The sequence below is a fragment of the Stomoxys calcitrans genome, chromosome 4 (genome assembly GCF_963082655.1).
Source record: "Stomoxys calcitrans chromosome 4, idStoCalc2.1, whole genome shotgun sequence".
Taxonomy (NCBI): domain Eukaryota; kingdom Metazoa; phylum Arthropoda; class Insecta; order Diptera; family Muscidae; genus Stomoxys; species Stomoxys calcitrans.
Genome location: NC_081555.1, coordinates 20592840 through 20651361, shown reverse-complemented (window position 1 = coordinate 20651361; position 58522 = coordinate 20592840). Strand labels below are relative to the sequence as shown.

The window sequence follows — 58522 nt, the reverse complement described above, 5'->3', positions numbered from 1 at the left end:
AGAGGTCAGTCCACCGTAGCGCAGAGGTAAGCAGATTCGATTATGACCCTAAACGCCTGGGTTCGAATCAGAAAAAAAATATTGTCGGTGGTTTTCCGCTTCTAATGCTGGCGACATTTGTTGTAGTTGCTGTAGCCACATTTTCATCGTCAAACTCCTGTAGGTGAGCAAGCAAGTTCCGGTCCTACGGACTGATCGCCGCGGGAACATGGTGGGCATTGGTCATTTAAAGGCGCCAATAACTTGTCTTGGCATCTCGAAAATAGGCACTGAGTATGTGTGCAAGAGCCGGTGCCGCCCGGCCTCTCACTGAGACTCTCCACTCGATACTGCTGATTGACCGCGACTGCAAATACAGCTTCTCCGTATGGATCATTCCACTATACGTAAACTGTGGACGCGCTCGGTAACTCGCAACTAAGCTTCATGTGACAGCAACAAACACCACACAAATTGAAGCTCAATGCCCCAACCTGTGTGGTGCTCACAGCTATCCCGTGCCGGGACATTTGTGAGGTACTGTACCATTTGGTATGACAGCCATGTAAAGACTTCTCCACAAAGCGGTATCGTACTGCGGCACGCCGTTCGAACTCCGCTAAATATATATCTTTGAATTCCAAAACTTTAGATCGTATATTTAGTATATTTTTATTAAACTTTACAAACTTATGTTAAATTTTATGACAAAACAAAACAAAATTAAAAAAAAAAGGATTTTAAGGTTGATTAGTTTATGATGATTGGTTAAATCGTTTTAAGGCAAATCTCAAATTTGAAAACAAATATTTTATGGAAAATGTATAACTATTAGATTCTATAGAACATTACTAACATCACACACGTTAAGAAGACGTCGACTACTAGCATCCTTAAGATGAGATTACTTTGCCTCAGTTTCTGTAGCTGAGCGATTTTTACTCTTCAATTTGTCAATTAGGGATTCTATGCTATTAGCATCTACTAAGCCTATGAATTTATCTACAACAACACCATTGCGAAAGGCCAAGACTGCGGGTACCGCTTTCACTTCAAATGTTTCCACCAGTTCGGTATTTGATTCCACATCAATGATGGCTAAATCGATTTCGTTTGAATCCTGCAGTAGCTCGATCATTTTAGGTGTTAAAATTTTGCAAGGATCACACCATTCTGCATGGAAATTGACAATGACAGGGGTATCGCTGTTGATGACCTGGAAGATAAAGGAGAAGGAGATTATTAGGGAAAGAAACAAAAATGGGGATAAGGTTTACAACTTTATATTTGGATTTTTTGTTTAGCCGGTTGTCCGGCTATAATCGCTTTGTGCTAGAAGACTTTGATACTCCTTGCGAGTTAGGGCATTTTCTCCTGGGTAATAACCAGAGGAGCATCTCTCTGGCTAAGCAGAACTATAGCTCAACGTTTTGAGTGGTGAATAAGAATCCCAACACCAGCATAATAGATGATTGAAGCAGTGCGCTAAAAATCACCATTGAGTCACCTGGTCTGGAAAATCCAGACAAACCGGCATTGCATTGTAGTAGCCACTTCTACCGCCTATTCATAGTTGCCTGAACCTTCGGGACGAATAGATGGTCCCGCGGTAGCGCCAAATGGTCCAAAGTGCTGCACCGTGAAGAAATTGCCATCTAAGGTCTTACCCAGGTCAAGTCATGCCATAGCACGGTAACCGTGGGTCTTGACCTATTGAAGACTGTCGATATGGTCAGCCATGCCATGTTTTTTGAGGACATCGACAGTGTTAAACAGTGTCTCCAGCATTGTTTAATATCTACCTCTACTCTATTCCTGGTGTTTTTAACTTAACGAGAAACCTGGGTGTTTTCAATTGAAATGTTGTGGATGGGGTGGAAGTGCCCTTCTCTCTGGAGGCCATATACAAAGACGTGATTCTTGACCAGAGACTAAGATGGATTAAGGACGCCAAGGAAAGAGTCAAAGGGGTCTGAATACGCTCCATTCGTGTGGCAATTATGTAGGCTCAAGGTAGGTATGTTACACTTTATGTTGCCGATGGCGGGTCGACCAATTCCACCTATGCATATCTGGTGTGGCATCGGGCGTTTGACAAGTGTGCCCTCCGCATGATGATCGAAAGGTGCAAGGTATTGTGGCTGTGCCGATCTCAAGGATCAGCAAAGGAGTACTCTGAGAGAGGCGCTGAATGGCAATCTCGATCTTAGGCTTTGCTACTGTATATTAAATAAATAAAACTTGGAACTCCTCAAACTTTGGGCATACTTCTGATAAGTTGAGAGATGGCGACGTGACGTGGTAAAGTTCTATGGAGCTATTGTGATGACTGTTAAGCGCAGATCGTGCTACGAAATCGGTAAACCTTTTCCTGTCCAAATTTCTTGGTAGGGTGGGTGGTTCCTATGGTAGCCGCGTGAATAGAGCATAGGCTAAAGATGTGGATTACAGAATGGCAAATGCCTTGTGGCCGAGTATTTCGCAGAACAGGACGTCACTTATTTTGGGCATGACCTCAGAACCTCAGACCTGCTGAAAAGGGTCTTGCCTGGTCATTGGCAGGGCTGTAGAGTTTGACCCTCGACTACGAGTCGAGGTCAGACTTCGAATCCAGCTTCACAATCTCGACTAAACAGCCCTGCTCATTGGAAAATAAAGCCTTTGACGTCGCGTTGTACACAGGAAGGAGCAGATGGATATGGGCAGTGGTGCCCCTGCCCTAGTAATTTTTTTTTCTATAAGCCAACACGCAGTGGATGTCCCCTATGAATGCAGTACATTGCGTTGGCGAGAGGAAATTAGGAATTGATGTGGGGGAAAAGGATGTAGGGCTTATTGACATTTGTCCTAAATCTTTGGATGTCAAAGTGGGTGGGAAAAACCTTAGCTGGAAGTCGATTCCACATACAAACGGTTTGGGCGAAATAAGAATTCTCTCTATAATGCATTATGCGGTCCGCTGGCTAATCAATTACTAAGGGGTGTGAGTTCCTGGAATGTCTAGTATCACTGACATACATCCTTACATCAGGAATAAAAAGACAAATATCAGACGAACACACACCATGAAAGTACCGATAGAAGAGCGCCAAACAACCCACATTGCGATGATGATGAAGTTAGGCAATAGAGTTGGATACCCCACTGTCCCCAATCAACGCCATCGCTCTCTTCTGTACATGGTCCAGTAGCTCCAGGGATGATTTTGAAGCTCCAGCCCATACATGTGAGTTGTACTCCATTTTCGGCCATATTAAAGTGGTGTAGATGTTAAAAAGATCAGACGGAGTGAAGTAATTCTTACACCGTTTAAGGAAGCCTAAATACATACATGTTTAGCCCAACGGACATCACTTTGTATTTTCATGCCCAGAACATCAAGAGCTTCTGATTGCTCAACATTTGTACCGTCGTTAGACAAAGATGATCGTAATGGGTCAGCGAATCGTTTGTGTGACAACAAGCAGCACTGAATTTTCCGTGCATTAAAATCTACTCGATTCATCCGACCCCACTCAGAAATGGCCAGCAAATCCTGGCAGTGTGTATCATCCATAACCCGCCTCTTGTCCTCAATCTCTCGAAGACTCGACCTATGGTATGGAATGATTACGAATGACAGAGATTATTGTCATCCGCAAATTAGTAGATCGGATACGATATCTGGCCCAACAGATCGTTGATGATAATAAGATATATAACGACTCAAATAGGGCGATCTCTGAGAAAGCTCGAAATAAATCAAACGAAGCCATTATTGACACCAAATGCGATAAGCTTTGATAGTAGTGCACCGTGCCAGACCCTATCAAATGCCTTGGAGATATCCAGAGCCTTACTCTCACAAAACTTGTGGATTGAGCGACTCCAACGTTCCGACACAAATGCCATGAGATCGCCTGCAGAGCGAGTCTAAGGCCATTAGACTCTAAATACCTCACAAGATGGTGATTAACCATGCTCTCCATAACCTTGGAGAGAGCGGAGCATATTGCAATTGGCCGATAATTTGCAGGTTTCTTTGCCTCACCCTTCTTGGGTATTGGCTGAACGTTCGCAACCTTCCAACGCCGGAAAGACTCCCGCACGGTAGGCAAGGTTGAAAAGGTTGCGTAATGGACGAGCGAGCGTCGAAGAACATCTGCATAAGACAAGTGTTGATATGTTATCCGGGCCCAGGGATTTATTTATGTCTAGATTCTCAAGAACCCTTTTAAATCCACGAGTTCGAAAAACTATTTGGGGCATGACGCCAGATTATTTTCGATTAACGGCAGTGGGTGATTGTTATCCGGCAGGGAAGAGTTCCCTGCAAATATATCAGCCAACATGTTAGCCTTATCAACCGGGTCAGTGAACGTTTGATCATCCTTACCAAGAGTTGGAATAGATGAAGAACTACCCTTTAGCCTTTTCACGAACGACCAAAAGCTCTTACTTCCTCGTGTAGAAGCAAGAACCTTGGTCCGCCGACGCTGTTCGTAAAGAAATTTTTCGACCATAAGCACATTCGCACACGAAGATCTTGCCTTCTTGCGCAGCAGTTCTGTATTGGCATTTTTATCCAAACGCCAGTTCCTGAATGCCTCCTCTTTCGATCTGACAGCATGTCTGCAAGTCTGGTTAAACCAACTTTTGTCGTCTGATTTAGCTGTTATAGTCTTAACTGGAATAAATGTCCTCATTCCATTTATAATTGACTTCTCAATCGCTTCAGCAGTAGCATTATCGTCATCTAGAAAACATAGTTTCCAATTAAAATGCTGAAAGAATCCATTGAGCTCAGCCCACCGTGCTTTTTTGTATAAAAATATTGACCGCTTCGGGAATGGGGAAGAAGCAATACGAAGAGCAGAATACAAAAAAGATGCTGAAACAATGCAGTGATCGGAGTTACCAAGAGGTGCAAGAGTATTAACTTCATACTTTTCAGGGTATGAAGTTAAAAAAAGGTCAAGAGTATTATTTTGGTGCACTTGGGCACATACGAAATGTGTCGGTTCGTTCACTAGTTGCGCCAAACCATTGTGCGCAGCGAAAAGCTCAACGTATTGGCCCTCAGGAGTCGTATGACTCGAATGGGAAAGCCAGGAGGAGTTGTGGACTTTGGAATCTCCAGCGACAACGATTTCACAGCCCGGAAAATCCTTTAAAATATTTGTAATGGAATCAGAAAGGGCGTCAAAGCCATTCATGGAAGCCTCCCATTCTGAGTTTCCTGTCCGATTAATGTTTAAGCTCATTGATAAGGGGCCTCCGCAGTGCGACACCTCTTTAAGGAGAGGATTTTAGATGGGTGGCTTACTATTTTTTTCAAATTGTATACTTCCTCACAAATGTCGCCAGTATTAGGAGGGGATAACCCACTGCTGGAAACTTTTTCTGATGATCTCGCCAAGATTCGAACCCAATATGAGTAGCTTGAAACATCCCAGTTTTTTCTTTATAAAGAAGCCACTTTTCCGGGTTTTCCATCTTTACGATGTCACTAATGACAATACTAGCCCAACGTCATATTTCAAAATTAAGAAAAAAATTACCCACATACAATGTATGAACATTTCAAGGGCACAAAAAAGACGCCATACGTGAAATAAATCACAACGCCTTCAAACATTTGTTGTCGAATGGATATAAACAATAACCCCAAGTATGCAAGTTGCATAATTATTTAAAAGATAAAATACAAAAGCAACAACACCACCTAGTTACTGACAAAGGCTAAGAAAAATGGCTTATGTATGTGATTGTTCAAAGTGGTGAGAGGGGTCAGCAAACGACAAAGAGAAGCAATCGATAGTTTTATGGGCAGTCATTCACATTCATTATCAACTTTCAACTACAGATAGTGATTGAATGTTTCTCTTTGCTTTATAACATTAAATATACTTCTCTTTGAGAGGGTTAAGGAATCCCATTAGGTGTGGAAAACTCTAAAGGTTATTTAATGTTTTCTTTTTTCTTTAGCTTCTAAAGATATTTACCTTCTGATCAAATTCATAATGATCTTTGACGGTGTACTTTTTATTGGTTGCTTGACTTTGGGATAGAAATTTTTGTGTTGCCGAAACTGCTAAGGGAGCCAGACGTTGGCAGGCATTTTGGGCCGAAGAGCTAGCTTGGATACAGGCCACCAAACTCGGCATTAAACCTTCAGCGGCTATTTTCAACATGATTCTTTCACTATAAGCGGCACCAGTAAACTGTAAAGGAAAAAGAAATCAGAGGGTGAATAACTCTTTCACAGGAATTATCTGGCACGTTGTTTCCGAATAAATATTTCCAATTTAAGATAAGATTATCAATGAGGAGAGCCCATTAGTAGTCGGGGATGGTTGAACAAGAATGCTACGCGTCACAAACAGCAGAGTACAATCTACTAATCTACTCAATTCATGCATATTTACCTTGTACAAATGTTTAGTGAAGCACCAGCACCAGCACCAGCATACAATAACAAATTACTCCCTAAAATATTATTAAAATGTTCTTCAAACCCCACCTTAGCTATTGCCCCTTGTGCGTTCAATGACTGGATGAATAGCAATGATTACAAAAACAAAAACTAAACTGTATTGTTGTTGGCCTTTTATTTGTTTCTTCCGTATGCCGTGCCGTAGTAATGAGGTAATAATTTAACAATAGCTAATTTTAGAGGGATTCATATATTTCTATGTTTATATCTTTTTTCTAAATTATTGAAATGTATTTGTTTTATTATTACTTTACGCCTAAATTAATTATATTTACGTTTTATTAAATAAACCCGATTTAATTTTCGTCGCAGATCAAAACAAGGAAAATGTGTAAAAAAAAACAAAAAAACTTTGACATTTGCTTTGACACTCATAGTCTGTAGGGATGCCAAGCCGATGGCTTTACTCTACAAGTTATTCATATGCGTATGGTAGAGAACGCAACGGCACAAATAAGTGAGAATATGTGTATTTTTGTATTAAAAACTATGAGAATGTTTAATACAATGAAGTAATTTCAGAAAAGGAAAAATAAACATATTGATTTAATATAGGGAAGCTTTATTACGTATAAGAAAATTCAACTTTTACTTTAAACTGCTATCTTCTAGGGTGGCCTTAACAAGGTAAGGCATTGCAATCAGCTGATTAAAGTTGTTTTTTTTTCTTCTTGTTTTTTGTTATCCCGCCATTTTAATGTTATACGTATTTCGTAATGAAGAAAAAAAGGTAAAAAGTGTTAATTGTGAATTTTTTCCCCGAATTATCAGCTATTTATCAAGTGCAATTTACAACGAGTATTCCCAAAAAAGGTAACTACTTTCAATATATGTATTTGTTGATCTCACCTTATTTTCTAAATGTTTCGGTGATTTTAAGAGGAGGCATATAGGCCTTTTAAAATACCAATAATTTAAAAGGAAGCATCATTTATGCTATGTCACAAATGCTTGGTCAACTCAATGTCTTACTTGTGTGGTCCAATGTCCTACACAATCTACATTCGCAAGAAAATCGACAATTGGTAAGTTGTTGGTATACCACATATTTGCATTTGGATGTAGCGTTCCTCATAAAAGCTCCAATAGGTGAGCAAACTCCTTCAGGACCACAAAATCATTCGCTGCGGGAGTGTAAGTTGTTGGTATACCACATATTTCAATCCGTTTGATTCCCACAGCTATTCCGTGCGGACATTAACAGATTTGCACATGGAGGTGGCGATCCTAGCCAAGCTCTTATAGATGAGCAAGCTCGTTAAAGGTTTATACGTCCGATCACCGCTGGATCATGTCATTTGGTTATTAAAAGGCTCTAACAAACCCTCATTGTCATATCGAGCATTATAGGCATTCAGCATTTTAGCAAAATCCGGTGCCTTCCGGCCTCTCACTGACACTACGCTTGATATCGCTGATTGTCTGCGATTGCATCTGATCCTATGGAGTATTCCACTATCCGCAACCGGTGTATGCACCCGATAGCTCTCAGCTGAGCTTCTCATCATAACAATAAACACCACCTTAAATTGGAACTCAATGTTCCTATAATTTCTACCTTGTTGTCCCTTTCCGGGATTTAACGCCACAGTCCTTCACTACCGCGATCAAAACCAATGCTGTGCCCTGTATCATACCAGAGTCCGGTGCAAAAGCTACCACACCAATAAACAGCCAGTGTAGTATCACCGTTCTAAGTCTCTCAATCCTACCTATCGAGCTTAACGGGGATCGCTTCCTCCACATACAAAAATGTGGCTACAACAAAAGTAGAACACGTTCAGTCCCCTCTTAAACCTGTCCGTGACGCTCATTTCCCAGTTCTATCTCTGACCCAAAATAACGCTAAAATTCTTTGCAAACCAATAAGGCATCAGCTCCCCACTAAGACCGTTCCTACGAAAAACCACAAATTTCCTCCTTATGCAGAGCAGCAACAAGTGAGACTTTTCGGTGTTTATGTCAAGCCTATTGAGAGCTTACGTGCAAACAATTAAACAATTTCTCACAGTATGACATTAGAGAGATACCCCAAGTATTCCAAGCTAGAAAAAAACTTAGGGTATATGAAATACCTCTCAATCTACCTAATCGAGACGTCCGTCACTGATGCGATTTCTTTTTTTATCCTCAAATCCACCCGGTTTACCGGCAGAGAAAAGATCCTAATTTCCACCAGGAATTGTCCGCGACGGAATTGCAACTACTCCGTATACGAAGCATCCCAACATCCCCAATTTGTGGACGATCTCGGTTGCTCCTAGGTGAGCTTCTCGTTATAACGATGAACACCAAACAAATCGGAGCTCACAGTTGCAACCCGTATGGTGCTCCTGACATTGAGGTCCTATCTGTGTTGCGTTCAATGCTTTCACGGGAAGCTTAGCTGCGAGCTACCGGGCGCGTCCACAGGTTGCGGATAGTAGAATGCTCCATACGTAGTAGCTATAACGACAGTCGCGGATAATCAGCGGTTTTTAGCGGAGAGTCTCAGTGAGAGGCCGAACGGCACCAGCTCAATGATGCTCGACATGGCAAGGCTAGTTATTGGCGCCTTTAAATGACTAATGGCCACCGTGTTCCAACGACGCTCGGTCCTTTGGACCTGAACAAGTTTGCACAGCTTCAAAAGCTTGATTTTCATCCGATTTGGCTGAAATTTTGCACATAGTATTCTGGTATGACTTCCAACAAGTGAGCCAAGTACGGCCAAAATCGGTCCATATCCTGATATAGCTCCCATATAAACCGATCTCCCAATTTGACTTCTTGAGCCCCTGGAAGCCTCAATTTTTGTCCGATTCAGCTGAAATTTCGCGCATGGTGTTCTGTTATGACTTCCAACAACTATGCTAAGTACGGCCAAAATCGGTCTATAACCTGATATAGCTCCCATATAAACCGATCTCCCGATTTGACTTCTTGAGCCCCTGAAAGCAACAATTGTTGTCCGATTCAGCTGAAATTTCGCACATGGTGTTCTGTTATGACTTCCAACAACTATGCTAGGTACGGCCAAAATCGGTCTATAACCTGATATAGCTCCCATATAAACCGATCTCCCGATTTGACTTCTTGAGCCCCTGAAAGCAACAATTGTTGTCCGATTTCGCTGAAATTTCACTCAAAGTATTCTGTTATGACTCATAACAACTGTGCCAAGTACGGTCCAATTCCGTCTATAACTAGATATAGCTTCCATATAAATCGAACTCACGATTTGATTTCTTGAGCCCCTGAAAGCCTCAATTTTCATCCGAATTGGCTGATATTTCGCACACAGCATTTTGCTATGGCTCCCAACAACGGGGCCAAGTAGGGCCAAAATCGGTCTATAACCTGAAGCTCCCATATAAACCGATCTCCCGATTTGACTTCTTGAGCCCAAGAAAACCACAATTTTTGTCCGTTTAGCTGAAATTTCGCACATAGTACTCTGTTATGACCTACATCAACTGTGCCAAGTACGTTCTAAATCGGTGAAGAACCTGATATACCTCCCATATAATCCGACTTCACGATTTGACTTCTTGAGCTCCTGGAAGCTGCAATTTTCATCCAATTTAGCTGAAATTTTGCATGTAATGTTCTGTTAAGACTCCTTACAGCTGTTCCAAGTACGGTTCAAATCGTTAGAGCACATGATATAGCTCCCATATAGACCAATTTGACTTCTTGAGCCCTTACATGCCTCGATTTCTACCCGATTTGGTTGAAATTTTGCACATAGTATTCTGTTATGACTCTCAACAATTGCGCCAAGTACGGTCCAATTCGATATAGCTCCCATATTTTAGCAGAAACCATGGTGCTGGGTTCCCAAGATTCGATCCGGCCGAACTTAGCATGCTTTTACTTGTTCTTTATAAGGGTCTCACAAAAAAAATTTTTTTCTCCAAAAATAGTAGGATCTTGAAAGAATTGAAGATAGGTTCCAACGAGAAACTCATGCGAAGAAGAACCTGTAAAACATAAAGAGGTGATAGATATCTCCAAAATCGGGTTGACTGAAGCTCAAAGCCAGAAGGCAGAAAAATATTTTACTGCAAATTGAAAAAAGTCGAACTTTTGCAGAAACTAGTCACAAGCAGCCAAGAGTCGCAAAAAAGTAGAAATTTCAAAGGGTTTCACGTAAAGTCATTTGACTCTAAAAAGTTTGGCAATTTCGACTTTATTCGCACAACGTTAACACTGATGATGATGGCAACACTTGTGGCACCTTCCGTCTTGTGGAAAGTCTTTGCAAAGAGGTATCGCCCAGCGTCATGCCATTCAGTCTAGGGTCAATCCCATGCCAGCCGGTTGTACGTACCGGATTGACCTGATGGATTGCTTCATCGGCAAGGGCTGCCGCCTCAGTGTCCAACACTGCTAGAACAACAACAACAACAGTCTAGGGTTAAAAGTAGATTTCCTATCATTGCGCTAAAACTTGATTTGGACAGCACTTAGGTTAGGTAAGAGTGGCAGTCCTTAACAGAATCACTTAGACAATTTTAAGTCCATTGTGATACCATAGTAGCGACAGACCAAGGCTTCTGGCAGGAATCGAACCCACGACCCCTGCACTAATCCAAGCACCCTACCAACTCGGCTACCGGGGCGGACAGTACTTAATGATTTTAGAGAAGTATCTCAGCGGTTTCCCTATATGAGGTAAAATGGACAATTTTTTTTAAATTTTGTAGGGGTCACTCTGCCAATAGATTTACACGAAAGCTAAAATTTCTTAAGCATGAGTATTTATTTATATATATTTTTTTTTGTATAAAAAATAATTCTTATATTTTATTTCTATAAATTACAACAATAAATATTAATATGTATATGTTTAGGTGCTTAGAATAAATTTTGAAATAATAAATCTGGATGGGACAAAGTCTTCTTTAGGTTTCTTACACTGATGCGATGTTTCTGATTTTTACGATCTGCAGTACATCTAAAATATGAATGAATGATGTTGAAAAAGAGCAAGCAAGTGTTCAGTACAGCAAGGTAGGTGGGTGGTGTATGTGAGGATTATAGGTGAGAATTTGGAATTCAGTTCTTATTGATTTGATGGAAACGGGGAAAAGGTATTGGCACAATAATAGTTTCAGTTGGATTTTGACTAGAGCTAGGAAGCATACTAATGAAGATGTGGAGTAGAAGACATAGAGACCAAATTAACAATGAAATGCGGTTTTTGTTATGGAAAATAGCGGCTTACTCGAATATTTTCTGATGATATTCAATCATAATTTTAACACAATCGGCCAGAATTTCACTTTCCTTGAGCAGATCATGTATATCCTGCATGCGGGCTCCCTGCTGGATGGTATGAAATATGGAAGGGGTAATGGAAATGGCCAAAGTTTCGGCACTTATATGCTGCAAGGGGACTTTGGTCAATCTGTAAATGGAAAAACACAAATTTTTTTAAAATCTTTTCAAAGTAAGTAGAAAAAGTGGCGCCTTTTTACCTGTTAAAATGGGCAAACAAATACTCCATGGTGTCTCTATTGACTTCGGGCAGGGTACATATCAGCTTTTTTAAGATTTTCTGCTTGTTGGATAAATCTGTCAACACTGTAGTGAGGATTACGAAAATAAATTAGTAACTTCTTTGAATTGTAAGCTTAATTGGGCTACACTCACGCCACTGATTTGGTTTTCCTATAAACGTTTTGGCCTCATTGGCCGATACCAGAGGACTTTTGATTTCTCTCAAAAATAGTTTCAAGACTCCCGCCAAGGTATGAATATCCACATTGGGCTGCCTTAGGGCATCATAGTTATTGGCATCTATGCAGAAACGTATCGATTGCATTTTGTTATAATCTCCACACTGGCGATATATGCCCTCTATGGCTTCGGTAGATTTGCGATATTTCTCCTCGATTAAAACACAACAATCCACTACAATTTTGGGTACTGTCTTATGGACATCATCTTTAAGAACCATTTCGATTTCAGTATCAAAACAGGGTTCATCTGAAATGAGGGGGAAAATAAGCGGTTAAATTCAAATTGTCTATTATAAGGCACTTGCAATGAGTTTGATATTTTTGTCTGGACCACATAGTGTGTGTGTGGTCTGATGATAACATCTAATTTCATGTATCAACTGAAACACATGTGGCTAAAGGCCATGTGTATTTTTAATATAACAGCTAACTTTTGTCTGATTGCGGTCTTAGCAAATTTAGGTTTTCTAAAAGGGAAAGCAATCCTCAGATCAAACAACTGCTGAAATGTGTCATAAGTCGAAAGAAGTAAAATGGAGGAAAGAGCTCTAACATTAACAAATATTTAACTATCATAGGATACATCTGGGGCCTCTAGGCTAAGGAAGATTCTGTCCTCGAGACCTATTACGTTGGGGTATATCCAGAAGTCGGAGAATGTATGGACAATGTCTTGTGAGGAAACAAACACTAGAACTACTCGATGATATAGGTTGCCCAAAAATTAATTGCGGATTTTTTAAAAGAAAGTAAATGCATTTTTAATAAAACTTAGAATGAACTTTAATCTAATATACTTTTTTTACACTTATTTTCTAAAGCAAGCTAAAAGTAACAGCTGATAACTGACAGAAGAAAGAATGCAATTACAGAGTCACAAGCTGTGAAAAAATTTGTCAACGCCGACTATATGAAAAATCCGCATTTACTTTTTGGGCAACCCAATAAATGCATTTTTAATAAAACTTAGAATGAACTTTAATCAAATATACTTTTTTTACACTTTTTTTCTAAAGCAAGCTAAAAGTAACAGCTGATAACTGACAGAAGAAAGAATGCAACTACAGAGTCACAAGCTGTGAAAAAATTTGTCAACGCCGACTATATGAAAAATCCGTAATTACTTTTTGGACAGCCCAATACAATACATTTCCCGGGAAATTCTCCAACTGACAACGTGGCACCAACGTGTCTGTGTCAAAAATCCTTCGGGCGATAAGAAGTTTCGCCCTGATGATGTATCACCGGTTGAATTACAAGCTGTGTCTGAGAGACTGGTTCCCTGGCATAGGGAGATGTACTCTGCTTGTATCAGATTGTCATATAGATGGTGGGGACACGAAGGTCATTTTCATTCTGAAAGCAGGAAAACCCTACCACACAAAGGCGAAAGATTTTCGTCCCATTAGTCTGTCTGGGCGCCCCGGTAGCCGAGTTGGTAGCATGCTTGGATTACCAGTACAATGGTCGTGGGTTCGATTACCGCCAGAAGCCTTGGTCTTTCGCTACTGTGGTATCACAATGGACTTAAAATTGTCTAAGTGAGTCTGTAAAGAACTGCCACTCTTACCTAACCTAACCTAGTCTGTCATCCTTTATGCTGAAGACTCTTGAGAGGTTGATAGAAACATATCTTAGGGCAAAGATCCCTGGAAATCGCCTGTCGCGGCAGCAGCAGGCATATAGTAAAGGCAAATCCACTGAAACAGCACTTAACGACCTAGTCGGCTACATAGAGGGTTCTCTCGCTGTCAAGCAATATACAATGGTAGCATTTCTTGACATTGAAAGTGCTTTCAATAATGTAAAACCGACGTCAATCATGAAGGAGTTGGAGTTTCAGTGTTCGGTTCGAAATGTGTTCATTCACCGTAACGTTGCGTCCAACAGCATCTTTGAAAAAATACGGTCCAATGATTCCACCAGCGTACAAACCACACCAAACAGTGCATTTTTCGGGATGCATGGGCAGTTCTTGAACGGCTTCTGGTTGCTCTTCACTCCAAATGCGGCAATTTTGCTTATTTACGTAGCCATTCAACCAGAAATGAGCCTCATCGCTGAACAAAATTTGTCAAAATTTGAACACATTTCGAACCGAACACTGATTTTGGTAATAAAATTCAATGATTTGCAAGCGTTGCTCGTTAGTAAGTCTATTCATGATGAAATGTCAAAGCATACTGAGCATCTTTCTCTTTGACACCATGTCTGAAATCCCACGTGATCTGTCAAATACTAATGCATGAAAATCCTAACCTCAAAAAAATCACCCTTTACAATGGTAGCATTTCTTGACATTTAAAGTGCTTTCAATAATGTTAAACCAACGTCAATCATGAAGGAGTTGGAGTTTCTAGGCATCAACTCTACCGTAAGAAAGTTTCTTTATAACTTACTTACTAAACGATGCATTACGGCAGGCTTGGGATCTGTGGATATAAAAAGATGGGTCAGCAGAGGAACACATCAAGGAGGTGTACTGTCTCCTTTGCTTTGGAATATAGCCATTAACAATACATTATTGTGTCTGGAAGAAAAAGGCGTAAAAGTGGTCGCGTATGCTGATGACGTGGCAATTGCGGTTAGGGGAAAGTTTCCCAGCACTCTAAGAGATACACTTCAGGAAGCTCTACGTGCATAGTGGGCTGCCGAAAGTGATCTGGGTTTAAGTCTGAGCAAGACAGTAGTAGTTCTTTTCAGTAGGCGATACAAGTTGCCTACAGTGGAACCTATCTCCTTGGGTGGAGACAATGTTCCATTTACAGAAAGCGCAAAATACCTGGATGTTTTGCTGGACAGGAAATTGAACTTCAAATACAACATTTTGGAAAGGGAAGGAAAGGCAACTCTTGCCCTATACACCAGCAAGAGAGCCATTAGAAAAAGTTGCAGGTTAAGACCGCGTTTCATGCATTGGATATATACTACAGTTGTCAGACCTATTATGCTATATGGTGTTGTGGTCTGGTGGACGGCGCTTCAAAAATCCACCTACTGCTCAATACTTAACCGGATCCAAAGGTTGGCTTGTTTGTGCATCACAGCCGCACTGAGGACGATACCATCTGATGCACTAAATTTAATGCTACATCTTATGCCTCTGGACTTTGTGGCTACCCAAATTGCAGCGACCACTGCCATGAGGTAAAGGGAGCTTTCTCATTGGTCATGTGGCGGCTGCGGACACTGTGTTATCCTTGATACAATATCCGATGTTCCAGGCAGTGTGGATTACACCCTACCTGAGCCGCTTTTTAATAAAAATTACTGTAACACTATTCCTAATAGAACCGATTGGAACTACAATATCCCTGGTAACAGAAGTGTAGCATACAACGGTCGATTTGTACCGGAAATAGTAGGTTTGTTAAACCACTGGGTTCTTTGAGGGTGATCATGGCGGAAGCACGCACGTTTTTCCGGCCTACTTGCTCGTCGGTGGGTTGGGATCTTGCCATTTCACTCACTCACTTCGCTACCGTAAAATTTTAATAAGATATTTGCGTGCTTGTATGAGGTCGACTCTTAATAGAGAGTACGGCCTAAACGAAAGAAATGGGAAAGTAAATTCAGGTGTAAGTTCGGTTGTGGTTAAGATGGTGTTCACCACAATTCGCCCTCCCTACCTGTCTACCTAGCTTCCTTAATAGCATCAAATTCATGGTAGACCCTTCTACGCCACACCCCCTCTACACTTCCGGTCAGAGGAAATCAAACGACAACGGTATATCTAGCACATATCTGCGACTAAACGACCTTTATTCAATAAATATCTACCAAAAAGTTTCATTCCGAAAATACAAAGTTTTATTTCTAATTCAGGAATTTAGCATTTTTCTCATTTTTATGAACATGGTTTATTTTATTTTAACCTAACAGCTAAGAGTAAACCTAAAATTTCATTAAACAGAGCAAGAAAGCACTATTGTGTTCTAGTTAACTTAGGTTCCCAAATATCTCCTCAAAATACCTTATCGAGAGTTCCCTCAATTCGTAGCTAAGAGTTAACAATACAAATTTTATAATAGTAGAACATTATAGCTATCCAAGAAAAATATATGGGGTATAAAATAAATCTCCTTTTAGGAAAAAAAATAAATGGTTTTTTTTTTTTCTTAAATGAAAGTGAAGTCTCATGCGATCATTTTTTTCTTTATGTTAAGAAACCCGTATTAAATTGTCTTGCTGTGCTGTAACAAAGCGAACATATAGACATACCGACATACGTACAAAAACAGCTGAGTTATACTGGGTCAATGACCGCAGAGTTTGTACATTTGGTTTTTAAATTCTACAGTCTCCGGTGAGCAAGTAATGGAGTTATGTTCGTTATCAAAACAGAAAATTGTATGCATTGGAGGGTGCAATATCTATCAGCATCGTTGTTAATAGTTAAATAAACACTCGACAAGGATTTAAATTTGTTTAATATAAATATTTGCTATGTAACGCGTGCATACGAAATGGTCACTGCTCCACTAAACTAGTTGCGATGCTGTAGGCACAATATGTATGATTGCAGCAGTGTCTTCAAAACTTTAAAACTGGTGGGCGTTTGTTGTTGTGCCGTAGATGTCAGCTGTATATACGTGACTATCTCGTATGCATGCGTTCGGAAGCAAAGTTAATATTTCCTGTTTCTTTTTGCAACTCTATATTAAAGACCATCCAGACACATATTCGAATTTAAATTTTTAGGTTATTAATTCGAATCATTGAATGGAGAATCTTTAATAAGTAAATTTATTTAAATGATTTTAATTATTTACTGGACAAAGTTCTCTCAGAAGGGTAACGGTTGTTTTTAACATTCTAAGAGAGCGAGTCCCAAAGGTAATAACAAAAAGAGTGTTAAGATCACTTACTTGGTAGCTCGATTCCCTCGTTGAAAGGCCTTTCAATGCGATTGGTACACGAAGCTGCTTGCAATGCTTTGATGTTCCCTTCTTTTAAGGGCTTTACACAAAAACCTTTATGTATGTATGAATGTACATAGTTTGTATAAATCACTTGCCTTTAGGTATGAAATAGTCTTTTGCTATGACAACAACGATTTTGATTTTTGCACACTTAGATATGGTTAGTTTTAATTTTAATTTCAGCGTGAAACAAAAATTTAAGATTTACTAATTGTAAAATTGCGAACACTGACATTTCACTTTCATTGTTCTTTTTTTTTTCTTACAAAGTGCTTTTAATAAAGGTTTCTTTAAAAAAAACTATTAACTCTAGAGTCTTTTTCTTTAGTAAATCGTAAAGTGTAGGCATTAAGCAAAAATATAAAAATCACACAATGGTCTCTTTCTCGCACAACGAATCAGGCCATATGAATATAATTCTACCGTCCGGGAATGGAGTTAATTTAGCCACAGCACAGCCTTCAGATTTTAAGGGTTATGATGAGTCAAAGACTTGTACAAAAAGAAAATTCTCCTTCTAGGCCGAAAAACCAAGATTTTCCCCGGGGATTAATTCCTCCCGCTTCCCTTTTAACCACGCTTTACTGGGGGTACGCCGATTACACAACCTCACGACGGCAGAAATACACGGACTGATCACAGCGAAGCCAATCGATGGTGAAGAGAGCATTCGTCTGGTGGTCACAGACTCCAAAGCTGAAGAATAATGAAATACATAACGTCACCACCAGGAAATAATAAGAGAACTTAGACACACTCTTACCAAGAAAATTTTAATTCTCTGAACAGCTAACAGTAAGAAAAGGATCCGTGCATATATGCATAAAATTTCTTTCGTGGCAAAACAAATGCTATTGCAGACTATAAAATCAAAGGAATTTCCTTAAAAAAAAAAATACTGTAACCACTCGCGTGAATTATTATTCAAACTTACTTATAAAGAAAAGTCGTGAAAACTAATATTATATTCACTCGCGAACTTTATAAATTGTTGGTAAAACTTCCAAAAGTTATAATAGCGAATAACAACGCAAAAAGAAAAAAAAACTTTACTGACAGGGGTTCTGGTCGGGGAGATCACTTTGAACTGAAAAGAGCTGATCTCGGCTGATCCAAGCGCTTTTAAACGCTCGGGTCACTTCCAAAAAGTAACACCATTCAGCAAATTCCAAGTTAAATATGGCTACCCAAAGGAAATTTGAGCTCAGGGACAGGGCGAAAATATGAAACAAATCTCTCAGCCAGATACATTATCCATATTTCCATTTGCAATGGAAATGGAAATGTCAGATTTTAGTACAAAAAAAAAAAATTGAATAATTACAAAAAAATAAAAAAAAACTTCACCCTGACCAAGATTTGAACCTGGGCCTCCGGATTACTAAGCGGATGTCCTAACACTGTGCTAATGTCCGGTGTATCTTGGCAGCGACTATATGTGAACAAAAGCAGCTACAAGGAAACTGCAGCAAACATATATAACCATGCTATACCTGCCTCACTCACACAGTGGATTGTGAAAGAAGGTTTGTGGCTAAAAGAAAGGACTGAGAAAGTAAATCACCTATATGTCTCACTCACACATAAAAAAACGGAAAAAAACACATCTACGAGCGCACTCTACATTTACCCCCCACAAAAATCAGATTTCGGGGAGTGAAATGAACCGAAAGATGATCACGCTGGTAGATGTTTCTACTGACGAATATCTTTAGCGTGATATTTACCAATTGGCCTTCCTTGTAAGTCCTCAAGCTCGTAATATGCATTGCCCAGTCTACGTTTAATCCGTGCTCTAATAAATGTAGGAGCCAATTTAGAATTGTATCCTTTTTCGAAGTCACTCTGTCGGAAATTTCTACGGAATATCTCCTGACCCTCTTCATACAACACCTCGCGAGATCTCGTATTATAAGCCTTCTCATTGCGTTCAAATTGTTTGCGCATGCACTCCGTGGCTTTAGTCCTGACTATATCAAAGGAGTCAGACCGGTTAAACTGAATCGAACGATCATCAAGCATGCCTAACGTCCTCAAGAGCTTGTAAGTGGACCCATTTGTAATCATATGTTGTCCAAAGGCCATAAAATATGGAGAGGTACCCACAGAAGAATGGACGGCTGAACGCAATGCACAAGAAATTCTACTTAATTGTTCATCCCAATCCTTATGATCCAACCTGACGTAAGATCTTATCGCAGAAATTACTGAGCGGTTTACCCGCTCAGACGCATTGGCCTGAGGCGAATGAACGGCAGTGTAAACGTGGGAAACGCCATAGCTTTGCAAAAGGTCATTGAATTTATGGGCTTTAAATTGTGTGCCATTATCAGACACTATAGTTTCTGGCACACCGAAAACGTGAAAAAGACTTTCCTCTAAAAACTTTGTCACCACCTCGGCAGTGAATTTCTTAACAGGTTGAAGGAACGAAAACTTTGAAAAATGGTCCAAAACGACAAAAATTCCAACATTACCAGATCTCGATCTGGGATAAGGACCTAAGAAGTCAACATAAAGTTTTTGAAAAAACCTATACGTTTCACTGGTCTTACCCATTGGCGGACGCATAACGTGGTTAGGATGCTTCGTTGTCTTACAGATTTCACAGGCATTGATGTAACTTCTGACATCATTCACTAAATTGGGCCAAAAATAGTAACGGCGAATGCGCTCTAAAGTCTTATTCATACCAGAATGGGCCGACATGGGATCATCATGGTGTCGTCTCAAAACTTCCGGAACCAAACTCCGGGGTATCCACAGTTTCCAAGTCAAGTCATCAGTCGTCTGTTCCCCAACCGAATGTTCAGTCCTGCGGTACAAGTATCCATCAATTACCTTTACGTCAGGAGTGGAGTTAATGTTTTCTTCAACTTTTTTAACTAAGTCTTTATACTCATCTGAGGAGAAAGGGGTAGAGTTTAAATCTACAAAAATCCCTCTGTCAGTCCCTATTTCAGACAAACCATAGACCTCGGACAAATCTTCCGTGTTGGCACGGGAAAGGGTATCCGGAACTATATTTTGCGATCCTTTACGATGTTCGATTTTAAAGCGGTACCCTTGAAGTTTCAAAGCCCACCGAGCCAGCCTTGTGCTTAAGTCGCTTTGAGACATGAGCCACTTTAACGACGCGTGATCTGTTATCACCGTGAACTCATGTCCCTCGATATAAGCCCTGAACTTTTTAATGCTCACCATTGCGGCCAAGCATTCCTGTTCGGTGACACTATAGTTGCGTTGGGCTTGATTGAGTTTCTTTGACATGAAGGCAATGGGAAACTCTTCACCCTCCGCATTCTTTTGCACCAATACGCTTCCTATACCTGTTTTGCTAGCATCGCAGTGTATATAAAAAGGCTGCGAAAAATCAGGGCTATGCAAAACAGGGGCTGAACTCAGGATAGACTTTAACTCTTCAAAGGACCTTTGAGCTTCTTCACTCCATATAAACTTACGATTTGCTTTCAGCATATCAGTCAAAGGGGCTGATATGGCCGCATAGTTCCGAATAAATTTCCTATACCAACCTGACATCCCTAAAAACCGTCTGATTTGCTTCACAGACCTTGGTGTCGGAAAATCTGTTATTGCGGAAACTTTTTCTGGGTCTGTGCGAATTACCCCGTCACCAACCACATGACCTAAGTATCGGACCTCCGTCACACAAAATCTACTTTTTTCAACATTAATTGTCAGTCCGGAGGCACGCAAAGACTTAGCCACTTCCTCTAACACTTGCATATGACGATCAAATGTAGCAGATACCACCAAGAGATCATCCAGATAAACAAATACCTCCGTCCTGAGAGTAGCTGGTATCACTTTGTCCATCAGCCGGGACATTGTTTGAGGTGCGTTGCACAATCCGAACGGCATGACTTTGAAGTGATACAGCGGTCTTCCAGGTACGGTAAAGGCTGTTTTATCTTTCGATGATTGGTCGAGGGGTATCTGCCAGAATGCATCTTTAAGATCAATGCTGCTAATATATTCAGCTTTAGGCAGACGGCTCAATATGCCGTCGATATGAGGAAGAGGATAAGCGTCGCCTATAGTCACGGAGTTTATTTTCCTGCTATCCAGACAGAGCCTATTCTTTCCAGGTTTCCTGTGAAGAACAACTGGAGATGACCAAGCACTAGTCGATTCCTCGATGACCCCCATTGCCAACATCCGGTCGAGTTCATCGTAAATAAGTTTCTCAATAGCGGGAGAAACCGGGAAATGGCGCTGCTTTATAGGCTTGGCATCGCCAGTGTCGATAACGTGGCACAGAACGGTAGTTTTTCCAAGTCCCTCCTTGGAAAATGAAGGAAAAGCATCCACAACAAGTCGAAGCCTCATTTCTTGATCACTAGTAAGGAAACGTCTATTCGAAATTTCGGACACCTTCGGAATACAAGGGGCAATACAAGGTAGCAAAGATGATGGGAACAAATCAAAAATTCGCCAAAAATCCATTCCTAGAATTAAATCTTGCGACAAACTAGGCACAATAAATAAAGATATGGGTACAACTTTTCCCCTAAATGCAATATCGGTTGTCAGAACACCTTTCACATCCTGCGGTTTGCCATCAGCCGTGTTGACTGAGGTATTAAATCTTCGGACCTTCTCATTAGACACTAAAATGTTCCTAGCTGCTTGTGAACCTAGGCAAGATACAGAGGCACCTGTGTCTAATAACCCGATCATATTCTTATTCAATAACTGAACCTCGGCATATGGACGGACATCACCAGGCCTATTAATGACTGAGACTGCAAAAAGTTTCTTCACCGCTTTAACTTTCTTCCAAAAGTTTCTCATTCGTATCGCAGATCGAGCAGGCTTATGCTCTTCACCAAAAATTCTAGCGCGAGCCTCGTAATAAAGTTTTATACGCTCGTGGAGAGGTTTTAATGGTCTGGGACCAAGTCTGGCAGGAATAACTGGCAATTTTGATGCTATATTATCAGAAGGAGCTAAAGAAATTGTTTTAGAGGAAGCAGACGAAATAGGGGAGTCACATTTGGGAAATTCTTCAATAGTGTTAGTAAGTAACTTTAATTGTCGGCAGGGCTGTTCACCCTGGATGCACCTTTCGGTGGATTCGAGCGGAAGTTTTTTGAATTTGAAGCACACTTTCGACAATTGGGCTTATAGGTGTCGGGCATGCCACATCCATAACAAAAGATGGTTCTATCAGCAACACAGTCTTGATATCGGTGCCCTGATTGCTTACAGTTCCAACAGGTGAGGTTGACTTCAGCAACTTCATCCAATTCTAACAATTCAGGACCCTCGCTGCCTGCAACATCCAGCTCAGAAACACGCCTCGAAAAGTTATGGGACTTATTGCTCACTACACTGTGCCTATTTTTCATATCCTGAATAAAGAATTCACGGCGGCGACAAACCTCTCTCAATTGTCCAACAGAATCTATCTTCATGTTGAGAATCTCATGTTGTATCTCGGGGAGCAGATTCCTTCTTAAGATCTCCACGAGGGTACGATCAGACAGGGGTTGATTAAGGCGATCAACAAGATCAATCACTGACTCATAAAAAACATCAAACAATTCATTCGGCTTTTGTTTACGATCGCGTATCAATTCTCGGAAGTCCATATCAGTACGAGAATCACGATACTGTTCACGCAGTGCTCTACACAAGTCAGACCATTGAAAATTACCTACTGATTTATGAAAACGCCAGAACCAGTCACTAGCCTTTCCTTCGAACAACATACTGGCATTTCCACACAAAATTTCGAAATTACCATTCAATGTCTGTTTTGTCAACGCCTCAGCGCGGTAAATGAAACTGTCCACTGGCAAACAATTCGAACTTCCATTAAATTTAAGTTTCCAATTATGCAAAATCTGGCTAATCCTATCAGGTCGGAACAATAAATCTGTCATTGTGCCATTATGGCTAGGGCGAACATCAAGTGCCTCTTGACCAGCGTTTGAACTTCCGTGCAGGTTAGCATTGTGACTTTGATTCAAATTTCGAGGTTGGATCCCCAAAAGTTGTTCCAAAGTACGCTGCTCCACGTCAGGCAAAGCATGCATTCGAGGATTCCCTCCGGTTTGAGGTGACGACGAGTGCGAAGCATGTATAGAATTCACTGAATTCAAGCGCGATATGCCAGCCTCAACACTTTTCTCAACCAACGCAGAAATTTGTGTACTCAAAACGGAAAGTAATTGTGTATGCTGTTCGGAAACAATCGTGGTAACCACCTCCTTGAGAGCTGATACTGAAACAGTGGAACTAGCAGGTGATGTATCTGCTGGACTACTATTGAGCGGATTTTGACCAGGAGCCGTACCATCAGTGGACCTACCAGCATCAAAATTCTTTGCTTTCGCAACCGATCTAGTAGTAACCGGAGAATTAACTTTCTGTGAGGATTTTGATGTCAAAGCACCAACATCCTTCGTAACTCTAACACCACATACTGGACAATTCTGATTCGTGCGAGCATAATTAGAAATACATGTCTTATGAAAACGGTGCCTACACACGGTTTCAGTCATAGACGCTGTGTCTGCCAAAGTCTGCCTACAAATAGAACAAGTATCCTCGCCTAATGCAGCAGTCGATGCAGCATGGATATCCTCCGTACTTCTACGAACCGACATCATTAAATAAGTGCCGAAGCCTCAAGACCGAATTAATAAAAATATCACAATCGAATCGCAAAAAAAACAATATATGAGATCGCCAAAAAAAAACTCAACACTAATCAATGATACATCAATCACATCCAAAATATCAAATGAAAATTATCCCAAGATAAAGCATCTAGTAATAATATAAAAAAAATAATAACTAAATCGAAAAAACAGATTTTCATAAACAAAATCGTTTGATTCCTTAACTGTTACCGGAAGGAGATGTGGGGTGGAACATAATTTGTAAATAACCTATCCCCGAATAGGAAAAATTAGGAAAAGTAAACGTAGAGATACAGACAAAGATAAGAAAGCGGTTTCACTTTGGATAATCATGTCCTTGATAACATGAAAATACTCCAAATACGAAAAAAAATTAAGGGTAAATTATTTAAATTATCGATATCTTAAAGTCAGGTTTAGAAATATATTCCAAAAACTGAATTCCATTAAAAATATCAACAGCCTAAATATTCACTAAGACAGTAAAAGGAGAGGGTTGGCGATAATCATTATCCGGTTACATCCGATAGCACTACTGCTTCCTACAGACTGCAAAATCCAATGATAAGTAATGTTACCAACAATAGAAAATGATAAGAAATAAAAAGAATAGTGGGAAAGAGAAAGAGGGGAAAAAAGTTTTGGAGCCGAGTGAATTAACTACGATATCTTTAATATCAAGAAGACCTGTTCAACATTCTAGCTTACGCAAGAAGAGAAAAACAAACATAATGGTTCAAAGTCACTCGGGCCCCACGTTGGGCGCCAAAAATTTCATAATTGTAGCATACAACGGTCGATTTGTACCGGAAATAGTAGGTTTGTTAAACCACTGGGTTCTTTGAGGGTGATCATGGCGGAAGCACGCACGTTTTTCCGGCCTACTTGCTCGTCGGTGGGTTGGGATCTTGCCATTTCACTCACTCACTTCGCTACCGTAAAATTTTAATAAGATATTTGCGTGCTTGTATGAGGTCGACTCTTAATAGAGAGTACGGCCTAAACGAAAGAAATGGGAAAGTAAATTCAGGTGTAAGTTCGGTTGTGGTTAAGATGGTGTTCACCACAATTCGCCCTCCCTACCTGTCTACCTAGCTTCCTTAATAGCATCAAATTCATGGTAGACCCTTCTACGCCACACCCCCTCTACACTTCCGGTCAGAGGAAATCAAACGACAACGGTATATCTAGCACATATCTGCGACTAAACGACCTTTATTCAATAAATATCTACCAAAAAGTTTCATTCCGAAAATACAAAGTTTTATTTCTAATTCAGGAATTTAGCATTTTTCTCATTTTTATGAACATGGTTTATTTTATTTTAACCTAACAGCTAAGAGTAAACCTAAAATTTCATTAAACAGAGCAAGAAAGCACTATTGTGTTCTAGTTAACTTAGGTTCCCAAATATCTCCTCAAAATACCTTATCGAGAGTTCCCTCAATTCGTAGCTAAGAGTTAACAATACAAATTTTATAATAGTAGAACATTATAGCTATCCAAGAAAAATATATGGGGTATAAAATAAATCTCCTTTTAGGAAAAAAAATAAATGGTTTTTTTTTTTTCTTAAATGAAAGTGAAGTCTCATGCGATCATTTTTTTCTTTATGTTAAGAAACCCGTATTAAATTGTCTTGCTGTGCTGTAACAAAGCGAACATATAGACATACCGACATACGTACAAAAACAGCTGAGTTATACTGGGTCAATGACCGCAGAGTTTGTACATTTGGTTTTTAAATTCTACAGTCTCCGGTGAGCAAGTAATGGAGTTATGTTCGTTATCAAAACAGAAAATTGTATGCATTGGAGGGTGCAATATCTATCAGCATCGTTGTTAATAGTTAAATAAACACTCGACAAGGATTTAAATTTGTTTAATATAAATATTTGCTATGTAACGCGTGCATACGAAATGGTCACTGCTCCACTAAACTAGTTGCGATGCTGTAGGCACAATATGTATGATTGCAGCAGTGTCTTCAAAACTTTAAAACTGGTGGGCGTTTGTTGTTGTGCCGTAGATGTCAGCTGTATATACGTGACTATCTCGTATGCATGCGTTCGGAAGCAAAGTTAATATTTCCTGTTTCTTTTTGCAACTCTATATTAAAGACCATCCAGACACATATTCGAATTTAAATTTTTAGGTTATTAATTCGAATCATTGAATGGAGAATCTTTAATAAGTAAATTTATTTAAATGATTTTAATTATTTACTGGACAAAGTTCTCTCAGAAGGGTAACGGTTGTTTTTAACATTCTAAGAGAGCGAGTCCCAAAGGTAATAACAAAAAGAGTGTTAAGATCACTTACTTGGTAGCTCGATTCCCTCGTTGAAAGGCCTTTCAATGCGATTGGTACACGAAGCTGCTTGCAATGCTTTGATGTTCCCTTCTTTTAAGGGCTTTACACAAAAACCTTTATGTATGTATGAATGTACATAGTTTGTATAAATCACTTGCCTTTAGGTATGAAATAGTCTTTTGCTATGACAACAACGATTTTGATTTTTGCACACTTAGATATGGTTAGTTTTAATTTTAATTTCAGCGTGAAACAAAAATTTAAGATTTACTAATTGTAAAATTGCGAACACTGACATTTCACTTTCATTGTTCTTTTTTTTTTCTTACAAAGTGCTTTTAATAAAGGTTTCTTTAAAAAAAACTATTAACTCTAGAGTCTTTTTCTTTAGTAAATCGTAAAGTGTAGGCATTAAGCAAAAATATAAAAATCACACAATGGTCTCTTTCTCGCACAACGAATCAGGCCATATGAATATAATTCTACCGTCCGGGAATGGAGTTAATTTAGCCACAGCACAGCCTTCAGATTTTAAGGGTTATGATGAGTCAAAGACTTGTACAAAAAGAAAATTCTCCTTCTAGGCCGAAAAACCAAGATTTTCCCCGGGGATTAATTCCTCCCGCTTCCCTTTTAACCACGCTTTACTGGGGGTACGCCGATTACACAACCTCACGACGGCAGAAATACACGGACTGATCACAGCGAAGCCAATCGATGGTGAAGAGAGCATTCGTCTGGTGGTCACAGACTCCAAAGCTGAAGAATAATGAAATACATAACGTCACCACCAGGAAATAATAAGAGAACTTAGACACACTCTTACCAAGAAAATTTTAATTCTCTGAACAGCTAACAGTAAGAAAAGGATCCGTGCATATATGCATAAAATTTCTTTCGTGGCAAAACAAATGCTATTGCAGACTATAAAATCAAAGGAATTTCCTTAAAAAAAAAAATACTGTAACCACTCGCGTGAATTATTATTCAAACTTACTTATAAAGAAAAGTCGTGAAAACTAATATTATATTCACTCGCGAACTTTATAAATTGTTGGTAAAACTTCCAAAAGTTATAATAGCGAATAACAACGCAAAAAGAAAAAAAAACTTTACTGACAGGGGTTCTGGTCGGGGAGATCACTTTGAACTGAAAAGAGCTGATCTCGGCTGATCCAAGCGCTTTTAAACGCTCGGGTCACTTCCAAAAAGTAACACCATTCAGCAAATTCCAAGTTAAATATGGCTACCCAAAGGAAATTTGAGCTCAGGGACAGGGCGAAAATATGAAACAAATCTCTCAGCCAGATACATTATCCATATTTCCATTTGCAATGGAAATGGAAATGTCAGATTTTAGTACAAAAAAAAAATTGAATAATTACAAAAAAATAAAAAAAAACTTCACCCTGACCAAGATTTGAACCTGGGCCTCCGGATTACTAAGCGGATGTCCTAACACTGTGCTAATGTCCGGTGTATCTTGGCAGCGACTATATGTGAACAAAAGCAGCTACAAGGAAACTGCAGCAAACATATATAACCATGCTATACCTGCCTCACTCACACAGTGGATTGTGAAAGAAGGTTTGTGGCTAAAAGAAAGGACTGAGAAAGTAAATCACCTATATGTCTCACTCACACATAAAAAAACGGAAAAAAACACATCTACGAGCGCACTCTACAGAAGTTACATAGACTTCTATACGGAGGGTTCCAAACTAAACGATCAGTTTGGCTCTTAAGATCTAGAACTGGTCATATCGAAAGGATGGTCAAGAGGGGAGGAGAGGGTCAAGAGGGAAGGAGTGGGTCAATAAAGGGGACGCCTGGGGCCTTTTGTTTACGGTTGCGATTCGTCCGATTCTCACCTTCAATTTGAGTATCTGACAACGGGCTCTGGAGGAAATGTCTTTCCGCAGGATGGTATGGTAAGTGCAAGACACTTCGGCAGTATTAATCTCGTAAGCTTAGAGCCCATTCTCCTCGACCTGAGGCCTTTGTATTTGTAGGTTAAGTGCGCCGCGACGAAAATTGCCCTTCATTTGAGGTACTTCGCATTTGGGACGTTTCGTCTGTTTTATCCGCAGTACTTTCCGCACAGGTTGTTGTACATCATTTATAGTTTGGACCTTGTTTTCCCTGAAAGAGAAATTTGGCCCGAAGACACCCACATATATTTGAGTGCGTGTGGGATTAAGATCCGGGGAAGCACTTGCGCGGGTAGGCGCTTGATTCCTATTCTATTCCTATATTTACTGTATTATAAATATATATTTTCGGAAAATCATCATCATGATTTTCTCACCGGGTCTTCCTTTTTCCTTTTCTTATTTTTCTTGCTAGGGTGTTACAATGGGTCGAACTGGCCTCAGAGTGAACTCACCCTTCGGTGAGGCCTACCCATTCAACCTAAAACTTCACTACCATTCTATGGGCCTTCCATATATGCTGACGGCTTCATGCTGGACCGGGGCACTAAAGCAGTGGTCATTACTAAATTCTTACAAATAAGGGAGCCATACAAATTCCTGGACTGGTGTAGGTTTTTCAAGAGGAGGTCTTCTGAAGCTGAATTCTCTAGCTTAGGGACATGTGATTTCAGACATGTCGTTCTTCATTGATGATTTGAAAGTCTTCTTTCGAAAGGGAAATGGTCCTTCTGTTAACACGGATGAGGGCACCGAGGCAGGGGTTTCTTCTTGAGTATCTAGGAATTAGGGAGCCACATAGACTTCTGGGTGGGAGCATTGTTTTTCAGGCTGAGATTTTTCCTCAGTCTTGGATGTAACTGCCTCCTGAGTCAGGAGCATCGGCCCTCTCAGACTGGCACGATTTATGTGAATTGTCAGGCGGCGCTGAAAGCCCTGGCTGCGGCTCACGTGAGGTAGAGGCTTGTTGAGAGATGCAAAGAGTGTCTCGGACGTTTGGGGCCTGCTTTCAGATTGTGCTGAGTTCGATCAAGGGGTGGCGGGGATCAATCGGCTGACGTCGATTGCTCTCGCGCTCGGGAAGTGTGAACTTGGATTGTTGGTGAGAGTCCTGACCGGATACTGTGATGTCAGGTCGTTGACATGGCGATGGGATCGACACGAGGATTTCTGCAGGTTCTGTGGGGACGAAGAGGAGTTGACGGTTGTGCCAATGCCCGGCGATGACGCGGAGAAGACGTAGGATTATGGATGAACATCTTTTCTCTTCACTGAGATAGGTCTCTACAGTCATTCGAACCCCGAGCCATTCTACACTTCTGTAATGGCCTGAGATGGCTGACGGAGCGACCCTCTGGCCGTTGAAACTTCTTTATCTTTTTCTAACAGCTTTTGCGTCTCTCTTTTCTCTTATTCTAGCATGAACACAATGGACCAGAGCTCTACGAGTGAAGGGGTTGGCGACTGCGATTGTCTTTTAACCTTATCTAACCTAACTGTCCTATCAGGCTTATGATCTTTGTGAATTTTTAGGCGACACAGAAGGCTTTGGCCTAGAGTCATGTTCTTGTTTTTGTTATATTTGTTATAGCCACATTGCATGTGGAGGTAGCGATCCTCGTCAAGCTCCTGTAGGTGAGCAAGCTTGTTCCGGTCCAATGGACCGATCGCCCCGAAAACATGGTGACCATTGGTTAATTAAAGGGGCCAATAACTCGCCTCATATCATGTCATCATAGTCACTCATATCAAGCATCATAGTCACTCAGTATTTGTGCAAGAGCCGGTGCTGCCCGACCTCTCACTGAGACTCTCCGCTCGATACCGCTGATTGTCAGCGACTCCGTTTAGAGCATTTCACTATCCAAAACCTGTGGAATGAATACCACACAGATCGAATTTAAATTTTCCAGCCTATGTGGTGCTCATAGCTCTTCCCTGCCGGGCCTAGAGTCATGTGAGGTGCGACAGCTTGTTCGTCATTGATGATTTGAATGCAGTCTTTCCCGATAGTGAAACTTGGCCCAAAGGCACTCCACCCTTCTATGGACCCTCCAAACTGGAGTCCCCGGGACAGTGGTCTGTACTATAATCTTAGAAATAAAGGAGTCATATAGACGGCTGGAAGGGTGTAGGGTTTTTTCAAGAGGAGTTATTTTCGATATTATATGTTATTTAGATGCAGAAGTTGCAGCCCTATCAGACTGTCAGAATCTTATGGACAGGCTCTGGCCTTAGGCCATGTCGCAGGTTTGTTTGAAAGATGCAAGAAGCATCTCCGGGTTATGAAGAAGGTTCCAAGATTTTTCTAGGTCCCAGACATCGAGAAAAGCGTTGTACCAAATTTTGGCAACATTGGTCAATAAATGCGCTTGCAGTGGCTCTAGGAGTGAAATTGGGCTATATATAAATCTGACCCGATTTCCATGAAATTCACCAGTAATGTCAAGAGTCAACAGAAAATCCTTCCTAACAAATTTGAAGTGAATCGGTTAATAAATGACCATTTTATTGCATTATTACTGCAAATCGAACGAACATATATATGCGAGCTATATCCAAATCTGAACCGATTTCTATGAAATTCACCTCTAACGTCGGGAGTCATAAGAATCATCACTCCTGCCAAATTTCGATAGAATCTGTTAACAAATGACAATTTTATTGCAGTATTATTGCAAATCGGACAAACCTAAATATGGGAGCTATTGGGTTGCGGATTTTCCATATAGTCGGCGTTGACAAATTTTTTCACAGCTTGTGGCTCTGTAATTGCATTCTTTCTTCTGTCAGTTATCAGCTGTTACTTTTAGCTTGCTTTAGAAAAAAGTGTAAAAAAGTATATTTGATTAAATTTCATTCTAAGTTTTATTAAAAATGCATTTACTTTCTTTTAAAAAATCCGCAATTACTTTTTGGGCAACCCAATATATATAAATCTGAACCGATTTTTTCCAATTTCAATAGCCTTCGTCTCTAGGCCGAAAAACATGCCCATACCAAATGTGAAGACGATCGGATGAAAATTGCGACCTGTAGTTTGTACACAAATTAACATGGACAGACAGGCGGACATATTTTGATCGAATCAGAAAGTGATTCTTAGTTGATCGGTATACTTATCAATAGGTCTATCTCTCCTCCTTTTAGGTGTTACACACTAATTCACTAAGTTATAATACCCTGTACCACAGTATTGGTGTAGGGTATAAAAACACTCACTCGCATGGCATTTTTATGTCAATTAAAACTTTATATTACCTGGCAGAAAGGTAATTCTTTCCATGACCATTCAAGCAATCGTTTATGGCTCTGTGTGTATCGGCTAAACGCCATGCGAAACGATATTAAGTCGACAAAAGCCATTCTTTATCTCCTGCAAAACTATTTCCTTGGGCTATATCTTAAGCAAACTTATCGGACAATAACTGTTAATTTTCAACTCTTCTACCATTTCTGCAATAAGTTAATGTTTTTTTTTTTACTTTTGACTCACTTTTACTTATAAGTGAAAAAAAAATCGCTTTCTATCTCACTCTCTTCCGCCATCGACTTTCCGTTATAGATATTTTGCGACTTGTGGTTTTAAGAGATTAAAATTTGATAATTGTTTTTAGTTTTTGTTTATGATTACGAGTACTCGCTAAAAAAGACACAGAGAACCATTTTATTTTTTTGGATCGAAATGACATTTATGCGACTACACCTGTTGTGTTTTAAATGTCTAATTAGCATTTTAAACCAATTCTTTCAGTGGCTCCCTCTATCTCTCTCTCTCTCACTCTCTCTTTCTTCTACTGGCTTACCGTTATAAATATTTTGCTCTTTGAGTGTCTGTATACTCGGACGTTGTTTCCAAAAATTTGACAATTTCATCCAGGCCACCAATTTAGAAGGTTGCAATGCTATGGAAGCACCACCTCCTCCTCCACTGTTTTCTGTTTTCTTTTTTGTTTGTTTGGGCGAAGATGATTTTTTGCGTTTATTTCCCTCGGCATCACGACTGTTGACTAGCATTTCATATTTCTTATTGAGTTCTTCAATTTGTGTGGCCATTGTTTGGCTAGTTGAATTTTGTTGCTGTAATTGTGTTTCCAAATCACCAATACGTTTTTCCAAGCTTTGTATGTGTCTTAAACAGGAACCGGAACAATTGGTCGATGCAGATGATAACGATGAGCTGGTGGTCATTTTGTGCAGATCCGTAGAAGAAGTAAAGGCTGGGGATTGGGATAAAAGGGTGGGTGTACTTTGATTTTCAAATAGACGCGAAATATCCCGAGTGCTGGAACTTTTGAGTAGAGTCAATTTTATGGGACGTGATCGCGGCTCTTTTTGTGGTGAAATACTTTCGATATATTGCTTATTGGATGGCAATATGCCACCGTTGGCACGTGCTATATGACTGTTGGATCGCGTATAACTACTGGGTGTACGATCGCGCAAACAATCCATGATGCTTTTCTGTTGACCGCCTCTACGTTCATTGGCTGCTGTTGCGGCTGTGGCGATAAGAATACCCTCCGACTCACGAGCCGGAGCCAATTGTTGTGTGGAATAAGAAAACCAAGGTTCTTTTGTCAGATTGCTGTGGCTACGATACATATTGGGATCCATTCTGTTCTCAGACTCAGGCTTTGTGGCTTTGCTCACTCTCTTTTATTCTCTCTCTCTTTCTCTCTCTTTGTCAACTCTGTTTTACTTGACTTAGGTTACATAAACAAAAGGCGATTCCAAAAACAAAAGCAAAAGCCTTAAAAGTGCTAATCACACAGTTAAAGAATGATGGGAATTACAAAGAGCAGCTGTAGTATGTAGCAGGGTGGGTGGGTGAACGAAGGTTGGTTGGTTGGTTGGTTAGCTGGATGGGGGTAAAAATGTTTTGAAATTCATGCACGAACACCAAAGAATATCTTCGTTTGCGGTCAATTTTGTTATTGTGGTTGCTTGAATTTTTATCTCTTGTTGTTTTAATACAGCCTTCGAACATGGGCTGTACAATTGAATTAAAGAGATTTGAGAATTTTTTTTTTGCACTTAATCACTGAAGCACATCATTCAATGTACGGGAATTTGGACTTTAGAATAGCATGGCGAAATATTTTTATATCCACCTTACAGTGCGGTGCTCTTACTGTCTCTTATCCGTTCAATGAAGTGACGTTGTATGGCGAATGTTACGTTTACTAATGACAGCCTATTGAGTATTATTGGTTGGCGGTTGCTCTACTGTTTTTGGATAACCTATAACATATCTTATCGAACCTGGACAAAAACAATCGCAAGTTGAGCAAATAAATAGAAATTGGGAACTAGAAAATAATTCTTTATCAGCATTTGAGAAGTGTAGAGTTCTCTTTTGTTCATATTACGAATAGTTTATTTTTGTATGTTTTGTATTTTTCATTCCATTGGCGCTCTCTTTGTGATTTTGTTTAAGTTCCCATGCGTCTCTATTTACTCACTTGCCATGATTGATGGCAGATAAAAAGAGGTATTTTTCATCGCATATCTAGTTCTTCCCTATCGATACTTTTGTTGCAGGCATTACACCTCATCGAATTGGCCTTAGGCATGAGCGTGGAAGAAGAAGGAAGGGAAGCTAGATAAGAAGAAGGAAACTTATGTACAAAGGGAATCAGAAGTGAATTGAGAAGACTTTTTCGGGCAGCAATCCAGGAATACTTAGGTTTTAGCTAGCAGAAACCGTGTTAACGTATTCCTATCAGATCTTCATGGCTGGGAATTCGGTTTCAGTCTCAATATTCTAACAAGAAGTAAAATAGAGAGATCGATTTATATGGGAGCTGTATCGGGCTATAGACCGATTCAGACCATAATAAACACGTATGTTGACGGTCATGAGATAATCCGTCGTACAAAATTCCAGGCAAATCGGGTAATAATTGCGACCTCTACAGGCTCAAGAAGTCAAGATTCCAGATCGGTTTATATGACAGCTATATCAGGTTATGGACCGATTTGAACCATACTTGGCACAGTTGTTGGATATCATAACAAAACGCATCGTGCCAAAATTCATTCAAATCGGATAACAATTGCGCCCTCTAGAGGCTCAATAAGTCAAGACCCAAGATCGGTTTATATGACAGCTATATCAGGTTATAGACCGATTTGAATCGTTCTTGGCACAGATGTTGGATATTATGACAAAACACGTCGTGCCAAAATTCATCCAAATCGGATAAGAATTGCACCCTCTAGAGGCTCAAGAAGTCAAGACCCAAGATCGGTTTATATTTCAGCTATATCAGGCTATGGACCGATTTGAACCATACTTGGCACAGTTGTTGGATATCATAACAAAACACGTCGTGCCAAAATTCATTCAAATCGGATAAGAATTGCGCCCTCTAGAGGCTCAAGAAGTCAAGACTCAAGATCGGTTTATATGACAGCTATATAAAAACATGGACCGATATGGCCCATTTACAATACCAACTGACCTACACTAATAAGAAGTATTTGTGGAAAATTTCAAGCGGCTAGCTTTACTCCTTCAGAAGTTAGCGTGATTTCGACAGACAGACGGACGGACGGACAGACGGGCGGACACGGCTAGATCGACATAAAATGTCACGACGATCAAGAATATATATACTTTATGGGGTCTCAGACGAATATTTCAAGTAGTTACAAACAGAATGACGAAATTAGTATACCCCCCATCTTATGGTGGAGGGTATAAAAATATTAAACGAAGAATGAAACCCCAAACCTCTTTCCTTCTAATAACAATTTTGGAAGCACCCACTTTCTAAGAAATACAATTTAAGTAAAATTGCCTATAAAAATAAAATAAATGTTTTTTAGTCCTGCCATATGAACTTTTGCATATAGAGATCCTACTTCCCATGATGGAGTGGAAGGTTCATACTCTATGGTAGATGCACCCATGTACTCATGTGCTTTCGTAAAAGAGGGGATCTTATCTCCGTCTACTTTTTTAATTTCTCATCTTCATAGCCATCGGCGGGTGAATGCAGTTTTAATATGACGCTGAGTACGCCCATGGCCTTGAGCATTATAAAGCTTTGTTTGTGGGGTTTTGGAGATTTCATTCAACGGAATGCCTTACTTTTGTTGATTTGCATTTTTTGTTTATCATCATTGAGGCGATTACTCACTCATGCCAATTTTCAAGTGTGTCTGGAATAGCGTATAATGTGGCAATGCACAAATAAACATACTTATTCAGGCATATCTGATAACTATTTGATATACATATGTAGATAAGGTCTGTTCGCGTACTTTTCCAGTAAAAATTAGCAGGAGAGTAAAAACAACCTTACTCTCTTTTGCTTTTTATGTAAATTAAACAGCTGAATTTCATAAAACAGCTGTTCGATGCTGCAAATTGCTGTTGGGAAAAAAACCTCCCGTAGAAATTTGTAAGCTCTCTACTACCAAACACTCAAAATTGTGCTCGCTCTCTCGCACTCTCCCGCTCTCTTCTGCTGGCAAATAAAGTAGGCGAACGACTTCCAGTAACAATTTTTGCACATTTGCACACATTTTTGAGTACGCGAACACACACGTAGTCAACCGCCTTTTCTAAATGGTAGCAGTTGTTTGCAATCATGGTGTCATTCATAACCCATTAATCTCATATTTGTTCTGTTTTTATTTCCGAAGTGTGAAAAATATATTACAAACATCGTTAACAATTTATGATTAGCAAGATATGGCATTTGAGCATTTCGAAATTTAGCCCAGATTTCAAATAAATTCAGTTATCACCCTTTAGTTTGCAAGAATGCAGAGCATGGCGTGTTTAAAATCAATGATTAAGTACACATCGAGAAACTTTAGTTCAAAAGAAAACTTTATCGAAAATTGTTAACATTTGAAGTAAAATGTTTTCTTATATAAAAAAGTAGGTTAAAATCTTTTTATAAAATTTTTAAAAAATGTCTATAAAAAATTATGGCAATTTTTTTTTTGTTTCTCTTTGAAGACGAGCTCAATGATCGGAGATATTCTTTGCAAATGGAAAAGGAAAGCCAAAGATAGCAACACACTACAACTACTGTGGAACGCGTTTCATCTTTGGGTAGAAGACTTTTCAACCATATTAGGTGTGAAGGCTTCAAGGGCCGTGCGTTGGTATGATGTATTTGAATCGTATCAATAGCGAAAATGCCTCTATGATACAATTATCACATTAACCAGTGCCGGAGATATCACCCGGACTCTCCCTCTTTCATTCTACGGAGTTCTGACTTTCATTCCCTAAATTCCATAAATAAATGGCGACCACACAGATAATTCACGGCAATGCCCTTAAATAGTTTGGCATGGCCGACCCTGTCGTATGCCTTAGATAGGTAGCGTCCTATAACTGGGCTGATAGGAGCCACGGCAAATTAAAAAAGGTGTTAAATCCACTAAACAAAGGTATTAAATCGCACGATATAAAGGTGTTAAATAGCACGATCTAGACGGTCAATTGACCGGTCCCGAACGTGAAATAAAAAGTTTACCGAACTCGCCCCTCAATAAGTCCATTATTACGCGTGCTGTGTGGCATCGTCTTGTTAAAACTAATGTCATGCAAGTCAAGCTCTTGCATTTTGGACAAACAAAGTTGGATATCTCACGGTAGCGCTCATTATTCACAGTTACGTCACGCTTCGCATCATCTTTGAAGAAGTACGGTTCAATGATGCCACCAGCCTATAAACCGCAATAAGGTGTGACTTCTGGATGCATTGGTAGCTCTTGCAATTGCAAATGCAAATTGTAAATTTTGCCCATGAACATTCCACTAAGGAACAGGGGCAAACTTCTCACATATCAATGAGTGCAGTCCGATTCAAGTTTAAGCTCAATGGTAAGCGGCCTCCTTTTTATAGCCGAGTCCGAACGGCGTGCCGCAGTGCGACACCTCTTTGGAGCGAAGTTTTATATGCCATAGTACCTCACAAATTTTGCCAGCATTAGGAAGAGAAAACCATCGCTGAAAATTTTTTCTGATGGTCTCGCCAGAATTCGAACCCGTTCAGCGTCATAGGCGGACATGCTAACCTCTACGTTACGGTGGCTTCTGGCTGATCTTCACTCTAAAATCAACAATTCTGCTTATTTACGTACCCATTGAGCCAAAAATGAGCTTCTTAATGGAAGAAGCGCGCGATGAACTTTCTTAACAGAGCACGAATTTTTATAAACAAATTCAATAAATTGCAATCGTTGTTTGTTTGTAAGACGATTCATGGTTAAATTATATACCAAATTGAAGACGTTTGACAGCGAAAAAGATAATAGCTAGAAGATCAACCTTTAGATGGCACAGTGGAGGCAACCGTGGCGGCACCGACGCTGAACGCTTGTGTTCGAACCCCTACGAGAACATCAGAAAATTTTTTAGTGGTGGTTATTCTGTTATAATTTTTTTTTTAATTTTCTGTCAAATACAGGATGGGGGTACACTAATTTCATCATTCCGTTTGTAACACCTCGAAATATGCATCTAAGACCCCATTAAATATATATATATTCTTGATCGTCATGACATTTTAAGTCGATCTGGCCATGTCCGTCCGTCGAAAGCACGTTAACTTTCGAAGGAATAACGCTAGCCGCTTGAAATATTGCACAAATACTTCTTATTAGTGTAAGTCAGTAGGGATTATATAAATGGGCCAAATCGGTCCATAACTTGATATAGCTGCCATTTAAACCAACCATGGGTCTTGACTTCTTGAGCCAATTCTCATCCGATTTGGCTGAAATTTTGCACGAAGTGTTGTGTTATGACTTCCAACAACTGTGCTAAGTATGGTTGAAATCGGTCCGTAACTTGATATAGCCGCCAAACATACCGATCATGGGTCTTGATTTCTTGAACCACTGGAGGGCGCAATTCTTATCCGATTTGGCAGAAATTTTGCATGACGTGTTTCGTTATGACTTCCAACAACTGTTCTAAGTATGGCTGAAATCGGTACATCACTTGATAGAGCTGCCCTATAAACTGATCTGGGGTCTTGACTTCTTCAGCCACTAGAGGGCGCACTTCTTATCCGATTTGGCTGAAATTTTGCAAGACGTGTTTCGTTATGACTACCAACAACTGTGAAAAATATGGCTTAAATCAGTATATAGCCTGATATAGCTGCCATATAGACCGATCTTAGATCTTGACTTCTTGAACCACTGGAGGGCGTAGTTCTTATCCGAATAGGATGAAATTTAGCATGAAGTATTTTGTTATAACTTCCAATAACTGCGATAATTATGGTTCAAGTCGATACATAACCTGATATAGATGCCATATAAACCGATCTGGGATCTTGACCTTAAAAGCCTCTAGAGGGCGCAATTCTTATCCGATTTGGCTGAAATTTTGCCTGAAGTTGTTTGTTATGTCTTCCAATAACTGCGATCATTATGGTTCAAGTCGATACATAGCCTGATATAGCTGCCCTATAAACCGATCTGGGATCTTGATTTCTTCAGCCTCCAGAGGGCGCGATCACTTTACGATTCGGCTGAAATTTTGTACAACGGCTTCTTACATGACCTTCAATATACGTGTCGATTTGGCTGAAATTTTACACATTGACTTCTAATATGGTCTCTAACATTCAATTTACTAATGATCCGAATCGGACTTTAACTTGATATAGCTCCAATAGCATAGCAATTCTTTTCTTTCATCCTTTGTTTGCCTGAAAAGAGGTACCGGGAAAAGAACTAGGCAAACGCGATCCATGGTGGAGGGTTTATAAGATTCGGCCCGGCCGAACTCGTTTTTTTTTTAAATTTCTATTTAATTCCCCCACTGTTGCTCTTACCCTTGGTATGCCTTTTTTTGTATAAATAAAAATTTCGTTGTACATTTTCAGTGAGAGATTTTGAATTTTTAAAATTTATTGTGAGAAAAAAATGAGTTTTGCGAAAAATTCAACAATTATGTGAAGATAAAAAATAACAAAAAAAAAAAATACATTTATAGATTTAAAATTAAGCTGCCAATAGAACTTATCTGTAGATGATGGTAAAAAATATATCTTGTAAAATACAACTTAGACGGAAATAGTTTTGAAAAAAATTCCCTAATTACAGTTTCACGTTTAAGGCCAAGTGTTATGGGCGTATATGTATGTTTTGTTTGGTTTCTAGTACTTGTCTTTTCTTTAGCTTTCTTTTCCAATGAGAAAATATTTTTAGTATGACAATAAGGACAATAAATTTTTGGGGTCAAAACAAAGGTCATCACAACTCAGTGGTATAGGTAGGTGTTTAAGGGGGGTTGGAATGGAATTGCTTCGTGGCTTTAAATAAACAAAAGTTGGAAACGAAAAAAAAAAACTGTTAAAAGTAGGTTAAACGTTAAAAGGTTAAAGGAATGCAATGGTGGTTTGGTTTTGTAACTATAGCTACCTCTAAGGAGGGGCCATTTATTAGTTGAAGTTGTGGTTTTTTGTTTTTGTTTTTTAGTTTATAAATAATACATTAATTTAAACAAATCGATAACAATTAAAACTTCTCATTGAGGTATGTATAATTTTCTTTGCATTAAGGTTACTTTTTTTATTTATTTCTATTAAATATTCAAGATTACCATGTAGTATGTTTGCGATAAGACATCTCTAGTGTCTGCTATGAATTTTCATTATTTATTATTGTTGGAGTAATAAAATAGAGTGCAGTTACTTACAAATTGTTATTAAATTTTAATTAATTCCTTTTTTTTGTTGTTCGTTTTGCTTTTTTGCATATTTGACTACATTTTTGTTCGAGATTCTTGAAATATCATCCGTCATCATCTTTATAAGACTGATTCGATTCGATTAAGGAAGTAGGTTTGTGTGAGGAAAAAAATGTTTTTTATTTTCTAACTTCCCCTTCTAATAGGCTACAAAATAGCTGACCAAAAAGCACATCATTAAGCCCAAAAGGCCTTCATGATGTTGTTGCTGATTGCCTGCGGATCCTGCGGGTTTAACACTTTGATCACCCACCAAAGTTGATTGTTGAGATTGTTGCAATTGTTGTGAGCCCTCTGGTGGAGTTTGCATGGGGGCCAAAGGTGCTGAAGAGCCAGCATTGGGCATGGCTGGTGGTGCTGCAGGATTATTAGCATCCATGGCTTCTGGTGCTGCTGCTGGTGGCGGTGCTGGATAGCAGGCTATCTGTTCGACTTCTACCATTTTTGTGGCATCAGCTGGATCGGTGGCATTGACGCGCACGGGCACACAAATAATGCCACCTGGTGCTGGGGGTTGTTGTTGTTCCGGCATTGTTCCTGGCATGGGAGTGGTAGCATTCATATCAGCTGCCATAGGCACCATGGGGGCTAAAGGAGCCATAGGGGCCACTGGAGCCATAGCACCTGCTGGATTATCACTGCTTGTGGCTGGTGCAGCTGGAGCACCGGGAGCTGGTGTGGCCCCCCCTGTGTTAATGATAGTGGCTCCATTGGCATCGGTTGCGTTGATGGGTTGTCCGGAATTATTGATGATGATGACACGGTCACCCCCACCAGCAGCATTACCAGCAGCAGGAGCTTGCTCAATAACCTTTGTGTGTGTGGGTGTTAGGGCATGACCCAAAACTGCTCCTCCAATAGCGCCTGCTAATATACCAGAACCTGTGAAAGGAAAACACAACGAATTAGAATAAATAACAAAAAAATTTTAATTTAGTGAAAATGTTTCCCCTAGTATATGAAACTTTCAAAAAATCTGTAAACAGACAATCAACAAATGGCATGTGTGTCAGTTAAGTTATTCCCTGACATAGTTTAGTACTCTCCAGACCATTACAAATCTTTTAAACATAACTAGCCCACCCAGGCTCGCTCCGCTGCGCCCTCTTTTCAACTGTAAACAGAACAATAATTTACTTATATTTGTAATTTAAACTTCTAGGTTTGGCTTAAAGGTTTTGTACAATAGCTGCGTTTTATTTTAGTACTATATAGTGCATAGCAACAAAATTTGTATGAAAATGATATCTATCCAGGGCAATGAAGTTCTGAATAAATTACCAATAACATCTGTTGTCAGGATTGCCATGATATATTGTTTACAAATAAGTGTGGCCACTTGCAGAAATACCTCTATTGTGAATGGTTTGAGATGGGCGATATTCAACAAACAGGTGTGGAGGTCTATCAAAACTCACTTTTTCAAATTTCATCAAAATCGGATTATAAATGCTCCTTTTATGGGCTCAATACTCTATTTGGGGAGATCGTTCTATATGGCAGACATATCCAAATATAGTCCGATCTGGACGATATTCAACAAAAAGGTTTAGAGGGGTACCGGAAGTCACTGTGCCAAATTTCATTGAAATAGGATGAAAAATGCTCCTTGTATAGGCTCATTACACAATATCGAGAGATCGGTGTATATGGTAGCTATATTCAAATATAGTCCGATCTATAGCACATTCGACAGGAATGGGTAGGGGTCTATCAGAACACACTGCGCCAAATTTTATCGAATTCGGGTAAGAAGCGGATCTTTTATGGCCTCAATACCCTATATCGGGCGGTCGGTCTATAGGGCAGCTATATCCAAATATAGCCCGATCTGAACCACACTTCACACAAATGAGTAGGGGTCTACCAGAACTCACTATGCCAAATTTCATCGGTTGGGGGTATACTAATCTAGTCATTCCGTTTGTAACACCTCCAAAAAATTCGTTAAGACCCCATAAAGTATACAATTCTTGATCGTCATGACATTTTATGCCGATCTAGCCATGTCCGTCCGTCTGTCTGTCGAAAGCACGCTAACTTTCGAAGGAGTAAAGCTAGCCGCTTGAAATTTTGCACAGATACTTAATATCGATGCAGATCATTGTGGATAGCAAATGGACCCTATCGGTTCGGATTTAGATATAGCTCCCATATAAACTGATCTCCCGATTTGACTTCTTGAGCCCCTGAAAGCCACATTTTTTGTTCGATCTGGCTGAAATTTTGCATATAGTGTTCTGATATGACTTTCAACAACTGTGTTTAGTACGGTCAAAACCGGTCTACAACCTGATATTGCTCGCATATTAACCGATATCCAGATTTGACTTCTTGAGCCCCTGGAAGCCGCAATTTTTATTCGATTTGGCTGAAATTTTGCACTTGGTGTTCTTTTATGACTTCCAATAACTGTGCCGAGTACTATCCAAATCGGTCTATAACCTGATATAGCTCCCATATAAACCGATCTTACGATTTGATTTCTTGAATCCCTGGAAGCCACATTTTTTGTCCGATTTGACTGAAATTTTGCATGTAGTGTTCTGTTATAACTTTCAACATCTGTGCTTAATACGGTGCAAATCATACTATAACCTGATATAGCTCCCATATAAACCGACCTTACGATTTGATTTCTTGAGCCCCTGTAAGCCGCCAATTTTGTCCGATTTGGCTGAAATTTTGCACTAAGTGTTCTTTTATGACTTTCAACAATTGCGCCAAGTGCGGTTAAAATCGATATAACTCCCATATAAACCGATCGCCCGATTTGACTTCTTGAGCACTTACAAGCAGTAATATTTGCCCGATTTAGCTGACATTTTGCACGTAGTGTTTTGTTATGACTTTCAACAACTGTGCCAAGTTCGATTCAAATTGGTTTATAACCTGATATAGCTCCCATATAAACCGAGCATTTAAAAGCCGCAATTTTGGCTGAAATTTTGTTGACTTCCAACAACTGTGCCAAGTACGGCCAAAATCGGTCTATAACCTCCCATGTAAACCGGTCTATCGATCATCCTTGCTCCGGTTCCCAGAAGCTGTAATTTTTGCTGGTTTGACGGAAGTTTGGTATGTAGAATAAGATCATGCCCTACAACCTAATTTATTTTGTATAAATTTTTAACAGAATCCATGGTGGTGTGTGCCCAAGATTCTGCCCGGCTGATCTTAGCACGTATTTACTTGTTAGTTATAAATTTTACAAATATTTGGACTTTGTTCCTCTTATAATGTTGATAGGTTGGCAAATGGTGTTACCACTTCATGACAAACAAACAGACTTGCACTGGAAACTTTTTTTGCATTTTATTTATGTCCTTCACGGCTTGTCTATCAATATCAAGTAAAGCCAACAAATTTTCTCTAAAATAGCCTCAAATGTACACAGGGTACAATTCACTGCTACAACAACAAAGGCAAGAGGAAATAATAATAATATGAAAAAAATACATCCTCTCCCCTACTTCTTCTCAATGAACAATGTCGTTCATTGAGTGCATAGTATAGCCACACAATTTGTTATTTTGACTGAGCAGAATCATTCACAACCGGCTTTTTAAATTTGCGTTTCTATGTTCAAATACAATAAGTACTGTATATACAAATTTGTATGTAGGCTCCCAATAGATATACATACAAACAAATCAAAATTATAAAGAGCAGGCAAATCCCAGTCTTTAGGAATTGGCTGACCAACATGTCAAGTAGGGCCACACACATCACACCCTCACCTATATATTGATACTCTTTTTCTCGCGCACCATTTGTTTCTCTTACTCTCACCACTAATACTGCCACCAACAAAATTATAAATCCCAGACAATGCGAGTCTTTAGAAATTGGCTGACCAACATGTCAATAAGGGCCACGCACACCACACCCCCACAACACCACCATTTATTTCTCTTGCGCACCATTTATTTCTCTTTCTCTCACCACTAACACTCCCACCTATGGCTTAGCATGCACACTCATAACGAATGTTTTAAAAAATAAAAGCAACAAAAATTTGCTGTGTTTATGCTTCTTCTTCTTTTATTGAAAATTAATTCTTCTTTGAGGAAAATTAATTTTCATACATATTCGTCGCTTCTCTGGAAAAATATCTTTCGATTGATGCCAATTTCATTAAAATCCATACAACCGTTTGGCCGTAATATGTACCATAAAATCGCCTTTATAAACCCATTGGCCGTTTAACAATATACATATGGATGTATATAAGTGCTACACAATCTCTCTCACTACACATTGCATACTGCTGTAGGTCGATTATGGATTGCAACCCAACTTCAGTAGAGTTGCCAATGGACAAATTTATTATAGAAATGACCATTTCTGCATTGAATTGCAGTTTTTTACATTTTGTTTCTCTCGTCATAACGACGAACCACACACGGATTAGAGCTTAAAGTTTCAGCCTGTGTGTTGCTCAAAGTTATTCCTTGCCTAATCAGTGGTTAGCTATAGCAGGTCCTACAGCATCATTCTCGTAGGTCTGGCTCTTACTCGACTATTCTCAAAAAGTGTGTTACATGACTGACCTATTGTAAGGCTTGGATTGGTTAGATGACACAAGGGCAGTGCACAAGGACCGTCGAAATTTCCGACATAGCTTAGGGGCAGTATTACCCCAATTGTTTTGCCTACCGTCAAGAGTGGGGTTGGCAATCTGTACGATTAAACCATCATTTGACTCTTTGGATGATTTTAGTAGCGGAAACAGAATTCCTTGATCTGCAATTAACGCCGTTTTGAAGTCCCTGAATTTTTGTTATTCGCTCTCTGGTAACATCTTTTGCCAAAAAATTGAACTTGTAAAGATTTTGTAGCTCCCAAAGGGGGTTGGGTTCGAGACATCAACAACAACTGGGTCCCTTTGGATTGCTAGTTTTTTATGTTCCTCCTATTAAATTTATGAACTTGCAACAAACATTCCATATGGAAAATTCGATGTGTATATCCAAGAACGTACTTGTTAATTTTTCAGCCTTGATTACCTGGCATGTATGTGACCAAAAAACAACCCAATTAACATCTTCATATTAATCAAATTTATATTTTTCCCAAATAAGAGTGACAAATAATTTCTTTATTATTTACTGATGTGGGGTTTCTAGAGACTTGTTTTACTAGTAGAAATATTTCGACAGGGTAGCTTCAAAAATGTTTCAATTATATTTTTTTTTCCAAAATTTTATTTAAATACTTTTTTTTTTTAAGAATTAAATTTTAGCTAGAGGCAATATGACGCTCCTTGGAATTCGGACACTGACCATATTCAAAGTGTTGCCCAAAAAGTAAATGCGGATTTTTCATATAGTCGGCGTTGACAATTTTTTTCACAGGTTGTGACTCTGTAATTGCATTCTTTCTTCTGTTAGCTATCAGCTGTTACTTTTAGCTTGCTTTAGAAAAAAAAGTGTAAAAAAGTATATTTAATTAAAGTTCACTTTGCATTTAGAATTCGTCTGAAGTGGACGCTTCGGGATTCGGTGCATAGTCATCGTTATACTCAGTACAGTTATAACTGTACATTGTTTTTAATTCTGTAATTTTATTACACGTGTTTTTATATACAGTTGGTGGGGACACCAACTTCGGAAGTACAACCTGGCATATAGAGTCGTACTCTGCCATTTCAATTAAAGTCCAAAAAAAAAAAAAAAAAAAAATAATTAAAGTTCATTCTAAGTTCTATTAAAAATGCATTTACTTTCTTTTAAAAATCCGCAATTACTTTTTGGGCAAGCCAATAGTTACAGTAAGGGGATAAAAACAGAGGGGTTTCTTCAATGATGAAGGGGAAATCGTCTTCACAGACAAGGTGGTTTAGTATGTCCATACTCCAATCAAGACACTGTGGCATGAGTGGCTGTTGAGTTCTTAGTCCATACAGCCCACACGACGTTTGTAGCCTTTTTCAGTGGTCCCTATCTGCAAGCTCTGGGGACAATTTTATTGTAAAAGCTGCTATCCACCATGACAGCCACGACATAAGTAAAAATTATTTTGTCGTTGAAGACTGGGTTATGGGAGATCAAAGCTTTTCAGGGAGAGCGAGGATGGAAGGGGATCCGACGCTATCGGAAATGAGTTGATCAGGAGTAAGTTACATCGCACTGAAAACTGTGCGATGTAGGCCCTTGCAGGGTATGCAAGGATGTGAAGGAAATTAAATCTTTAGCACACCTTTTGTACCAATGCGCCGACCTAGTGGAAGGGAAACTATGAGTTATGCGGGAAAATTCTACGAATCCTGTTTCAAAACCTCGACTACAGAGGACTCCGCCTAGTGGAAGGAAAATTATGAGTAATGCGGGCAAATTCTCCGAATCCTGTTTTAAAACTCCGCAGCTCTGGTGTGAACTCTATTTCTCCCTGTCAAGGTTCACTTAAGCTGTGTTTCGAGTAACGAGCGTGAGCAATGAGCACGCATATAGCACTGTGGAACAGTGAGGTTGTCATAACGACGAAGGTCCTATGGAAGGATCCGGATCGTGGGAAAACGGGGAAAATGCTGAGGGGAAGTAAGAAGGAGATCAGTATGGCATGTCGCTATCAGAGACCAAGCCGAAAGCCACTTCCCATGTGAGATACATATATATGCAGCGTTACCTTTGAAATATTTCGCAAAGGGGCACAAAAAGTGGCATTCGTTGAAAAAAGTAGCATAATTTTTCTAAAAAGGTGGCACACTCTATATAGGCTTAAATTTCGGTTAAGTTGATTAGTATATGCCCTCTACTATGTACTCAAAGTTCTCTGGAGACCATGCCATGATTATTGAAAGCCATAGTGGTACATTGTATAGACAATTTCAGCCAAACTAAATAAGGATTTGGTCTCCAGCAGCTCAAGGCTTAAAACGTCCTCTAGTGGCTCAAGAAGTCAAGACCCCAGATTGGTTTATGTGGCACCTATATGAGATTATGGGCCATACATTGCACAGTTATTGGAAGTCATAACAAAATTTCAGCCAAATCGGATAAGAATTGGATTTCTTTTTTCAACCATATTCGACAAGAATGTGAATTGCAAATGTGCATAAAGGTACGGAGAGCAAGCTTTTTAAATTACAAAATCTCGAGCGGCCTTACTCGTGTTTTGAGATATTGACGCATGAACTGAAGACGCTAAGCATACTCAGAACGATCGACATAGTATACACTCGATCACTATTTCGATTAGCTACATGCTGAATGATGTACCTACGATTTCAAGTTATATGCTCAATGATAAGGGGACTCCTTTTTATAACCGAGTCTGAACGGCGCGCCCCAGAGCGACACCTCTTTGGAGAGAAGTTTTACATGGCATAGTACCTCACAAATGTTGTCAGCATGAGGAGGGGAAACCACCGCTGGAAATTTTTTCTAAAACATAAACACATTCCCAATACATCATTGCTTTTGAACAGGTACTGCGGTAAATGTTGGCATTGTTGGGATTGGCTGGCCCTTGTCTTATATTGACTTCCTTTTGTCTATTGAACTAAGCCTAGAGGATGAAATTGTATTTATTCTAAGAAGAGTGTAAGTTGTAAAACTTTTCTAACAAGTGGTGTCGCCAAGGGGTACGCCGTTCGGACTTGGCATAAAATAGGAGGGCCCATAGGATTGAGTTAAAACTTGAATAGAACTGCAAAATATGAGAAATATCTGTAAGTTGTAAACTAAAACGGAAAATATTTAAAACTGCGCCACAAATCTTCAATTCCTGTTTTCGAAGTTTTCGAAGAAAAATGTTCAACAAAGTCATGTGCTTTTGTACCTGTTTCATAGTTTCTATGGACATGGCGCATATATTTGTATACATTAACCAGAGATTCAACCATAAGTTTAGCAAAACCTGTTATCTGCGGCAAAAAAAAAAAATTCATTCTCTTTGTGCTCACAATTCCTATAGCCAGAAACAGAAAACGTTTGCAAATGTTTAAGCAATTTGTTTTTGTTTATTTACGTACATTTAACGTCACTGGTCCGTCCGTCGTTTGTTAGTCTCTTTACTTGAACATTTTTATGGCTGACGGTTCGTTGGAAATGTTATGAATATTTATGAATCATCTTTCATTACAAACATCAGCCAAATATCGATTGCTTCTTTTGTCCATTTGGCCATTTGCAAGGTAATGAGCCCAAACGTAAGAATTAGGACTTTTGTGTGTTGCCTTTTGCAATTTTGTTGACAGTCACAGGTTAAGTAGAGGTTCTTAATGGCTGTTTTTGTTTTTCGTTGTTGTATTTTCAGCCCCAATCGAAACTAAGTGAAAACAAATATTTATTTCCATCGATTGTGGCCACAATAATACGTTTTGCATGTTTTAAGCCATAAATGGCAAGTGACCAAGTCAATCGTTTATCATCATCATTCATCTCACATTATTAGTGATGTGGAACTAGAGAGCAGAGTGGGTGTTTTTTTTCTCATTTGCTGCTGGTGTTTATTTGTGCATGTGAGCGGCAGGCAAGCTATTCATGAATTATTTCGTTTTTTTTTATATGAATAGAAAGCTGTAGCTGTGATCATATGGCAATTGAAAAACACCTTAATCCCATGTGCAAGGGGGAAACTGTTTTTGAATTTCCCATGGGGATGAAATAAAAAACAAAATACATTTTAAGTGAATGAATAGTGGCGAGCGATAATTATTGTAATCATGCCAGCCAGCAATGGTAAACGGGGTGGACTATACATACATTTAATTCATTTCTTGGAAATTTTTTTTTTAATTTTTATGTAATTGGGCTCAAATTTTCTTAGAAATATAGATGCCGTCGAACATTGTGGAATTTTTAGCACATAGCAGTGGACTCTTGAGAGGTTGATAGAAACATTTCTTGGGGTAAAGATCCCTGGAGATCGCCTGTCGCGGCAGCATCATACATATAGTAAAGGTAAATCCCCTGAAACAGCCCTTCACCACCTAGTCGGCTACATAGGGAGTTCTCTCGCTGTCAAGGAATATTCAATGGTAGCATTTCTTGACATTGAAGGTGCTTTCAATTGTGTAAAACCGACGTCAATCATGAAGGAGTTGGAGTTTCTAGGCATCAACTCTACCGTAAGAAATTTTCTTAAATCTGTGTATAAGTCCGTGCAAGACAAAAGTAGTTCTTTTCAGCAGGAGATACAAGTTGCCTACAGTGGAACCTGTTTCCTTGGGTGGACAGAATGTTACATTTACAGAAAGGACAGTGGGATGCTTCGTATACGGAATGCCTGCAATTGTAGTCCTGGACAACCAACGATATCGAGTGGAGAGTTTCAGTGACCAGTAGGGCGGCCTTTTGTCTATGAACTCGATATGACAAAGTGAGTTTTTTTGGCGCTTTCAAATAGCCAATGGGTAATGAACGAGCTACATCACCCTCTGGAGCCTGACGAGGATCGATACCTCCACATACGGAAAAGTGGCTACCACAACAACAAGGCCCAGGAGAAGAAGCGCCTCAACTATCTTAGCTACTAAAGAGAGTAGGGAAAATAAGCTATACGGTTCTATCTTGCTAGATTCCTTTCCCTGCTTCAGTAGTGGGATCTGTTTGCCCATTTTGCAGACTTCAAGTACCATGAGAATGCTCAAAGATAGGTTGAGCACCTTTGGTAGGAACTCGACTACCGATAAATCAAGGTTCTTTTGCATCAGTGTAGCCCTGTGATGGAAGTAAAGCATTGGACTCCGAACATGTCGACTTCCTTGGTGAAAAGCTAAGTCCCTCTGCAAGACAAATACAAAAATCTGTATCACTGAACGTACGGCTTCCATTTGCTTAGGTAAATACAAAATTTATCCAACTTCTAAGCCTTCTAAGCATTGGGAGATTTGGAAGAGATACGAATTCCTAAACAAGTTGATAAGCTGCCTAGCCTACCCTAAAGATATTACACAATCCCATGGCAGCCGGTTGCACGTACCGGATTGACCCGATGGAATCCTTCATCGGCAAGGGCTGCCGCCTCGGTGTACAACAACAACAACAAATATATTACAGAAGAAAGTAGTTCAGACCAAACTGCAAGACAAGCTTCACAAATTACATACTAAGAGATGGAAACGAGCCTATGTATATCCAAGTCTGTGAGTGTTCTTAAAGGATTTTATAGTCACTCCATGTTTTTACGCCTCACATAAACATTTTATGAAATTAAAGTTTGTAAGATTAATTTTTTCTTTGTTCACATCTTCATCAAATTAAGGTTACAAAAACACCTACTTTCACCTCCAAAAAAAAAAAAACTCTAACAAATAAATGCAGCTAATGACTGTTTAATTATCCAAATCTCTTTCCTACTTACCAAATCCTAAACCAGATGATGATTGCTGTGGTGGCGACGAATACATTACAGCGCCTGGCGGCAATGCTCCACCCGCAGGGAAATAGCTAGCACCAGCAGGCACTGAATTTGCAGGATAATAACCACCAGCTGGGGCATGATAACCACCACCGCCCATGGGATAACCTCCTGCCATGGGATAACCACCGGGAACATGCGAGGGACTATTGTACAAGGTAGCTCCTGGTGGTAGATTATTGGGACTGTGATAGGTAGCACCAGCCGGAACTTGTTGGGGATATGAAGCATGTCCATAATGAGTGCCAGTGGCCTGATTATAGTTGGGTGGAGGTGCAGCTCCATAATTTGGCTTCTGATATACCGGTGGTGGTTCATGCATATTTGTCTTCGCTCCTCCCGGAACATTGCTGGCCGAGTAGGCTGGTGGTGGTCCAGCATGACTTTGTTGTTGATTTACATTCCAACCTATGGGTTGTGAATTTGTATTCGAGGGATTACTCGCCCCATTGGTAGCTGGACGATTGGGTTGCGAATTGTAATTGGGGTAGCTCAATTTGGCCTGGTCTGCATGGGAATTACCACTGTTGGTATTATATGTTGGCTTCGTAACACTATGGGTATCTGGTTGTCTGCGTGTTGAATGACCTCCACCACCAGATTTGCGACCTCCCCCTCCCACGGTTTTTCTGCCTTCACTCAAGGGTGAAAATATTGCACACAACGCAGCGATCACCAAAATGGTCACACAAATACGTGGTGCCATTCTTTTTGATGTTTTTTGTTTTTTTTTTTTTTGCTTAACGTTAGTTCGTTCGAGAACTTTTATTCAATCGTAAATTTTTAACACTTATTATACACTCTTCTTCACTTGATTATGGTTCAAACGACACTAACTGGCATATGAAGGTTTCTTCGCGTGAAGCGAACAACCAAATGTTGAGTTGGGTTGCTTTTGTGACTTTGTAAATTTAATTTATTTATTATTAATTGAATAAAACCTGTTTGTATGCACCCCTTTCCTTTTCCTCTCATGCGATTGGGTAAAGGGATAGGTTGTTTTCGTCGTGACCACTTCAGCGAATTTCGTACTTATTGTTCGGACGCAACAGTAAAGAAAAAAAAAAAACAAAAAAGACCAAGCAAACGGCGCATTATCCAAACTGGCATTCACAAATGAGTGATGCCCTTAAAAGTGTTGTTGCAGAATATCAGCTGTTATGATTAACTGGCAACCCTCCTTGAAAACGAAATGCGATGGAAGTGTCAAAGAGGTTATTGGCATTTCAAAAGTCTACCAAATATATTATAGTTGGCTAGTCTATAACTAATTATTTATTATATAACGCTAAAAAAATTGAGTTTATCAAAAATTTGTCCCAATGTGATCCAAATAATGTTTCTATATATTTTTTCCAGTCGCAATGACATAACTGCACTTTATAGGTTGATTTTGCTGAAATTTTATGTGTAGATGTGAGTTGACCTCAGGAACACGAATCCGAAATTAGTTTTTGGGGCAAAGCACCTTGGAGTCCAAAAATTTCCCCCTTGGGGGGGGAAGTGGTCCAACCTAGGCAATATGGGTATCAAATGAAAGGTATTGTCGAGTAGATTATGAATATGCTAAAACATGCCGGAAAGTTGAACCCGGGAAGGACTTAGGGGTCTTGAGAATTTTTCACCACGTTTACATAGGCAAAATGGGTATCAACTGGGGGTTTTCCCGTAGAGGGCTCAGGAGCTTTTGCCCCAAAAACGGACTTCAGATTCGTGTTCCTGGGGTCAACATTAGGGGATGCATAAAATTAAAAAAAGTGCAGTTTTCCCGCAAATTTGCCTTGAAGTTCTGTAAATCAAAAACAGGACCTACAACTACTGTCCGATTTAACTTTAAGAAATGTGGGTGGAGGGGTATATCAATCACCAAAAGCTTTCTGATTGATATTCAAAGTTAAGTTTTAGAGCCATTAGGGGTGTTTTATTTACTCATTAAGCGGATTTTCTTACTTAGTTTGTATGGAGAAAAATGCTATCCCCGATTAGCTAAGTAGATAATTTTTTCGTCACTTACAGTCGCTGATTTTTAAAAACCATGGTGTCATCATTCAATTTGAATAATCAAACTAAAAGCGGAACAACGCAACGTATTTATTCGAAGATTAAACGTTTTGGAATGGCAAAACTGCTTAGGATTTTAATAAAATTACATTTATGTACTCCGCTGGCGTTAGGCTTTGCAATTGTGTTCAGCTCCCTTAAAACTCGACCTAGTGGCAATGTTTTTTATTTGTCTTTTTATTATATGGCATCTCCACTTTTATTGAGTGGGAAATTCATCAGTCTGTTTTTCAGCGTGTTTTTGTTTACATTTTTATTTCTACATAAATTTGATAATTTTTGTTAATAAAAATGACCACCAACGTTAATATACGCCTGGCTTTGGATCGCGTAAACATGGGATTGTTGGCCCAAAATCAGGCCAATGCTCCAAGACTGTATACACCCGGCGAAGTGGTCACCGCACAGCAAGGCTTCATGAAAGGCCATGGCACATATGTGGAGGGTGATGATATCAAAGCCTCTGTGGCCGGTGTTATGGAACAAGTCAATAAATTGGTCTCCATTAAACCTCTCAAAAGTCGTTATGTTGGCGAAATTGGTGATGTGGTTGTCGCACGCATAACCGAAGTGCAACAAAAGCGTTGGAAGGTTAACACCAACTCTAGATTGGATTCAGTGCTGTTACTCTCCTCAGTGAATTTGCCTGGAGGCGAGTTGAGAAGACGTGTGGCTGAGGATGAGCAGGCCATGAGAAAATATCTACAAGAAGGTGATCTTATATCGGCAGAGGTGCAAAATATCTACGACGAGGGTACCTTATCGTTGTATACTCGCTCCCTGAAGTATGGCAAATTGTCACAAGGGGTGTTGGTGAAGGTGTTTCCCTCATTGGTAAAACGGCGAAAGACACATTTCCATAATTTGCCTTGTGGCGCCAGCATTATATTGGGCAACAATGGTTTCATTTGGATATCTCCCTCTGCAAGCGGCACTGGCGAAGTTGGTGATGGTGGTTTCTCCCAGAATTTATCCGAAGTAATACCTAGAGCCGATCGTGAAGTTATAGCCCGTCTAAGAAACTGCATTTTGGCATTGGCCCATTGTAAAATGATGCTGTATGACACCAGTATATCATATGCCTATGAGGAGTCCATGAAATATGATGTACACGAATTGTTACAACAAGAGGCCATATTTGATGTGGCATTTTTAACACAGCATCGTTTACGACTGCAGGAGGAGTAAGCCGAAATGATATAACCTGAATGTTTATCGTAGATTTTAAGTTGAGTACCTATTTTTTGTAAATTGAATTTGCAATGACAGACTGATGAATAAACTAAAAGGGAAAAGGAAAATGATATTTTTAATATATGTTGAGGGAGGAGGTTCCTGTGGGACCTCATTTTATCCCTGAATGCAGATAAGCTTAATATATTTAAAAAAAATATTGATGATGAACATAGGCGGTAAGCCTCATTATAAAGAAATGTTAACCGGATATCGTAACCTGCCTTTTCTTGTATATTTTCCACAGAAATGAAAATATTTCAAATTTTAAATAGAAAAATATTTTGAAAATTTCTAATTTTTTTTGCACAAATTTTAAAAAACTTAATTAAAAATTTTCACAACTAATGAATGAATAATGGAAATTTTGGCGAATATTTACTAAAAATAAAAAAAAATATACATTTGTTGTACAATTAGCCAAAAATTTCAACAACAATTTCTTTATAAAACAAAAATTTATTTTAGTCTAATGTCCTGCATGGAATCTCAGAAGTTCTATTTGTAGTAGAAACAGACAACTATACAGTCTGCAGCTGGAAAAAAACCGATTGTATCTCCTTAAAAAGACATCTAGAATTAGCAACAAACACAAGGCCAAGACTCAAAGAAGTGAAAAATTTTTTCATGGAAATAAATTTATCACGATTTTATATAAAAATTAAAAATTTTATATAAAAATACATAAAAGAAATGTAGGAAAAATTTTTTATAAAAAAAAATTTTAACATTTTTTACAAAAAAATTAAAAATTTGTATAAAAAAAATTAAAATTTTTTATAAAACAAATTAAAAATTTTTTATAAAAAGAATTTAAAAATTTAAAAAAAAATTAAAAATTTTTTTAAATTTTAAATTTAAAAATTTTTTATAAAAAAAAATAAAAATTTTTTATAAAAAATTTTTTGATATTTTGAAATGAGATTTGGACACAATTTTGTAAAGGAATTTTTAAAATAAATTTTCAAAAAATTACAAAAATTTCTATAAAATTAAAATTATGGCAAATTTTTTTTCTACAAATAAAATAATTTGCTTGGATTTGTGTTTATTTTTTTAGTCTCCTAAAAACAAATTTAAAATGTTTTTACAGAAATAAAATTTTACAAACATTTTTTACAAAAATTAAATTTTACATCAATTTTATGTAAAATTTCACAAAAAATTAGCTTAAAATTTTCCTTCTCTAAAAAACAAAATTAAAAAAAAAATAAGTTCTAAATAAAATTTTGACTCAATATTTTTATAGAAACAACATTTTGACAAAATATTTATTAAAAACAATATATAAAATAAAAAAATTCATAGAAATAAAATGTTGACAGTTTTCCATAAAAATTTAAAATTTTCTCAAAAACAATTGCCAAAATTTATTTATAAAAATTAAAAAAATATTTGACAATAAAAGTTTATTGTTAAAATAATGTTTAAAATAATGTTTTATAAAAAAAATTGATAAAACTTTGAACAGAACATTTTTTCAAAAAAATTTCTATAGAAGTAAAATTTTTAATAAAATTTCTATAAAAATAAAATTTTGAAAAAAAATTTTAGGCAAATAAAATTTACACAATTCGTAGGTTTGTTAAAAAATTATTTTCTATAAAATTAAAATATTTTTCAACTTTCATTTTGTTTTTAGGCTCCTAAAAGTATGCCACATTTAACAATAATATGGTAAGTTGTAATTAGTTTTGTAAAAATTTTTGAAAAAATAAAATTTTTTTGGTAAAATGTTCTATAAAACTAAAATTTTGACAAAAGTTTCCGTAGATATAACATTTTGACAAATTTTTACAAACTTTTTGAAAAAAATTTGTATAAAAATAAAAGTTTGAACATTTTTTCCATAGAAATAAAATTTTTGACAATTTTTTCTGCACTTATTTTTGCCTTTTTGTGAATGGCAGTATCCTTGATTTTGTTCATTTTTTATAAGGTTCCTAAAAATATGCTACATTTATCAATTACTATTAGTTACTGTTTGCCTACTTGCATGAGGTGAAGAGCATTGAAACTTTGCCGTTTACCATTTTATTAAGTATCTACTCTTCCTTCCTCTGTTTTATTCTCTTATCATTTAATTAAATAATATTAATATATTCAGCATTACTGCGCTATGTGTTCTTAATAACTTGCGTTCGCTAATTAATTTTACTCCAACCCCAATAGTCTGCTTGATTTTCCGTCACCGCAAAAATATGCAGCAAAAATGTTTTTTTTTTCTTTAGCCTTTGCTACGTGCGTTTTTGGTTTTGTTTCGTTACATGCTACCTAGCCCCATTTGTTCACACATACAAGCTAACATTCACCCACATGTACAGACCTTGTAGTAAACGGAGATCACACAGTAAACACATCATTAATATGCAAAAAGCCACAAGCAAGCATAAAAAAAAAATTCCAAAACGTTTCGTAAAAATTTACTGTTCCTAAAATGCATTGCCTACAGCCTATATGAAGGAGGGGATAAGGGAAGACGGCAGTACAAGAATATTGGATACAATTTCCAAATGGTAAGAGAAGCGACCGAGCGAGAGACCGACCCTTAAGCAAACCAATCAAGTAACAATGAGAAAAATATTGACTAAGCTAAAACAAAAAGATGAAAAAATACGCCAAAAACTCTCAATCCAAGAAGAATGGCTCTTGCCATTACATTCCTGACCATCGCATGCTTCCTGCTCCCCTCCCAAATGGAATGATAACAATGTAACATGCACGTGGAGAAAAGGAAACGCACACATCCGTAGGACAGTAGCCATGCGAGAAGAAATAAACAAACGCGAAACAAATAGAAAGGCAAACACAAATGAATGTCTGGAATGTCACGCAGTCTTTTTGTTGCCGTTCTAGGCAATGTATACGTGCATGTGTGTGTGTGCGTTTGTGCGAAAAAGGAAGAAGTTAAGCATGGTTGAAACAACAAATAAAAACATATTCTCCAATGGGAACACCAGTATATAACGGTATACGTTGCAAAGAGAGAGAGAGAGAGAGAGAGAGAGCGGGAGAGATTGAGTGGATAGAGTAAGCCAGAGAGAGAAAAAGAGCTATAAAATCTTGCATGAATCACACATAGAGCATACAAAGGCTATGATGGTAAAAGAAAAACAAAAACAAAAAATTAGTTTGGAGAATATTGTCCCCATCAAGGTAACAAGGGAGGTTAGAGGTTAAAAAGGGGATTTTTGTACAGAGTTGCCGTTTTTTCTTTTTTTATTTTGCAAACAAAATACACACTTTAACGAAGGTGATTTAAGGTTATTCCTACCAAAGGGAAGAGAATGGAGTTAATTGCCAGACAACAGATAGACAACAAATAGGCTAATTATATACAACTCAAGGTGTGTATGTTTGTTCCGAATAGACTCGAAAACGGCTGATACGATTTTCTTGAAATTTTCACAGACTGTTTAGGTTGGTTTGGAAGAAATAATAGTCTAAACAATTTTTGGATATCGGAAGGGTGGCGGACCTTCCCCTTACCCTAAAAGCACCACACAAAAATAAAAGTAGATCGATTGGGATAATTAAGGGGCTCAAATGAAAGGTATTCGAGAGTAGAGTACCATCTTGCCCGACCCCAAAATCGTACTCTACCCCTTACCCCAAAAGCACCACCCAAAAATAAAAGTGGACCGATCTGGACAACATGGGACTCAAATGAAAGGTATTCAAGAGTCGAGTACTAATTTGATAAAAAAAAACCCCTCCGCTTACCTTAAAAGCACAACTCTAAAATAAAAGTGAACCAATTTGGACAATATGGGTCTCATATGAAAGTTGTTAGGGAGTCGATTACGAATATGGTCTGTAAGGAGCAGTAGGCTATAGAGTTTGTTGATATCGAAAGGGGGCGACCTCTTACACTTAACCCAAAAGCAAAAGTGGACCGAACGAGACAATATGGAACTCAAATGAAAGGTATTTGGGAGTCGAATACTAATTTGATAAAAAAACAAGTAAAAGCGTGCTAAGTTCGGCCGGGCCGAATCTTGGGAACCCACCACCAGGGATTCTACTTAAAATGTATGCAATTTAGCTGAAGGGCATAATTTTTTTCTACATACTAAATTTCTGGCAAACCAGCAAAAAATTAAAGCTTCTAGGAACCGAACAAGGATAATCGAGAGACCGGTTTATATGGGAGCTATATTAAGTTATGGACTGATTTGGACCGTACACGGCGCATGCAAAATTTCAGCCAAATCGGACAAAAATTGCGTTTTGTAAGGGCTCAAGAAATCAAATCGGGAGATCGGTTTATATGCGAGCTATATCTTGGTACTTGGTACAGTTATTTAAAGTCATAACAGAACACAGCATGCAAAATTTCAGCCAAATCTGACAAAAATTGCGTTTTGTAAGGGCTCAAGAAATCAAATCGGGAGATCGGTTTATATGCGAGCTATATCAGATTATAGACCGATTTGAACCGTACTTGGCACAGTTGTTGAAAGTCATAACAGAACACCGCATACATAATTTCAGTCAAATCGGACAAAGATTGTGGCTCAAAAAATCAAATCGGGAGATTGGTTTATGTGGGAGCTATATCAGGTTATAGATCGATTTGAACCGTATTTGGCACAGTTGTTGGCAGCTGCAACAGAACACTGCATACAAAATTTTAGCCAAATCGGACAAAAACTGTGGCTTCCAAGGGCTCAAGAAGTCAAATCGGGAGATTGGTTTATGTGGGAGCTATATCAGGTTCTAGATCAATTTGAACCGTATTTGGCGCAAATGTTGGAAGCTGCAATAGAACACTGCATACAAAATTTCAGCCAAATCGGACAACAATTGTGGCTTCCAGGGGCTCAAGAAGTCAAATCGGGAGATCGGTTTATATGGTAGCTTTATCAGGTTATAGACTGATTTGGACCGTACTTGGCACAGTTGTTGGAAGTTAGAAGAGAACACTATGTGCAAAATTTAAGCCAAAACGGACAACAATTGTGGCTTCCAGGAGCTCAAGAAGTCAAATCGGGAGATCGGTTTATATGGGAGCTATATCCCAATTCGGATCGATATGGCCCATTTGCAATCCCCAATGTCCTACATCGATAGTAAGAATCTGTGCAAAATTTCAAGCAGCTAGCTTTG

At 38.9% G+C, this 58522-nt stretch overlaps 4 protein-coding genes and 1 long non-coding RNA gene across 8 annotated transcripts; 2 read left to right on the top strand and 3 right to left on the bottom strand.

The window, feature by feature from the left end:
* Positions 1-635: 635 nt before the first annotated feature.
* Positions 636-6815, bottom strand: LOC106089443 (thioredoxin, mitochondrial). Of its 3 annotated transcripts, none has more exons than XM_013255292.2 (3): positions 6730-6815; positions 5964-6182; positions 636-1195 (listed from the first exon to the last, which is right to left on the bottom strand). In XM_013255292.2, the coding sequence occupies exons 2-3, from the start codon at positions 6150-6152 to the stop codon at positions 884-886; spliced, it is 501 nt and encodes a 166-aa protein (XP_013110746.1). In that variant the 5' UTR covers positions 6153-6182; positions 6730-6815; the 3' UTR covers positions 636-883. The 3 variants fall into 3 exon arrangements, with proteins under 3 accessions (XP_013110746.1, XP_013110745.1, XP_013110747.1); XM_013255291.2 differs by lacking the exon at positions 6730-6815 and adding an exon at positions 6387-6723; XM_013255293.2 differs by lacking the exon at positions 6730-6815 and adding an exon at positions 6482-6723.
* Positions 6816-11243: 4428 nt separating this feature from the next.
* On the bottom strand, positions 11244-33264 carry LOC106095499 (rho GTPase-activating protein gacD). 2 transcript variants are annotated; one of them, XM_059366784.1, is made up of 5 exons: positions 31824-33264; positions 12092-12427; positions 11917-12022; positions 11664-11846; positions 11244-11393 (listed from the first exon to the last, which is right to left on the bottom strand). In XM_059366784.1, the coding sequence occupies exons 1-5, from the start codon at positions 32632-32634 to the stop codon at positions 11294-11296; spliced, it is 1536 nt and encodes a 511-aa protein (XP_059222767.1). In that variant the 5' UTR covers positions 32635-33264; the 3' UTR covers positions 11244-11293. The 2 variants fall into 2 exon arrangements, with proteins under 2 accessions (XP_059222767.1, XP_059222768.1); XM_059366785.1 differs by having other exon boundaries at positions 11300-11582; positions 31824-33261.
* A 2354-nt stretch (positions 33265-35618) lies between these two features.
* LOC131997358 (uncharacterized) lies at positions 35619-36306 on the top strand. Its single transcript, XR_009398215.1, has 2 exons — positions 35619-35914; positions 35996-36306. It is a non-coding gene; the product is annotated as an uncharacterized LOC131997358 (long non-coding RNA).
* Positions 36307-38881: 2575 nt separating this feature from the next.
* Positions 38882-51197, bottom strand: LOC106089446 (trithorax group protein osa). Its single transcript, XM_013255297.2, has 2 exons — positions 50063-51197; positions 38882-40636 (listed from the first exon to the last, which is right to left on the bottom strand). Exons 1-2 carry the CDS (start codon positions 50823-50825, stop codon positions 39894-39896), a joined length of 1506 nt encoding a protein of 501 aa, XP_013110751.2. The 5' UTR covers positions 50826-51197; the 3' UTR covers positions 38882-39893.
* Positions 51198-52375: 1178 nt separating this feature from the next.
* LOC106089445 (exosome complex component RRP4) lies at positions 52376-53481 on the top strand. The gene has a single exon (XM_013255296.2). The coding sequence runs from the start codon at positions 52472-52474 to the stop codon at positions 53366-53368; it is 897 nt and encodes a 298-aa protein (XP_013110750.1). The 5' UTR covers positions 52376-52471; the 3' UTR covers positions 53369-53481.
* Positions 53482-58522: the final 5041 nt, after the last annotated feature.

Excerpts from the sequence above, each read along its gene's own strand:
- LOC106089443 (XM_013255292.2), bottom strand. The coding sequence starts at position 6,152 with ATGTTGAAAATAGCCGCTGAAGGTTTAATGCCGAGTTTGGTGGCCTGT. Across the intron at positions 1,196-5,963 it reads ATTATGAATTTGATCAGAAG|GTCATCAACAGCGATACCCC; the intron begins GTAAATATCTTT and ends TTTATCTTCCAG.
- LOC106095499 (XM_059366784.1), bottom strand. The coding sequence starts at position 32,634 with ATGGATCCCAATATGTATCGTAGCCACAGCAATCTGACAAAAGAACCT. Across the intron at positions 12,428-31,823 it reads AGAGCAAAATATTTATAACG|ATGAACCCTGTTTTGATACT; the intron begins GTAAGCCAGTAG and ends CCCTCATTTCAG. Across the intron at positions 12,023-12,091 it reads AGGAAAACCAAATCAGTGGC|TGTTGACAGATTTATCCAAC; the intron begins GTGAGTGTAGCC and ends TCCTCACTACAG.
- LOC106089446 (XM_013255297.2), bottom strand. The coding sequence starts at position 50,825 with ATGGCACCACGTATTTGTGTGACCATTTTGGTGATCGCTGCGTTGTGT. Across the intron at positions 40,637-50,062 it reads ATCATCTGGTTTAGGATTTG|GTTCTGGTATATTAGCAGGC; the intron begins GTAAGTAGGAAA and ends TTCCTTTCACAG.
- LOC106089445 (XM_013255296.2), top strand. The coding sequence starts at position 52,472 with ATGACCACCAACGTTAATATACGCCTGGCTTTGGATCGCGTAAACATG.